Here is a 60,948-nt window from a genome sequence, read left to right on the forward strand (position 1 = left end):
ACCAATAACGGTATTTACACGTGTGTTGTGTTTGTTTACATTTTTATCGACGTGTGTCGAGGACATTTCCTTTAGTTTACATTGACGAATGTCATTCGTCATCGAGCTGTGTATTTCCTATTTGGATCCTAACAGTCTTTATGCAACCACAATGTGTTTTCTTTGCTATCGGGATCTAACTTTGTGTGTGACTTATTCGTGCTAGTGGAAATCGAAAGACATCAGTTTGTAAACCGTCTCGGGTCATCTAACATGGCGGCCAAGCAGGTCAGGAACGCGTCACTACCAGCAGCTTGGTGCGCGATCCCAGGATTCCGTGCGGGATTCAAGATGGCAGCGCCCATGTCTTGTCGAACACTGTAGGGCATTGCATCGTCTTCTTTGGCGTTTACGGTTAATTTTGTAGGGGTAATTATCTGATTTAAGGAAAAATAATTAAGGAACTACACGTACAACATTATTAGTCTAGATTTCCATCTCGCGATATTACGACATGCAGTGTACTCGGAACTAACCGAACAACTTAACTAGTCGGAATTTCAATCTCCCGACGATTACGACATGCAGACTCCTCGGATAATCAACGAACAACTTTGATAACTACATACAGACGACTCGGAAACTCACCGAACTACATTATGCGTTTCCATCTCCCGATGATAGCGACATGCAGATAAAGTGGAAATCGTAGCATCAGCTTACTATGCTTCCAACTCAGTTGTCTTGGACTTTTCAGCGGTGAGATTACTCATCAATCTGTCTATTTTGACTTGTTGTACCTGACCAGACTTTGGTTACAGCGTGGATATCAGAGGAGCATTCTCGATACTTGTTACTCTAGTAAACATTTATATCTTCGCGTTCACACCTTCTATCTGTATCTAGCGTTACTGTTTTCTATGTACTTGTCACAGATATTTCTAAATAATTGGTTTACGGCATAGCTGTCACACCTTTTATCTGTATCTAGCATTATTGTTTTCCTTGTACTTGTCACAGATTCTTGTTTATACTTGTGCGGAATATATTATGCAACTGTTAAGGAGAGCTTTGTCATAGATATATATAGAGATGATGTTTCTTCCTCACTTTATTTAGTCTGTTACTAGATTGTTATTATCATGTACTAGGTTTAATTAGTTATCAGTCAGATCAAGCCTCTTCTATTACGAGTCAAGTCACTCATCTCATGAGTAATCACAACTTAAAGTCTAGGATCTTCTCAGCAGCCATAAGAAGTGAAGTTTTTCCTTACAATAGCCACCAACCTATGCCATGTTTTATTTGTTTATTTTGTGGGTAATCAGGTCATGTCTTCAACCACAATCAAGTCACTCTTCTCTTGAGTTGTCATAACTCGAAGTCAAGGGTCTTCTCAGCTGTGTCTGCGAGTCAAGTTTCTTCTCACGAGTCACTGAGACTCAGAGCCAAGGGTCTTCTCAGTAGCACTTAGGAGTCAAGTTTGTCATGCCACCAGCTACTACTTCGCTGTGTTTTGATTCGTTAGTTTATGCAGTCATGTCATCGCTTCTCCAATCATGAGTCAAAACTCTTCTCATGAGTAATCACAACTCAAGAGTCAAGGGTTTTCTCAGCTGTGTCTGCGAGTCAAGTCTCTTCTCATGAGTCACTGCGACTCAAAGTATGTAGTCTTCTCAGTAGCACTTAGTCAAGAGTGTCCCGCACTAGCTACCTACTACTTCGCTGTGTTTTGATTCGTTAGCTTACGTAGTCAGGTCTTGCTTCTCCAATCATGAGTCAAAACTCTTCTCATGAGTAATCACACTCAGAGTCAAAACTCTTCTCAGCTGTGTCTGCGAGTCAAGTCTCTTCTCACGAGTCACTGAGACTCAGAGCCAAGGGTCTTCTCAGTAGCACTTAGGAGTCAAGTTTGTCATGCCACCAGCTACTACTTCGCTGTGTTTTGATTCGTTAGTTTATGCAGTCATGTCATCGCTTCTCCAATCATGAGTCAAAACTCTTCTCATGAGTAATCACAACTCAAGAGTCAAGGGTTTTCTCAGCTGTGTCTGCGAGTCAAGTCTCTTCTCATGAGTCACTGCGACTCAAAGTATGTAGTCTTCTCAGTAGCACTTAGTCAAGAGTGTCCCGCACTAGCTACCTACTACTTCGCTGTGTTTTGATTCGTTAGCTTACGTAGTCAGGTCTTTGTTTCTCCAATCATGAGTCAAAACTCTTCTCATGAGTAATCACACTCAGAGTCAAAACTCTTCTCAGCTGTGTCTGCGAGTCAAGTCTCTTCTCACGAGTCACTGAGACTCAGAGCCAAGGGTCTTCTCAGTAGCACTTAGGAGTCAAGTTTGTCATGCCACCAGCTACTACTTCGCTGTGTTTTGATTCGTTAGTTTATGCAGTCATGTCATCGCTTCTCCAATCATGAGTCAAAACTCTTCTCATGAGTAATCACAACTCAAGAGTCAAGGGTCTTCTCAGCTGTGTCTGCGAGTCAAGTCTCTTCTCATGAGTCACTGCGACTCTGAGCCAAGGGTATTCTCAGTAGCACATAGGAGTCAAGTTTGTCACTACAGGGGTACTAGAGTCAAGTCGCTTCTCTATGGCTCAGTAGGGTCAAGCTTCTTCTCTAGTAGGACCTTTCAGTATGAATGATTTAGAGTCAAGTTGCTTCTCTGCTGTCAAGTAGAGTCAAGCTTCTTCTCTAAGTCAAGCATTTTAGAGTCAAGTTGCTTCTCTGCTGTCAAGTAGAGTCAAGCTTCTTCTCTAAGTCAGGCATTTTAGAGTCAAGTTGCTTCTCTGCGGTTCAGTAGAGTCAAGCTCCTTCTATAAGTTTCGAGTACTCCATTTTCTTTCTTCACCGTGAAATACCTGGAGTCAAGTTGCTTCTCTGGAGTTCATCGATATCAGAGCCAAGTTTCTTCTCTGGGTGTTTCTCCAAATACTCAAGTCTTGTTAATTTAAGTTAGCTGTTTAAGCATTCAGTATCCTTATTGTATTTCTGCTGTTCAGTAGAGTCAAGCCCCTTCTTTAGTTTTGAGTACTCAATTTCTTTCTTCACTGTGAAATACCTGGAGTCAAGCTGCTTCTCTGGAGTCCGACAGAGTCAAGTCTCTTCTCTGGGTGTTTCTCGGAATACTCACATCTTGTTTATTTAAGTTAGCTGTATAAGCCCTGTACTACATTCAGTATCCTTATTGCATTAAGTACTTATAACTTTAATCGTATCTCCTTTTATGCATCGTAATCAGTTTGAGTGTTGGCAGGTTCATTATAACTACCTGTTCTGTGTATGTAAGTTCCTTAGTCTTGGCAACCAGTTTGTTGACTTTCTTAGGACATCTGCAACCCTTTCTTTGTCTATTATTAGTAGATATAGTTGACATACGGAGCTTGTTATCCTCTTACATCTTCAGGGTGCGTTCCCAGTACCTAATTATCATCCTTAACACTTTATCATTGGCACTGTTTCCTTAATTAGACCTCCATCAGAAGGATGTAGTTCTTGCATCTGTCTCATTCACAGACGCAGAATCTAGTGCTCCTTTAAATACTATCTCACTTTATAGTATTAGGTATGTTTTTCCTCTCTTTTTCAGCTTTATTCCATACGTGATATAACCTTTCAATCATTTGAACTCTTGTCATTACTTGGTTTATCTTTGGGGGCTCTCATTCGGTTACTTTATTGTAACCTCTTCGATTTGGCCTTTTAAATTCGGGGAATTTCTTGCCCCCAATTCATTATATCATATTTTGTGTATTTATTTCTTATGTAGATGATATGCTTGGGATCGCCCAAGCTCGGGGGTCGCCCCATCTGAAACAGTCTTAGCAGAACTGCCTGCTTTTTAGCTACCAACTGCTTACTCTGTGGCTTGAGGTCGCTCAAGCTAGGTTTCTCTCCTCTCTATTAGTCATAGCTAGCTAAGCTATGATCGCTCTAGCTTGGGGGTTGCATGCCCCTATAGTATAATTAGTATCTTAATTGTTTAGGTGTATCTTTTGAGTAGCGAGTAAAAATTTATTATGTAATATTGTTAGTTGATGTTATTTAGTTGTAAGAATGAGCAGCCCCTAAGAATGCCAAAACCTTTAGATAATATTTAATATGAGCCTGAACAAGTTATTGGTTCCATTCAATAAATTTTTGACTTTCATACTGTTTTGGTGTGTTGTGTATAAAATGATATTTTGTTTACTAAATAGTTGTTTGTACACAACATTTAGAAACCCCGTCACAGTCTTCATGTTAGTAAATATCTATATCTAACCTCGCGCCTTTGATCACGTGATGTTCTTGACCGATGGAAATACGTCAGGGGATAGCGCCACCTGCATTCATTTTCAAGCAGCGTGATTATTTGTAGCAGCAGTGTTTTATTCATCATCCACCATCCGCCCCACCTCCACCTTTGATAATTTGCAGTTTTCTTTACTGTGGTTTGTGTATAATTGTTTATATTATATTATAATTACCTTTTAATATTTATATACTGTTGTTTTGTTTTGATTGCCTGTACTTTTCATGTGTATATGTTGTTTTTATTATATGTGTTTACTTATAATATTTATATTTATTACATGTCTTTTTACTTGTTTCGGGCTCATTTGTTTAGGGGTAAGTAAGGCCTCATGGTGAGACAACACCTGGCAAGCTGGTCTGAGCATTGGATAAACCTACCTCCCTGATTCAGGTTGGGGCAGCCGGCTCGCAGCACCTTTTTGTACATCTGTGTTGGTTAATTATAAGCTTTATTTTGTTACAATGCAAGCTGTCACATTTTTATTTTTATTTTGGGCTGCTCTTCTTAGTAAGGAATAGTTAGAGGATATCACTCACAGTAATGAATTTATCACGCCGTGATATTAGCACTTTTAAATTCGGGGAATTTCTTGCCCCCAATTCATTATATCATATTTTGTGTATTTATTTCTTATGTAGATGATATGCTTGGGATCGCCCAAGCTCGGGGGTCGCCCCATCTGAAACAGTCTTAGCAGAACTGCCTGCTTTTTAGCTACCAACTGCTTACTCTGTGGCTTGAGGTCGCTCAAGCTAGGTTTCTCTCCTCTCTATTAGTCATAGCTAGCTAAGCTATGATCGCTCTAGCTTGGGGGTTGCATGCCCCTATAGTATAATTAGTATCTTAATTGTTTAGGTGTATCTTTTGAGTAGCGAGTAAAAATTTATTATGTAATATTGTTAGTTGATGTTATTTAGTTGTAAGAATGAGCAGCCCCTAAGAATGCGGTTTGTTTAAGTTTACAAACATCTTTCAAATTAACAAATTACATGTTAACAGCAAGTCTTATGGTTTGCCATGATAGATAATAAAATTATATGTTAAATTGCACCATAGTAAGAACTTATAGACTTGTAAAATATCACTGTGTTTACTGGATTTGCTGTTTAGATACTACTTAAATAGAAAAAAAAAACAAAAACAAAAAAAGAAAAAAAAATCCTATCCTAGTACCGCAACCATAAAGTTGGAAAAGTACGGAAAACTATCTTGTGCATTCACAGGTTATTTCGCCGAAAGTCTTCTATCCAATATGAGAATCCATTATATAATACAGCGATATGGCGGAGTTAAAGGAAGTACTGCCATTTGGTCATATTTTCAAAGTAGATATTAGCTATTTTAACAGTGAATATTAACATTTTGCCATTTTCATTGACTTATTTATAATTCTCTGGTAACGCAATACATGGTCATGTTCTATCGCCTCCATTTGATAGCATCACACTTTGTTCGCCACATTATTAGTTTGTTAGTGATCATGATGCTCTTTTTTTCACCACCACGCAGACTCGTGTTTTACACATTCAGCCTATCCGTAGTTATTTTATATGGGTCCATTGTGTCAGATTACGTCTAATTTGAGTATTTTTTGACAATACGCTTTGATCAAAGCATTTCAAATATCCTATTATATATATGTATCAACATACAAATCTATTAAAAACTTATTTTACATTTTTCTAAAAATATAGGTAATATGGTGGCATTCTAGGTGTGGAGTTTGACGTAAATGTGAAACGAAGCTACATTTACGTACTAGAAGATACAATTTGATTGTGACGTCATCATGGGTTGTTCTGGAAGTCGAGATATCCTATTGCAAGTTCAACAGCAACACTCTAAACAAATAGACAAAGAAATTGCAAGTGAAAAGAAAGTTCAGAAGTTAAAATTTCTGTTGTTGGGTAGGTAGATGTATGAATTGTATATATGAATGAAAACATAAGTAGATGCATATCGTCTCTGAAAAAACATAGTACAATAATATATATTTCTATTCTTGTGAATATGATATAGTATATACATATGGTATACACATATGAAGTATATCTTTCTGAGAAATATTATATAGTATTACCTTATATACATAATATATATTTCTAGGGAATTTCATATAGAATTACGTATGCATACATGTATATTTTTATGAACAGGAAGTCAAAGCTAATTGTTTATGAAAAAATGTCACCACATCGTGTTTTCATACTCGTTAAGGTTACAATTGTACCATATCAGGTAATATTAAGTGCTACTTATTTCATTGGAAATTTCATATATATTATTCAAATATTTTTAAGTAAAGTTCAACAAATTGTAGATGATTTTTTTTGCCCAGATCATACATTTAGAATCCTCTCTATGATAATGTTTCTGTTTGAATCCTTAAAATACTAGTCACCTTTTATTTATACATCTAACCAAAATCGTTGTTTGAATGTTGACAGGTGTTTCAGAATCTGGAAAAACAACTCTTTTTAGACAAATGAGGTAAGTAGAACTTTTCTGTTTTCTAACGTCAGCTGCTTTTAGTGTGTAATTTTGCCACTAAATTGTCAAAATTGCTACACCAGGGCCAAGTCTACTTAAATTCTTAATTATATAAAACAGAAGCGTTAGATCGACTTGGCCATTGCATTCTTTTTCAATGTATTAAAATTGCTGTCTGTACAATTATAAACATAGATATAACCTGTGTATTAAAGATGTTAAATCATTGACCCCGACTTAAGTTCTTAAAGGAATATTTAAGACACTGAATATCGAATTTAATCACTACCTGATTTCTCAACTTCTACATCGTATTTATTGTGCTAACTATAAATTTGCTCAATGGTTACTGGAAATGATTGCATGCCAAGACGCCAGGTCGACTTTGCCATTTAATCCCTTTTTCAATGAGTTAAGCTATTGTTTGTGCAATTAATTATATATCAATAGAACAATAAATATTATCTTATTAATATATAAAATAGTTCAGATATAATATAAATTGGAATCCAAACTTGCTTATCAAAATGCAAAACAACCCAACAATACCACCCATTCAATCAGTTTAGACGAATAAGTCACAAGTAGGGTTATTTCTGATTTGTCATTACAGAATTTTGCACTCGAACGGCTTTAGTGTGTCGGAGAGAACGTACTACAAGAATGTTATCATAGATAATCTCATGCAATACACCGAAGTCGTTCTTAGGAACATGCCTCTCCTCAACATCCCGTTTGACGACGAGACTTCTGAGGTAATGTCAGAGCATTGCGATAATCATAGCATGATCCAAATCCAAGACAATAGTACTGTAAACGCACTAATTTTGGCGCACTTAAATTTTAGCGGAAAACCATATGTAAACGAATTAGAGAAATAAAGCGTTGGCTCACCCATATTTATACTAAACAGCTAGGACATTATTAGCGGAATGCCTCCATCACAAAATCACTAAGATGATATTATTATTGCTAAAATTGGTACGTTGAACGTCTATAACGCATTCATTAAGTACAATGATGTTCGTTTCTGGTCATGTTTTGTTTACCTATTCTCTCATTTTGAGAATGTGATTTGCCTCAGGTTTAACAAAAATTCGTATGACGGGTGTTATTTTTGAAACAGAAGAATTTTTTTCCTCTTCAACACATAGTCTTATTTTCTATGAAGTTTCTACGCAAATCTTGTCTTCATGTTTTGATATCGTTTTGTCAATTTTCATCTTTTGCGTATATTTCAAATGACACGCGTCAGTAAACAACAAAAAGGAAAATTATTTCTTATTTACATTTTCACAATGTTTTGATTCACGCTACTTGAAATAAATCAGTAATTATCATTTATTCGAAGTTACATTATGTAATGGAACAATCAGACAGGTGATGGACTAGCATAACAGCTGATTCTAATTGGTTGGGAAAGGTTTTCAACTTCTTGAAGTAAACAATAGATTTCCAAAATATCATCATGTATTTATTTAATTTCTTTGCGATATCACATTTTCAATTCACATCTTGTTTTAATCTGCATAATTTAGAAAAAAATATAAACCATTTATTTACAAAATATAAAATATAGAATAGAACGAGTGTGTGCCAAATAGGAGCTTCGACCTCACTGTCATTAATGTATTCCTACGCGCCAGACCAAAGTGTGATCGTCAATTTCGTCAGTAAGGCCAAATAATGTATTCAGAATATCATAATTTGAGAAGAACGCTAATCACCAGATAGACCGTGACGATAAGAGCGTCATAACTGCATCCTAAAAAACAGTGTGGGAGTTTATAGCTATATGAGCATAACAACTACAGAACTTGTAACGTGAACATGCAATATAAAACTAATTATAGAGCTGCGAATATAAAACGTTCGACCAAACCAAATCTAAGCATGATTAAATACACTACATGCTGAATTGTCTTCATTCTATTACAGACATATGCAAATGTATTTTTGACGAAGGCTAGAGAATGTCAAAAGTTACTGGATTTCGAAGCAGAACTTAAGCATCTGTATTGCACTAGAGGATTCCAGGCTTGTGTGATGAAAGGCCAGGATTATAGTCTAGGTGACGGCGCGCAACAGTGAGTTTGAACTTCATTATTATAAACGCCCGATCGATCAGCGACAAAATAACATTCATTACTAAGTATATCATGTATAATTGATATAGATTTAGGAACATAATATCACCTTACATTCTTATTATCGATATAATAACGATGGTGTGCATACTTTCTGTTTGTGATAGGAAGTAAGTCAGGATCGATGTTCCAGGTTCTTCTCATGCAAACGCTGGATAATGCCTATATTTACAATGGGGTTGATGTCGATGACCCATAAAACGTTTACCCTTCCTAAACATCTGGCTACTTTTCTTTTGCTCAGTTTTAACAGTTTCTATGTTAATAGAGATATTCTGTATAGTTTCTCCCTATCGTATCGATTTTAAGTTTAAATGACAAAGGCGTTTCTATGCCTCTAGTCTCTTTTTATTTTTGCTTATTTTTGTTTATTGTTTTAGCCTTTTCAAGTCATTTGACAGAATAGCCTCCCCTGATTACATCCCATCGGACCAGGATATCCTCTACTCGAGGGTAATCACAACAGGTGTTACAGAACTCAGCTTTAAATTTAGAGCCAGCAATTTGTGGTATGTACTGAGAAACCAATAGAATTAAAAATGTAAGTACTGAATCAATGATAACTAAATACGTTGATATCGTTGTAAGGCCATCATCTAAATAGATAATCAAAAGGAAACTTTATTTCCCTTGTAGTTTTTACAATGAGAAAAGGGAGTCTAAATTAAAAAAAAAAAAAGAAGAATACTACTATGAATACAATGTATACAGGATTATGTTTTCTTGATATATGTATATTTTACACATTGAAATGAAAATCATTACAGATTATTTGAACCGCAATCCAGAGAAAGTTTGTGATTAGAAGTATAATTTGCCGCAATTTGTACCAAAAATAATTATTTTTTTCTCATTCTTGAGAAAAGCAATACAAACCATTCTGCCCAGATGTGTACAATTAATTTCAAGCATTTGCACAAAAAACCCCAAAGCAAACGTTTTCAACATGAAGAGAAGAGTAGAATTATAAGCAGTGTATATAATCCTACAGTCCATTTAACAATAGCATAGCATTAAAACTCAAAAATAAGCCAATCTGAACAATAAGCCTATGCTTAAAACACGTTTGTAGATTCTTGCAAGCAAAACTAACTTGGAAATACGCCTTGTTTGAAAATAAGCTTTTCTTGAAAAAAAGATGATATACTTTTCAACTTAGTCCGATAATATCCTGAAGATCTTCTTTGAGAAGATGATATGTGTGCATTTTCTTATGTTTGGTTTATACTCTATTTGTAACGAAATGGGAGCCTGACGTTGTTCCGAGTTCCGAGTTCCGTTTAACCAGTTTCGAGTTTAGTTAAAGGTAAATGGAACTCGGAACTCGGAGCTAACGTCAGGCTCCCCAACTAAATTAGGTGGATCGGTCTGCAAATAGGTAATTACTACTTTGTCGGGCGAGGAAGCACTGGATTTATCATCAAATGTCCCCAAATCAGCTTATTGAATCATTTATCCGAAAAACTGCATCAGAAGTTGGCTTCATTAAGAAAAATTATAATAAAAAAAATTAGCCCGTGCTTGCCTACAATTAGCCTCGTCCTATTTTCAAGTCATTAGAGTATCATACTGTTGCATAACTAGTGTTTTTGTGCTTGATTTTGACTACTTTACCCGGCTATGAAGATTTCCTCCAGTTTTCTTGTTTTTAAACATTCATTCGCCTCAAAGTAAATTCCCTCATGATTTTAACCTCTAATACTCTTATAAAAGAATGAGTTGATTTTATAGTAATCCACCTGTTAGTTTGGCGTATTATCGCAAATTGGCTATTAAATTTTGATATTTGTTATTTCTGTGTTATTATATTGATAATTCGCCAGTCAAAGTCTGATTTAATAAGGCAGTATATTTCCAGTATGGTAGATGTTGGTGGTCAAAGATCTGAGAGGATGAAATGGATCCACTGCTTCGATAATGTCACAGCTATTATCTTCGTAACAGCCATGACTTTCTACCACCAAATGAATGATTCGTCAGATATGGTAACTTATACGAGATATTTGTTTAAAATAAGGAAGTATATGCAAATAAATGCAAACAATAGCAATATATATTTTTCGTATGCAATATATATTTTGCATCTATTAGAAACTCGTAATGATAAAAGTAAGTTGCCTCCGTCTGTGAATGGGACCCGCTGAAAAACAACATATATGTATGAAAAAAAAAACGATTTTCAAAAACAAAAAATGAAAATAAAACAAAACAGGAAAAACTGGAAGTAAAACGAAATAAAGAATTATTGAAAAAAATATTTCTCAAGAAAATATCACTGATGAACAAAAAGATTCATTTTATTGAAACTTTTATTTCAGTATTGAATGGGAAAAAAAATCAACTGAGGATGCTTCATTACAATAACAAGTGCTATATTGCTTCAATTCATATAAATTATATCTTTTGGAAAGAAAGTTACTATCACATGCAATCACAAAGAGAAATTTACATGTTAAAAGTACTGTTATGTAGATACCAATCAGGTAATGGTTTTGGTTACGCGACATAGTCTGTACATCTCTCGTGTTGTCGATTTATTTTTTGTTGTTGTTTAAGATTTTTCTTTTTAATTTCAGAACAAACTTCGCGAGTCATTGTTGATTTTTAAGTCTTTATGTGCAAACCAGTATCTTTCCAAGTCGGCCTTTCTGGTTTTTCTAAATAAAATGGATATTTTCAAAGTCATGATACAGAGGAAATCACTTAAGTGCTGTTTTCCCCGCTATAAAGGTAAACAACTACCCATCCACGCACCTACCTATCTACACACATACCTACCTATCCACCCACACCCTCCTACTCACGTAACCACGTACCTACCAACCCACCTACCCTCCCACCAAACCATCGACCCAGCCACCCCCTCCTACCCACCCACCCAGTTAACCATCCCCCTTACCTACCTACCTACCTACCTACCTACCAACCCATCCACCCACTTACCCAACCACCCTCCCAGCAACACCCGTCTACCACTGTAACGTGCACCTGGTCCGTCCCAAGTGTCTTCTGGGATACGCTGTGCCTTAAGCGCACTTGACTAGTCCAATCTCAATCGGTATGGAATCAGTAATATTTACAAATGATTAATCTATATATGACATAAAAGAACAAATGAAACGGTCGTGCTGCTTGCCACGGACCTCTAAAACTACCATACAAATATAACTATAGCAGGCAATGACGCTCGCAAACGCATAATGTATGTGCTCTCGCCGTGCACTAGTACGAGCCGTTGCTGTCGTGCGCGCCGGCAATGACCAATCAAGCACACCTATTACAAGTGCTCCCGGCACTGTAACCTTGTGCACCGGCTACCTCGCGCACTGGCAATGCCAGATCAAGCACGCCTATTACAAGTGCTCCCGGCACTTGCACAGCGCACAGGCTACCCCGCGCACGAACACTGCCAGGTCAAGCACGTGCTCCCGGCACTGGTACGTCGCAATGGCTATCAAGCGCACCAGCTTATACAGCGCAGCAGCCACACTGACCTCCCTGCTGCCTAACGCCCACTGGTCACTTACTCAGCGACCACTACCTGTACAGTCTTTCCCCAGAGACTTATTCAGTCTGTGCAGTATTACCTGTAGTCTGTAGTCTTTTCAGTCGTAAACACAATGCCAGCTTCTGTCAGAGTTTCTACTGCAGAATGAAACAAACCCGCTTTTATATACAGCCGGCCTGGGTAAATCAGGTTATCCCATTCCTCGTGACGTCACCTGTATTCTGGTCTTACGAGCGCTTTCATCCTATACCTACTAGCATGCACAAACAATCGAACGCCACATGACAATGATTACACGTGGTTTATTTATAGATCATACATAACATACACATATAAACACGAACATGGTTAACTCTACTATACGTGTTCATTACACCACCTTACCACCTACCTACCACTCTCTTACCCACCTATCCACCTACATTACTACCTACTTAATAGCCCACCAACCACACCCGCCCCGCCCGCCCAGTAGCAGGAGTTGTAGCAGCAGCAGTGCTATTAGCAGTAGCGAGGAGTGTAAGTGTGGTAGGAAACCAGAGCACCGACGTTGTGGGTGAGAAAAGCCATAACTTCATACATCCGATCGTAAAATGTATACCCGGTCGCCTAGGTAAAAAACAAGAGTGTTACCACTGTTCATTTCGAGTACCCTTTTGACATCATATAGTTACAATACTCATCCAACCTCCACATAAATGTATCAGTACTGTAGTAATGCTTATCTTGGTAAGTACAGTGGGATCTTGCGTTAAGGAAACTTTTAATGGTAGCTTCATAAACATCGTATTACTAGGATTCAAAACACATCATTTGCAAATGCGTAGTTTTTTATAGTGAGTTTGAAACGTGTTTTACATTTTTGCAGGTGGAAAATCTTTCATTGAATCAGCCGAATACATCGCCTGTCAGTTTGAAGACGCAAGTCGCCGAAATAGGGGAGTCTACTGCCACTACACCACTGTCACAGACACCGAGAACTTTGATCGAGTTTTCGACACATCTATGGCTATCCTTCTCGAAAAGAACCTTGCGGTGACAGGACTGCTTTAGGTATATTTACCAAAGACTTCCGAGGAGTGAAACAGAACACATGCATCATGATAGCTATATTGGTGATAAAAATCAGCTCTAGGGCTGTGTGGTGTACGTTAAATAGTTTTGAAACTCAAATGTTGCGTAGCGTTCGAGGGACACAATTTGAGTTTAGATACTGTTAACGGACAACAACAAGGATGTTATACACAGTGTTCGTGTAACACAACAACGAATTTGTAAATAGTGTCCACGAAACACAAAAGTATATTGAACATAGTGTTAGTGAACCATAAGGATTTTGTTTCATATTGTTTATGTACCAACAAGGAGTTTGTAAATATTACCCACGGAACACAACAAGGATTTCGTAGAGAGTGTTCGCGAAATACACAAGCATTTTGTACATACGGTTAGCGAAACAAAGAGTTTCTAGATGGCATTCACGGAACGCTCAGTGATTTTTTAGTGTTTTCCAAGCACAAGGAGTTTGTAGACAATCTTACCTAAGCACACATAGACTTGAATAGTGTTTATACGGAACACAAATATAATGTGTTGGAGACTGAATATGTTTAGTCATTCACTACTGCCCAGATCTAGTTTTGAAGAAGCAAAACAGTTGATTTTATTAGATATATTTTTTATTAATCAAAGCAAAGACGATTTAATTATTAAGTAAAATGTACATAACAATCTCTTTGTAGTCCTTTACGTTGTAGATACCTAATTTTCATTTAAGTTTAGCTACACTATCTATTCATTGTTATCCGTCTTTTCTTCATGATTTTCGTAGTAAATATTTTGCTATTTATTTATTAATTTATTGTTTTACACCACGAGATTCCATCCCATGTACGGTATGAAAAAAACGCTGTTTTACTCGTCCGGGGCCCGGTAATGTGACGTCATTAGATGATTGATGACGTCAATAACAATTGCAGCTTGGGTCGAAGTTCACCGTGTTAGCCAATCAAAATACGTACAGAGTTTATACCACGTGTGATATAAACAGATTGTTAATCAACAGCTGTAATGATTACCTGATGGTCTGAGAGTTGAATAACACAGGGTATTGTGGTAGAAATATATATAAATGAGAATAGCAGAAAAATATGACAGGCTTATCTTTGCTCATGCTTGACATTCAAAAATGCATATAGATTTGACATTATTGCAAATTTTCACTTCATGACTTGCTTTTCGCGGATATATAGTGCCATCGCATACTTATATATATATATATATGAAGCATTACTTTGTTATGTGCATAGGATGAAAATTCTGCTTGACCGAAGATAGATAATTTACAATTTTGATTCCAAATCAACAATGGATTTTAAAGAATATATTTAAACATTATCATTTTGCTGATGACGAAGTCATACTATTTTATCCCCATTAAGTTGTTTATTGCATATATATCTTTTGTTTGAGTACCCACGCTGTTTTCTTAGTTTGCTTTATGAAATAAACTGTTTTACAAATGATATGTTTTGTATATATACATGTGAGATAATGCATATTCTGCGTACGTTTTATTGCATAAACGCCTTTGCTGTTCATAAAATTATAATCTCCCGACAAATAATTGTATGCAATACAATTAAACAAATTAAAATCAATCAGTTAGAGCTATATAATGAAGATAATATTCAAATATATTTAAAATACATCGCATATCATTTAATAGTTATCTATACAATGCTACATCGCATCTTTCAAACACTTAATTATAAATACTTATCCATTCATAGAAAAGTAGGGAGATAAATTTAATTCTGTATTATCAAATTCCAATTATGTTTTACAATAATGTTTGGTTTTTTGGTTACCTTGTACCTTTGTCACGATACAGGAGGAGAATATTTCCTAAATTTTGACAATCTTTTAATATTCACCTAGTAGAAATGATTGCAAATATACTAACTTGGGCGAACTTAAATTTTAACGTAATGTCATTTAAATAGATTACTACATTGATGAAATGGTCCCTCACCAAGTAAACCATATAGCTAGCAACAAGAAATAATTTTAGCGCAATCAGAATGTATCAATGAGAAAATGTTATTAGCGCTATTTATCTAATTCACCGAAATGCTTCTACTATGAAAAACGCAAAAATAAGACTACCGCTAAAATGTGTACGTTTGTCTTTGTGTCAAATGTATATCGAAAAGGTAAAGAAAGCATGAAATCAAAACAAAACGTTCTCTACCGGCAAAGAAAGGATTTTTTTTTATTTTTTTTTCTCGAAAAACACAACCACAGCTCCCTTTAAATTTATTTGTCATACTTCCTTATAAATCCATATATAAGGAATTCTAAAATCACTATCAAAGCATCAGATTGTAAAACGGACACTTCGAAGGGTTCCATGTAAGTATTATCATTCAGCCATCAGAAAATATTGATGTCAATATTTTAATACAGTTGATGTATAGAAGATATTGAATGGTTTCCCAAGAATGACATGATATCGATATCGATGTTATATGTCAGGATCGTATATCATCACTAGTGTTGACATAAGCAATGAGGATATGCATTTTTATAAGGTTGATAATTTCTTATTTATACTTATATATGGTAAACTGCAAAAAATTTGCGCGCTGTGTGTTTTCAAATTTTTTGCGCATTACTTAATTGGTACTCCAAAATTATTGTCTTTATAAAGGGTATACAAAATTTCACTGGTAAATATATAGTAGATTTATATATTCGATAGCAAGAACTATTTTGATAAAAAATATAATGAACATGTATAATAGTTTGACATTAATTCTATAGCAATGAATCCTGATTAAATACTATCAGTATAAAGGAGTTATCATGAATTTGAATTGTTTTCTTTTTTTCAGTCGAGAGTTGCCGAGATCATACTGCCATGGAATGTCCGATTGGTCAGCTGTTTTCTGTGTGTAGGTTGTTTATCAGCTGTGTTCACGTCAGGACAATTGTCCAATCAGCAAAGTCCTTACTACAATAACAATTTAAATAATAAGCAAAATATCAAGAACAATTATGACAACAATCCAAATTCATTAACTTCTCCAAATTCATATCAAAGCTCAAATTCATACAACAATCCAAATTCAAATAATAATCCAAACTCTTATAATAATCCAAATATATACATTAATAAGAATTCATACAATGATCCAAAGACATATAGCAACCCAAATTCATACAATAATCCAAATGCATACTACAATCCAAATTCACCAAGGATATGCTTACTCGGGTCTCCCTAGGAAGGTAATCCATTCCATGGCTGTCGTACCAAACATGTACAGTTTCCCAGTGTACGGATATAGTTACCATGGTGTGCCATACGGAGGGCCTAGTTACCAACGTTATTGGCGTACCCATCCAATCCACACACAATACGGATACAAAATATGTACAACAATCCACACAGTCCATTTTACTACGGCCAACAACAAGGAGGCCTGATGGGCAACTGGTGTAAGTATCGCGCTTACTTTTATTGCAGATAATATATTGATCCTATGCCATGCCAAGTCATAATGTCATCGTTACGTAACGTTAAAGCCACAAAACTGTGGTATATGTGTCTATTATACAATGAAACTTCTATCAAAACAAGTTCACAATTATCCGTTATCGTGTTTCTCTCAGCAGTAGGGTATCGTTATGTTAAGTTAAAGCCACACAATACTTGTCCATTATACAATAACAACCAGAGGGAGGAATATCGACTGTGGTATACTACATGACCTACATGGAATAACATCAAATATAACAAATTAATAGGAACTGGGATAATTTAACAGTGAGGGCAATCAGATAATAGACAAATGTCTGACGAACTATCATCTGAAAATCTGCCAGACAAGCTTCCCGAGCTCTGCACGAATACAGGAACCGTAGAAATTGTTACATCCTATATTAATTTTGACGCATGTGCAGAAGCGATTATTAAGCGCTAATGCGGATTAACGCAACTTTTCGATAAACATACACCCCATTGAGATCTGTAAATATCTATCAACGTTATTTACACGTTAGGATAAATAGGTACGATTATGTAAAAACGGTAACAAATTCCTTGTCCACGTGGGCGCTATACCTGCCTCGTATACAGTGTAGTATTGTTTTAATTTTGGAATGCGAGTAAAACAATAAAGTGACTTCTACACCCAAAATTTAATTGACATCTCAGCTTCATTTTTCGTAATGACTAGATTAGATCACATATGCGTTTGATATAACAGCAGGGAAAATTACACTTGACTTAATATCAATTTCATATCTTAAATGTTCCAGTGTTCTTTAATAACAATGCACTAGTCATGGTAAAACATGTTTATATAGTTAAGTATTGACATTATCGTCATCTTCATTTCCATGTTACAGCATATAACACTGACATTTCTATATGGTTTGTTCTTTTATTCATTTCCAGGGCCACTACTTCTCCTCATACCGTTCCTATTTCTGAACTGAGTGACAACAAATTCATCAAACCGGATATGACGAAGATAAATTCGTCCTATATGGCGGGATTTTCGACTGTCTTAAACTGGATCCGACAATGAGGACTAGATTTGATGACATTGATCAAATTCAATTGTCACTGTTAAAACCAAGGTTACGCAATATTTTATCTATATGTGAATGTTACATGCATGTTGAAATTTTATATTTTGTTATTAGAGGGAAAATAAAACAGAGAAAACAAACTTTGTCTGTAGTAAACTGTGTTGTGTTGTTTAGAAAAAAAGTTTTGTGCAATATAAGTCACACTGATATTGTTGCCGTGATTCTAGATTTAAGTCTGTTCACTTATGGACATATGGATGGTGCAGTTTATTGACGGTATTACTAAGAGCAATTTTAAGCGTTTTCTTAATTCAACAAGCTTATACTCATTGAAATCAAATTGTTGACCTCCGAATTACACTTTCATTCATATCTTTTTACGTACACCCACCAATATTGTATATCAACTTCAAATATAAACTCTGTTAAGCAGATTTAACGTTTTTAAAAGGGATATCACAGAGGTAAAATAAAAGTTATTCGATGGTGGGTGCTAAGATCTCTCTGGAATCTCTTGTTTGGTTGCTGCACCATATTTCGAGTTTTCTTAGACTGGTTGCACTCAGACTTCATCCTGTGCTTTCTCAAGAAAGTTCTTGCATGGGGTGGCTTTGAAGGCCCACTAGTCAAAGGTCAATATCACTGTTTTCATAAAATTAGTTCATGCACATTGTTTTGAGTTCTTTAGGGTCAATTGCATTCAAGACTTTATCCCTTTCGAAAGTTCAAGGTCAAGGTCACTGGAATAGAACCAGGACCAAACATGTACTGTTAAAACACTTAATAGCATATCTCACGAACTCCTCAACCAATTTACTTCACCATAATTTGATGTAAAAAATATACTATCATGGTAACATGTTATTACGAGAGATGATTGATATGCTGTGAGCCTCGTATTGAAGGAGGTACTCAAGGATGTTCATTTTAGGTCCTACTTTTCTCTGACTATATAGGGTCATGTACCCAAGGACTAGTCTTATTTGGTTAGTTTATATCGACAAGGTAGCACTCTTAACTAAACAAGACAAGCGGCTTTGACAAAATAGACAAAATCGGTGAAAGAGCAGTGATCCAATAAATGCATCAACAAGATTTAACACATAAGGATATCCATAATGATATGGTAGCAACACTAGGGAAAGAAGCCCCTTCATATGCTACAGTAAATATGTGGGTGGCGGAATTAAAGCGCGGCCGGCAGAGCCTTGAGGATGACCCCCGTCCTGGAAGGCCTGTCAATGTTGCAACCCCAGAAATGGTCAATAAATTTCATGATATTGTATGACTGACACACGAGTCACAGAAAGATACTTAGCCAGCAGAGTTTGCATTTCACAGGAAAGTGCACATTCCATTCTGACAGAGGATCTTGCTATTAGAAAGCTTTCGGCCCGATGGGTACCAAGACTTCTGACACTTGACCAGAAGCACATCAGGCGCACATTATCGCGCGCTCATCTTTGATGGTTTGTCACTATGGATGAAACATGGGTCCGTCATTTGATTCCAGAGGCCAAACAACAGTCGAAACAATTGAAACACCCTGGCTCTCCCCCGCCAAAGAAGGCAAAGACTGTTCCATCAGCTGGGAAGGTTATGGCCTCGGTTTCTGGGATGCAGATGGTATTCTGCTGATATATTATCTCCAAAAGGGACAAACAATCGATGGCACATACTATGCTTCACTTTTGAGGCAGTTACGGGAAAATATTAAACTTAAGTGTCGCGGAAAGCTCACTGAAGGTGTGTTAATTAATAAGGACAATGCTCCCGTTCACAAGTCTGTCATTACCATGGCTGTCATTCATGATTGTGGCTTTATATTGATTGAGCATCCGCCTTTTTAGCCTGATCTCGCTCCATAAGAATTTCATCTATTTCCAAAACTTAAAGCAGCTATTTCAGGCACCCACTTTCAGTCCGATGATGACTTCATACATGCAGTGGAGGACTTTCTGAACAGCCAAGAAAAGGAGTTATATAAAAGTGTCATTGAGGCCCTAAACACGCTGGCAAAAGTGTATAGATAACGAAGTGGATTGTGTTGAAAAATAATACATTATGTCCGACAAAATTCAAATCCTTCAATATGAGACTCACAATATATCAATCAGCCTTAGTACATTGTATTTTGAGCGGAAAAGAAGCTTAAGTTTAATGATAAGTACATTATCTTTCTGATATGGCAGTACTCTAGTAAACAGAAACATATATAGGTGGGGTTATTCTATGTAATACAATGACAGTGCTCATACGGTAAATCTGTGATGGAGCGGGGCCACAACTTCCCATTGAAGCCCTAATTGGTGTTTAACATCAACGAAGGTCAAGAACAGAACTCACAGACAGGGTAAGAAAAAGTCGAAATGGAAATGTAAAAATTGAGGTGGAACCTCTTGTAAATAATATTTTAATGAATTGTCAAAACTGAGGTGGTACCGCTTGTAAATAAGATTTTACTGAAATGTCAAAACTGAAGTAAAACCTCTAGTTCGTGTTGACTTAACTATAGCACAGAGGATATTTTATTGTATGGTTGTCATGCCAAATATAGTTACCATTGTGTTCCATAAGGTGGACCTAGTTACCAACGTTACTGGCTTACCCAGCCAATCCACACACGATACGGATACATAAACCCAAAAGTCCATTTTACTACGGCTTCCAACAAGGAGACTTGCTGGGCAATCGGTGTAAGTATCATGCATAACTTTAATTCTGATAATACATGGTAATCCAATGTCATGCAAGGTCCGTGATTTATCGTTACATTAAGTTAAACCCACAATATACGTGAGAAAACCCACACAATTCTTAAATTTTACAAAATCAACCAAAAGCAGGAATATTGACTGTGGCATACTACATGAGTTTTCATGGAATATATGGAATATAATGGGGACCGCGTTGACCGAGTGGTTAAAGTGTCCCGACCCTAGCCCTCCACCTTTCGGTTGCGAGTTCGAAACTCACGCGAGGACAGTTGTCATGTACTTTTTAAAGACAAATATTGCAGCGATGAGCAGTAAAAATATAAGATTATGCAATGAAAAGTTTTTTCTTTTTGTTGACCAAACAGAGCGAACCTTTGTATTCACCTCATTGAAACTGGCTGTTTTTTTCTAACTAAAGCGAGGATAGACAAATGGGTAATTTTGCTGCAAATTTTTTCTGAAATATTCAGACTAGCTTTTGACAAAATATTCACTTGACGTTAGCTTTTCATGCACAGATTCTCCTATAACAACAGGAAACGCTGAAATTGCGGTGATCATTTCTTTCAAAATGGCGCTTTCAAGTTGACGACGAGTAACGTCACAAAGATATGACGTCATGAATTATGTTACTTTTGCTACTACTCTTACTATAATAATTCCCTGCACGTTTTGACAATATTAATTTGTCGATGTTATTGATTTAATTTTTTAGCATTAAAATGCAATAAAAAGAAAATTTGATGTTTTTTGTAAAACATTTCATTACTCTCATCGAAACCTGAATGAATTATGAAGGATTTGTCAAAGGGTGATATCAAACATTTAACCTCATTTAAGACCATGTACCTTTCTGCGGAAAATGCATCTAAACATAATTACCATCACTGTCGCTGTCGAAGGTGCTTAATTAAATGAATTGGACTTGGTGTTTGTGGTTAACCATTTACAGTTATTAATGAAATCTATGGTTTGGATTAATGATTGACGTATCCAACCGATATTTGATAGGTGTGATAACATTCATAAACTGGGGTATAGTATTACCGTGTATGACACAGGGATGATATATTGCTACCTTTGCATGTTGAATGTTTTATTGAAGCAGGTTTTTGAAGCCGACGATCGGTAACTTTAGTGGTTCATGTTTGAAAATATAGTTTGAAGAAGATAACTGTTGTTGTAGCCTGCCGAGGGATCATTCACATCCAATATACATTGATGGAAACCTTCAGATATCTGAGGTAAATATTTATCATTGTCTCCGTCACATGATCGTATGCTTAATTCACGTCCAATGCATGTTAAATGTACTGTATTTGACCATTGTCTAAACTCAGAGACGTACCGTTCAGCAATATTGAATCACCATTTGATAAAAAAAGCAGTTAGGTTGTCAAGTACTAGAAAATTATGTAAAAAAACAAAATATTAAAGTAAGTTAATAAAGAAACCGGTATAATGATAATGTTTTTTCTTTATCAAAACAGTGTATACAAAAAAAAAACAAACAAACAAACAAAAAAAAAAAAAAAAAAAAAAATGAAAACCAACAATTGATGATGCATATATCGTCAAATAACTAATTACATTATGAAGTAAATGGATATATAGATACAAGTCAATCAAAAGTTTTCAATATAATATCATAATATTTGATAAGGATTTAACTTTTCATAAAGTTCCAATGGTACATAGACTAACAACAGCATCCATAATTAACTATCATCATGTTGCTTTTGTTAACATCTATCCCATTCCTAACAACGTAAACATAGAAATCCCTATTGGTTTGTAAAAAAAAATGCACACAACTAATTGAAATCCCGTTCTTACTATGGGCGAAAACCGGAGTACCCCGGGGGAAACCCACATGGTCATACAGGTAACCAAATGCAAAAATAAAACAAAACAAAGCACAATGATGTCAGTCATTTACACACATTATATGACATATAAATGTCTATTTTCCATTTATAAATAAATTCTTTATTTGACTGCATCGTATATAATTTCCGTTAAAATAAACACATTTTTTGATAGGCTTTACAGTATCAAACCACTAATTCTTTTTTTTTTAAATTTGTGTAGATTGTAATAACTCATTTTACCATTTTGCAGTACATATTAAATGTAATCGGATCATAGCTCTTTCCGAGTCACGTGATGTTGGTGTCGTATCGAATGCTGAAAAGATGTTTGTACTTGTCCAGAAATATTTCCCCTTTCATAACTACCACAATATACCTCACCAGATATATGTACATCTTTATGAGGTTCAGATTATCGTTGGTTTGGGTGTCATTCCTTCCCTATGTATAAGCATATCACACTTGCTAACTCGACAGGTTCAATATTACTCAGTTCGGTAACTGCACTTTGTACCTTCCACAGCACACGTATATGTCTTCCAGATCTAAATCTTTTTGTGTAGGTCTATAAGAAGTATTTATATGTGTAGTTTGGTGCGTGTGTTTGTCTTTAAAGAGAAATTCGTTGAATTCGTCGTACAGGTAGTCAGTGAGAAATAATTGCATACCTGTATCTACGCCAACCAACCGACATGACAATAGGAATTCATCAATTAGCCAACATCTAGTCTGTGCGACCTTTGTTAGTTGGCTGGCATGTGTATTGTGGTATAGGCGACTTTGGGAAAAAAGTAAGTATGTGATTATGGTTAATACAGTATATAATCTGACATAATAATTTAAATATCGAATAATGCTTTGGTCGATTTCACTTGGCAATGAATCAGGTTGCTCTTGAATTTGTCTCAAGAGTAACTCAATTCATCAAACCATGAAATCCGGCCAAAATAATGTTGAATCCTTATATATTAAGCAACACGTATCATTCCTACTAATAAATTGAAGAAGAACAAGGCTAAACTTAATAGAACTTGAGTAAGTCTAATGGTTTTGTTTGAAAAATAGTCCGTCTTTAAGGGTGATTAAACTACGGAAGCGTATTAGGGCCACTATAAAAAAAATTAAATCGTACGTACGGATTACTAATTCGTACGTGCGATTTACTAATTCGTACGTACGGATTACTAATTCGTACGTACGATTTACTCATTCGTACGTACGGATTACTAATTCGTACATGTACGTACGATTTACTAATTCGTACGTACGGATTAGTAAATCGTACGTACGAATTAGTAAATCGTACGTACGATTTAATTTTTTTTAAAGTGGCCCTAATACGCTTCCGTATTAAACAGTACTATTAAGACAAAAATACGATTATGAAATACTTAAGCACTTTATCACAATTTGAAAAAAAATGAATCAATCAAAATATAATTTTTGATGTTGAATTTAATTATAATTATGGAACAGCTGTGTGGAAGAATAATTACTAGGCAGTGTTCTCCGGTTGTCACCTGCATCGAATCGAACTGGACAGTCATCTTTACGAAATATGTTACGGAGTTATCTGTAACCTTGATACGAGCTCAACAGCTGATTAAAGGTGAAGCTTCATTTATTGATTGTGTACGTATAACCCCTTTTCATCGGTTGAACTGTTCCTTGTGTAAATGGCTTCTTATGGAGGCGTAATTTCGACCTCTTTACACGAGTACACTGTCCTCTCGAACGATTTACATAATCGGGGTAAAATCGAACTGTTTAAATGATATCGTATTTAGTTTGATTGAAAAATGGGCATAATCAAACCATTACAATCTTGATTTTGAATATACATGTATACAAAATCAGGGATAACACTTGGGTGGAAAAGTTTAGATTTTCACCCTTGGTTTTGCTGAAAATCTCATTGAAAGGCCTTTTTTGTAGATTTATAGCCTCATTCACTTCCTCAAAAGCCCTGATAATCTCAGATTTATGCTATTTATGACCCAGCATAAGTATTTTGTCACATACAAATGTACATGTGCAGTATATAAAAGCGTAAGATGCAATGTATGCAGAGGTGACAGTATGGCAGAAGTGGGCGGTTCGTGGAATTACCTCAGTGACTAATACCCTTACAAACGGTATTCAATTTAAAGCATATTCGAATTTAACACTTGCATTTGAAAAAACAAATCAAATCAAAAAAGCTCGTTGGTGACGTCAGATCGATTAAAACGAAATGACAAAAGACTGACGAGTGCGTCGGTATTGAGTTTGGATTTTAAAACATCTTCCAACTATTCTATTTTGATGTGTCCTTCAGGGTCATCTATATAACAAAATAATGCTGAAATTCCAACACAAATAAATATCTAAAATTTGCACAAAATTTGTCATGTAATATACCAAAATGATTGTTTGGACATATAGTTTCTTACAGTCACCATTAATATGCTGTAGATGCTACAAGTTTTTTCTATAGAGTAAGTTTGTGGTAAGATATAACATGGAATAAATTAAGTCACACGCGGCTGCGAATAACATTACACAAACATAGCATAAAGGGAGACATTTCAATAATGACCATAGTAAGACGGACCTTGTTGTTAATCTGTGGATTTTGTGACATTTATCAGAAAAGCATATTTTACCCCAAACCCAACGGTTGAACATTTTTTGCTAAAGCAGCCTTCTTTTTCTTTTTCTAAAATGATTTATTGACTCAATTACAGCATTTTTGATGTTTGAAATACCTCCTTATATACCATATTTGTGTAATATTATTCACATTCGTCATATGCATTTCAATAATGTTAAGACGTATTATATAGTCAATTTTGGTAAAAATCAACCAATACTCCTATTTCGGGTTTAAGACATTGTGATCAAAACGACATGGTTATTTTGTGGAATATATGCGATACAAATGAGCTTATAATCCCCCCCCCCCCCCCCCCCCCCCCCCCCGTCATGCATTTTTGGTATGTTTTGTTAAAAGGGCCTGTTTCCAGTAATGTTAATTCTCCATAGGAGCCTGCCCCCGTATAATTTCTTATCTAGCTCAACTACAGTTTTTTTCTTTTCCGAAGAATAATTTTACACCTTTCCGACATCCAGATTTCATAATGTCAGTGAAAATTTATTTTTATAAAGTTGTCATTTTGAGCATCAAAGACATAAGGTCGTAAATAAAAGAAGGTTCTCTCGAAATTGTAATTCGCAACATAGTATAAATTTCTTTTGATAAATATTTCCAAAACATCGTGTTTATTCATAAAACATAAAACAAAAATTTTCTCGGATGAAAATGCACTTGCAGAGACACAATTATGAAGAAAAATGCCATAAAATTGCAATTTTCTCCCGTTATATAGTTTTGGATGCAAATTTCCATCACAAAATCGGATAGAGCTTTACTTGTTTCATATTTGTACCAAAAATCAGCTAATTCCATGTGGTGAAACGTTCTCATATCGTCGCCTGAATGTGGTTGTAAATTGAAAGAAAAGGGGAAATGAGTAACAACCTTGTCTGAAACCCTATTATATAGCTTATTATATACAAAATTTTATATTGAATATCAGAGCGGATATTTTCATGACAGTTTTATGATATCTAACGACTAAATAAACAGTATCGATATAAAGATTTACACTGAGGACACCCTGATACATGAATACTATTCTATCTCAAGTTGTCCTCTTTTGAATTTTCTGATCGTGTGGCCTTGTACATTTATCCGTATCTTCTTGTCTTTGTCTATACGTTTACGGAATCATTGACTCGACGCTAGCTATTCTTGTCTCACTTTCCTTGTTTTATTGTCCCATCTCCAAAGCGTTGTGGCTCTGTCAGGGTTGGGACCCTGACTTGTCTCACTTTCTTTGTGCTTGCCGACCACGCCACATCGAATAGATAGATTATCCATATGAAATACTTTATTTTGTTCTAAGTAATCAATCAATTCTGCGCTTCCTGGAGGTATTGAATGTGATTTATTATATTATCTTGTTATTTTGTGTAATTAGTTGTTCGTTATTTATCACACATTTTCGCATAATTGTACCAAACTACTAAGTATTAGCTGTTTACAGCAATAATCGGTGGCTTGCTAATTTGTTACTTTATCGACGCTTCATAAACCAATCGTTATTGTTTCAAGATGGAGGGTAAATGTGTTGGAGAAGGCTGTCAACTATACTTCAAGAAACGTAGTGGCAATACGAACAGAAGTGCGCGCAATGTAAATAGTCCACAATATAAATGGCTCCTAGATACGCTGGTGCAACAAGGATTGATGTCAGCAAAGGAACAAGCACTTATTTGCCAGAAGTGCTACATGAAGTATCTTCGGAACAAAAATCAGCCTGAACCTGAACCCGAGCAGAACCAGGAAATAGAGGAAGAAGACGACTCCCCGTCCCATATCCTGCCGTTGCTGACCCTTCATGATCTTTTGAATGGATCATCTTCACACAAAAAATGTTGTCTCTGTCTTGTTACCTTTGCAATAAATGGAACAAAATCATCAGTCTTACCAAAACGTGCAAGACATCACCTGATCTATTCACACAAACTGTGGTGTCCCACCTCATCCCGCGTCTGCTCCATTCACCTTATTGGTAACGACTTAGATCCGTCTACAGAGGTTGTCCTTGATGGTAGAGGTTCCTTGGAATCTCAGTTACCATCAAAATCGTCCGAAATCATTAATGACCTCCTAGAGGTGTCGCACGTCCTTTCACAGATCCAGTCTGCGTTTGCAATAAGCTTTTCTTCTCTTGATGACTCGGCATGCATGGCCTGGACAGGTTGGTCCAAAGATCAGTTCCTCGAAATCCACTCGCACTGTTCCCCATATCTTTCATCTGGTATATATACCAAGACTACACACGATGCTCTATTACTGTTCTTGGTAAAACTGAAAACCGACATTTCCTGGAGTCAGTGTTCTTCTCTTTTTGGAATTTCCAAGTCAAGTGTGTCCAAAACTTTCCACTCCATAGTACAGGCATTAGACACATCGATAGTCCCACAATTTCTAGGTCCGGATCACTTGACAAGAGAACAGGCACAATACTGTCTTTTCAGAAGCATTTTTTGGAGATAAAGCCACTGCCATATTAGATGACACCTATATTTATATCCAGAAAAGCTCCTACCACAAGCTCCAGATAATGTCCTACTGTGGCCAGAAGAAGAGAAACTATCTCAAATTCATGAGCATCGCCTTACCAGATGGCTACATTCTGGACACAGTAGGACCATTCACTGGCAGCGAAAATGATGCTACAATTACAAAAAAAAATCATGGACAAGCTAGTTACTTGGCTACAACCAGATGACAATGTTGTCGTTGACCGAGGTTTTAGAGATGCCCTACCAGTTCACGAAGCCTCTGGCCTCAATGCTAGCATGCCGTCATACCTGAAACCCGGTCAAAGTCAACATTCTGAAGTCCAAGTAAATCTTGACAGAACTATCACCAAATCGAGGTGGATTGTGGAATCCTATCATGGTCGTCTGAAACACTGGACGTTCTTCCGAACGCAATTGGTGTCTAACAGCTTTATCAATGTCATCGAGGCTTTGCTTCGAACCGTCACAGCCTGTCTGAATGGTATTAGAGGACCGATCTACCAGAGATCTCCAGAGAGAGATGCCAAAGATAGGCTAATGGCTGAACGTATGAAGGACATTTAAGTGATGACGGAGACTATGAGGTGTGGCTTTACCAGCACTCCCCAGACCTTCTCCGATGTCAAATACATTCTCGACACAAAAGCCAAACGCAATATAACGTTTGGATACGGTTCACCGTTTCACCCGATGATGAGGCCCCAATAAAGGACTACTACTGCCAGTGCCCAGTTGGAGAGAGAACGATGGGAATGTGTGCGCACATCTCCAGTATCTTGTACTACCTTGGGTATTACAGGGCGCTGGGAAACCCTCGACCATTACAACCACAGGTGAAGAAATTCCGACAAAACTTGAAATAGTTTTCCATGCGGCAATTCAACCATAGGCTAATTCAACCAAAGATTTGAAAATGTTCCACCACTTACATGTTGATGATTTTTCCTCTCATCAATAGCATATTACGTACTGTTTAATAGGCTAAAATTGGTTTGCATCCAACGCCCATAAAAGGGTGTATTCTCTAAAAAACACAGTTTTTGTGTCTAAAATGTTATCATCGAAAATGGCATTTTTGAGATTGTTTCTTCCATAAAACAGCCAAATGGCGCGATGGAAACATGATTTTTTGTCACAATCATGCCATGAATCGATTCTTTACGGTGACCATCATTTGATTAGATTTTCATTAATATTTTACATAACATGCACATTTTATCAACACTTAGACAGCTTCTGAAAGGTGCAACTTTGAGGAGCCATAAAAAACAAACCAAGTGACCTAAATCTTTATACTTTATAGATCTGTGACCACAACGTCATGGGCAATGCACCACCAACAGGGAATTTGAATAAGAGAAGGGGCCATTTTGGAAACAGGCCCTTTACAAACAGTTTAACAAATTACATGTCAACAGCAAGTCCAACGGTCTACAATGATACATACTAAGAATTATTTCTGTTAAATTGCACCATAGTAGGAATATATATGCTTGTAAAACATTACTCACTGGTTTGATTGGATTAGCTGTTTCAATGCCCCTGTCGTGATAACTCAAAAGTTACTTGGCCAAAAGTCTTATATCGATTATATGAAATACAATCAACTTATAATACAGAGATATAGTGGAGACACAGAAAGTACAAGTAATGCCATTTGGTCATATTTTCAAAGTAGATATTAGCTATTTTAACAGTGAATATTAACATTTTGCTATTTTCTTTGAATAATTTATAATTCTATGGTAACGCAATACCTTGTCATGTTCTGTCGCCTCAATTTGATAGCATCACACTTTGTTCGACACATTGGCATTTTGTTAGTGATCATGATGCATATTTTCACCACCACGCAGACTCGTGTTTACACATTCAGCCTATCCCTAGTTATTTCATATACGTCAACCTTTATCAGATTACGACTAATTTGAGTATATTTTTGACAACACGCTTTGATCATAGCATTTAAAATATTTTATAAACATACAAATCTGTTACGAGAGAGTAATTACCAATTACGATAAACATTTATTTTACATTTTTCTAAAAATGTAGGTAATGTGATGGCACTCTGGATGTGAAGTTTGACGTAAATGTGACACCAAGCTACATTTTCGTGCCAAAAGATACAATTTTATTGTGACGTCATCATGGGCTGTTCTGGAAGTCGAGACATCCTATTGCAAGTTCAAAAGCAACACTCCAAACAAATAGACAAAGAAATTGCAGTGGAAAAGAAAATTAAGAAGTTAAAATTTCTATTGTTGGGTAGGTAGATGTATGAATTTTATATATGAATAAAAACAAGTACATGTATATCGGCTCTGACAAAACATAGTACAATAATATATATTTCTATTCTTATGAATATGATAGAGTATATAAAGTTCAACAAATTGTATATGATTTTTGCCACAGATTATAGATTTAGAATCCTCTCTATAATGATGTTTCTGTATGTATCCTTAAAATACTAGTCACCTTTTATTTATACGTCTAATCAAAATCGTTGTTTGAATGTTGGCAGGTGTTTCAAAATCTGGAAAAACAACTCTTTTTAGACAAATGAGGTAAGTAGAAACTTTCTGTTTTCTAACGACAGCTACTTTTAGTGTGTAGTTTTGCAATAATATTAACAAAACTGCTACACCATGGTCAAGTCTTCCTACATTCTTTATTATATAGAACAGAAGCGTTCTAACAAATATGAAATAAGTAATATCAACTTAATTCCCTATTCTGTATACGGACCTTTTTTGAGGTGCCCAAATTTTGGCTATTTCCAAATTTCAGCGAATTACGTAATGATGAATTTGTGCACCCAAATAAATATCTATATAAATCTAACATAGACACTGCAATTAGCTCAGTCATAATTAAGCACAATATCTCCAATCCGAAAAGAGTGCAAATAAGAAAAATATCTATATTAACAGTACATGTACATTATGTATGTTGTTTGTGTAATTAGTAAGACATAAAGGGTAAATCAAAGTACCCAGAGAAGTCACCTAGTGGGGAAGGTTGCATTCTATTATTTCTTATCCAGAAGGAAGTAGAATTCAAACCTTAGCCATCATATCTAGGAGCCAATAGACCTCCGACCGGCAGATCGACTTGGCCATTGAATTCTTTTTCAATGTATTACAATTGCTGTCTGTACAATTATTAAAATATTTATACAGTAATGTATAAAGATTCAATATTACATGTGTATTAAAGATATTAAATCATTGCCCCCGTCTTAAGTTCTTTAAGGAATATTTAAGACACTGAATATCGAATTTAATCACCTCACTGATGTCCCAACTTCCACATCGTATTTATTGTGCTAACTATAAATTTGCTCAATGATAACTGGAGATGATTAAATGCCAAGACGCCAGGTCGACTTGGCCATTTAATCCCCTTTTCAACGAGTTAAGCTATTGTTTGTGTAATTAATGATATATCAATAAATATTATCTTAGCAATATATATAATCTATGTAATATTGAAAACAGTTCGGATATAATATAAATTGGAATCGAAACTCGCTTACCAAAATGCAAAGCAACCTAACAATACGACCCATTGCAATCAGTTTAGACGAATACGTCACAAGTAGGGTTATTTCTGATTTGTCATTGCAGAATTTTGCACTCGAACGGCTTTAGTGTGTCGGAGAGAACGTACTACAAGAATGTTATCATAGACAATCTCATGCAATACACTGAAGTCGTTCTTAGGAACATGCCTCTCCTCAACATCCCGTTTGACGACGAGACTTCTGAGGTAATGTCAGAGCATTGCGGTAATCATAGCATGATCCAAATCCAAGACAATAGTTCTGTAAACGCACTAATTTTGGCGCACTTAAATTTTAGCGGAAAACCATATGTAAACAGATTAGAGAAATAAAGCGTTGGCTCACCCATATTTATACTAAACAGCTAGCGCATTATTAGCGGAATGCATCCATCACAAAATCGCTAAAATAATATTATTATTGCTAAAATTGGTACGTTGAACGTCTTTGTATAACGCATTCATTAAATGCAATGATGTTCGTTTCTGGTTATGTTTTTGTTTACCTATTCTCTCATTTTGAGAATGTGATTTGCTCCAGGTTTAGCAAAAGTTCGTATGACGGGTGTTTTTGATGAAACAAGACATTTTCTCCTCTTAAACACCTAGTCTTATTTTCTATGTAGTTTCTACGCAAATCTTGTGTTCATGTTTTGATCTCGTTTTGTCAATTTTCATCTTTTGCGTATATTTTAAATGGCACGCGTCAGTAAACAACAAAAAGGAAAATTATTTCTTATTTACATTTTGACAATTTTTGATTCACGCTACTTGAAATAAATCAGTAATTATCATTTATTCGAAGTTACATTATGTAATGGAACAATCAGACAGGTGATGGACTAGCATAACAGCTGCTTCTAATTGGTTGGGAAAGGTTTTCAACTTCTTGAAGTAAACAGATCTCCAATATATTTATAATAGATTTCCAAAATAACATCATGTATTTATTTAATTTCTTTGCGAAATCACATTTTCAATTCACATCTTGTTTTAATCTGCATAATTTAGAAAAAATTATAAAACATTTATTTACAAAATATAATATAGGAGCTTCGACCTCACTGTCATTAATGTATTCCTACGCGCCAGACCAAAGTGTGAACGTCAATTTCGTCAGTAAGGCCAAATAAAGTATTCAGAATATCATAATTTGAGAAGAACGCTAATCACCAGATAGACCGTGACGATAAGAACGTCATAACGGCATCCTAAAAAACAGTGTGGGAGTTTATAGCTATATGAGCATAACAACTACAGAACTTGTAACGTGAAAATGCAATATAAAACTTATTATAGAGCTGCGAATATAAAACGTTCGACCAAACCAAATCTAAGCATGATTAAATACACGATATGCTGAATTGTCTTCATTCTATTACAGACATATGCAAATATATTTTTGACGAAGGCCAGAGATTGGCATAATTTACTGGATTTCGAAGCAGAACTTAAGCATCTGTATTGCACACGAGGATTCCAGGCTTGTGTGATAAAAGGCCAGGATTATAGTCTAGGTGACGGAGCGCAACAGTGAGTTTGAACTTCATTATTATAAACACCCGATCGATCAGTGACAGAATAGCATTCATCACTAAGTATATTATGTATAAGTGATATAGATTTCGGAAAATAATACCACCTTACATTCTTATTATCGATATCATAACTGTGGGGTATATTGTTTCTGTTGGTAATAGGAGATAAGTCAGGTTTGATGTTCCTCGACACCACCCTGGTCCTTCTCATGCTAAGGTGATGACATGGGCTGGATAATGCCCAGATTTACAATGCGGGTGTTGTCGATGACCTATAAAACTCTTCCGAAACATCTGGTTACTTTTCATTTGCTCAGTTTTAACAGTTTCTATGTAATTAAGGATATTCTGTACATTTTCTCCTTATCGTATCGATTTTAAGTTTAAATGACCAAGGCGTTTATATGCCTCTAGTCTCTTTCTATTTTTGCTTATTTTTGTTTATTGTTTTAGCCTTTTCAAGTCATTTGACAGAATAGCCTCCCATGATTACATCCCAACGGACCAAGATATCCTCTACTCGAGGGTAATCACAACAGGTGTTACGGAACTCAGCTTTAAATTTAAAGGCAGCAATTTGTGGTATGTACTGAGAAACCAATAAAATTAAAAATATAAACACTGAAACAATGATACCTTAAATACGTTGATATCTTTGTAAGGCCATCATTTAAAAAAAAACAAAAAAAAAACAACAAGAAAAATCATTTCCCTATTTTTTTTACAATGGGATAAGGAGTCTAAATTTTTAAAAGTTTTCTAGATATATGTATATTTTACACATTTAAATGAAAACCATTACAAATTATTAAACCAACAATCCAGAGAAAGCTTGAGATTTGAAGTATAATTTGCCGCAATTTGTACCCAAATTATTTTTTTTTCTCGTGCCTGAGAATAGAAAAACAAACTATTCTGTCTAGATGTGTGCAAATAATTTTAAGCCTTGCTAAATAAAAAATCGGTCACTTGCCTAAAACTCAAAGCAAATGTATTCACCATGAACAGAAGAGTAGAATCATAATCAGTGTAGATTAGTGGACATTTTACAGTCTATTTAACAATAGCATAGTCTTAAAACTCAAAACCTGAACGATAAGCCTATCCTAAAAATACTTGTTTGAAAATAAGCATTTCTTGAAAAAAACGATAATAAAATTTTCAACTTAGTCCGATAATATCCTGAAGGTCTAATTTGAGAAGATAATGTGTGTGCATTGTTTCCTTATGCATTGGTTTATACTCTATTTGCAACGAAATTAGGTTGATCGGTCTGCATATAGATAATTGTTACTTTATCGACCGAAGTAGCTCTGGATTTGTCATTAATCCAAAAACTGCATCAGATGTAAGCTTCATTAAATACAACATTCGCATCAATTTATATTCCTTCATGCTTTTAACCTTTATTATTTTTATAAAACCAAAATTAGTTGATTTTATAGTAATCCACATGTTATTTTGGCGTATCATCGCAAATTGGCTATAACATTTAGATATGAGTTACTACTGTGTCATTATATTGATAATTCACCAGTCATAGTCTGATTTAATAAGTCAGTATTTTTCCAGTATGGTAGATGTTGGTGGCCAAAGATCTGAGAGGAGGAAATGGATCCACTGCTTCGATAATGTCACAGCTATTATCTTCGTTACAGCGATGACTTTTTACCACCAGATGAATGATTCGTCAGATATGGTAACTAATACGATATTGTTTTACAAATAAGGTAGATGTAAACAATAGTAATATAGTTTTTCGTATGCAATAGATATTTTGCATCTATTAGAAACTCATAATGATAAAAGTAGGTTGCCTCCGTCTGTGAATGGGACCCGCGGAAAACAAAATATGGAAATAAAATGATTTTCTTTATTTAAAAACAAAACAAAACAGAGAAAACATGGAGGTTTAACGATTTTCCTTATTTAAATAATTATTTAAAACTCTATTTCTCCTGTAAATATCACTGATAAATAAAACGATTCTTTTTATCAAAATTTTCATTTCAGTATCGAATGTAACAGTCTTGTTTTTTCGATGATAGTCCCTAATATGTTAAACTTTGTCTAAAATATCAACTTGGGATGCTTCATAACAATAACAAGTGTTATATTGCTACAATACATTGTACATACAAATTATCTTTTTGAAAGTTAGTTATTATTACACAAAGAGAAATTACATGTTAAAAGTACTGTAATGTAGATACCAATCAGGTAATCTTTTTGATTACGCGACATAATGTATACATCTCTCGTGTTGTCGATTTTCTATTTACAATTACAGTATGGTAATTATTTGTTGTTGTTATCTGAGACTTTTTCTTTTTAATTTCAGAATAAACTTCATGAGTCATTGTTGATTTTTAAGTCTTTATGTGCAAACCAGTATCTTCACAAGTCGGCCTTTCTGGTTTTTCTAAATAAAATGGATATTTTCAAAGTCATGATACAGAGGAAATCACTAAAGTGCTGTTTTCCACGCTATAAAGGTAAACTACTACCTATCCATTTACCTACCTAACTACCTACATATCTACCCAACCAGCCACCTACCCACCAACCCATCAAGCCACACCCTCCTACCCACCAACCACGTACCTACCAACCCACCTACCCACCTACCCAACCACTGACCCAGCAACACCCTCCTACCACCTACCCACCTACCTAACCCAGCCACACCCTCATACCTACCTAACCACCTACCTTCCTACCCACCCACCCACCCTCCTACCTACCCACCCACCCACCCAGTCACCCCCTCCTACCAACCTAACTACCTACTTACCACCCCCTCCTACCCACCTACCCACCTACCCTCCTACCTACCTAGCAATCCACCCCCTCCGCTCGCCCCACCCGCTCAGTAGTAGGAGTTGTAGCAGTAGCAGCATTAGTAGCGTGGGATCTAAGTGTGGTAGGAAACTGGAGTACCCGGCGTTGTGGTCGAGAAAAGCCATAACTTCATACATCCGATCGTAAAATTTATACTCGATCGCTTAGGTGAAAAATAAGAGTGATACCACTGTTCCTTCCGACTACCCTTTTGATTTCATATAGTAACAATATTTATACCATCTCTACAGAAATGTACATTTGTATCAGTACTGTAGTAATGCGTATCTTGGTGAGTACAGTGGGATCTTATGTAAAGGAAACTTTTAATGGTAGTTTCATATACACTGTATTACTAAGATTCAATACATTAAATCATTTGCAAATGCGTTATTCTTTTTATAGTGAGTTTGAAACATATTTTTGCAGGTGGAAAATCTTTTATTGAATCAGCCCAATACATCTCCTGTCTGTTTGAAAACGCAAGTCGCCGAAATAGTGGAGTCTACTGTCACTACACCACTGCCACAGACACAGAGAACTTTGATCGAGTTTTCGACACATCCATGGCTATCCTTCTCGAAAAGAACCTTGCGGTGACCGGACTGCTTTAGGTATATTTACAAAAGAGTTCCGAGGAGTGAAACAGAAGAGCAAACACTAAATGCGACGTTACGTACAAATACATACTTCATGATAGCTATATTAGTGATAATAATCAGCTCTAGGGCCGTGTAGGGTACGTTAAATAGTTTTTGAAACTCAAATGTTGTATAGCGTACCACAACAAGGATGTTGTACACAGTGTTCGTGTAACATAACAAGGACTTTGTAAAAAGTGTTCGCGAAACACACAAGGATTTTGCACATAGTGTTCTTGTAACGCAACAAGACGTTTGTAATTAGTTTTCGCGAAACACACCAGAATTTTGTAAATTGTGTCATTAAAACACAACAAGGGGGTAGGTAGTATTCACGGATCACAGATAGTAGATAGTGTTCGACAAACAAACATGGAATTTGTACATACATTGTAGTGTTGGCAAAATATAAGGATTTTGTACATATCGTTTGTGTACCAACAAGGAGTTTGTAAATACTATTCACATAACACTACAAGGATTTTGTAGATAATGTTAGCGAGACAAGAAGATTCTAAATGGTATTCACGAAACACGCAATGATTTTTTTAGTGTTGTCGAAGCACAAGGAGTTTGTAGACTTTGGTTTGGTTTGGTTTATTTTGTTTAACGTCCTATTTACAGCCAGTGTCATTTTAGGACGTGCCTGGTTTTGGAGGTAGAGGAAAGCCGGAGTACCCGGAGAAAAACCACCGAGCTACGGGTCATTAACCGGCAACTACCCAACGTGGGTTTCGAACCCGTACTCAAAGGTGGATGGATAGTGATAAAGTGTCGAGACAACTTAACCATTCGGCCACCGCGGCCCCATGTTTGTAGACAATCTTGCCTGAACATACATGTACTTGAATAGTGTTTATACGGAATAACAATATAATGTGTTGGGGACTTAACAGGTTAGTGTTTCACCACTGCCCTGTTCTAGTTTTGAAGATGCAAAACAGTTGTAGAAGTTTTGATTAAATCAAAACAAAGACGATTTAAATATCAAGTAAAATGCAAACAATTTCTCTTTGTAGTCCTGTACGATGTAGATACCTGTTTTTCATCGAAGTTTAGCTACAATATTTATTCATTGATATCCGTCTTTTCTTCATAATTTTTCTTTTTTTTTCTTTATTAATTAATTGTTTTACGCCACAAGATTCCATTTCATGTACATGTACGATATGAAAATAAAAAACAGCAAAAGAACACGGCTTTACTATTAATAAAGAAAACAAGGGTTAGCAAGATATAAAGAAAGAAATCTCAGTATAATAAAAATATATTACTTTGTTAATGAGAATAGCAGAAACATATCACAGACCAGTCTCTGCCCATAATTGACGTTCAAAAATGGAAATATATTTGTAATTATTGCAAATCTTCACTTCATGACTTGTCTTACACGGATATATAGTGCCATCTCATACTTATATAGATATATGAAGCATTACTCTGTTATGTGCCTAGGATGAAAATTCTGCTTGACTGAAGATAATTTACTATTTTGATTCCAAATCAACAATGGATTTTAAATCATAGATATCAACATTATCATTTCCCTGATGTCGAAGTCATATTGTTATATCCGTATTAATTTGTTTGTTGCATATATATCTTTTGTTTGAAATAAACTGTTTTACAAATGATATGTTTTGTCAACCTTTCATGATACATGTATATGTGTTTCATAAAAAACAATTTATACATTATATATGTGTGAGATAATGTGTATTCTGTGTACTTTTGTAGACTCGAGATAGATGATTTCTCTCGGATTCACCTGAATCAAGTGATGTTTTATAAATGAGTGTTGTTCCTATTGACAGATCGAAATACTTGCATAGTTGTATGCAATACATCTATACAGATGAAAATCCATCAGCTAGAGTTATATAATAAAGATAATATTCCTATAACTAACTGTTCAAATATATTTGAAATATATCGCATATCATTTAATCGTTATCTATACAATGTTACATCGCATCTTTCAAACACTTAGTTATGATTACTTATCCATAAATAGTAAAAGAGGGAGAAAACATAATTCTATATTATCAAATTTCCATTTTGTTTTACTATGATAATGTTTGGTTTTGGGTTACCTTGTACATATATCACGATAAAGGAGGGGGTTATTTCCTCAATTTTGACAATCTTATATTATTCACCTAGTAGAAATGACTGCAAATGTACTAATTTGGGCGTCCTCAAATTTTAGCGTAATGCCATTTAATAGATTAGCGCTTTGATGAAATGGTCACCAAGTATAGCACGATACTAGCAGCAAGAAATAATTTTCGCGAAATCAGAATTCATAAATCAGAAAATGTTATAAGTACTATTTTAATTCAGCGAAATGCTTCTACCACGAAAAGATAACCGCTAAAATATGTACGTTTATCTTTGTGTCAAATGTATATCGAAAAGATGCAGAAAGTAAAGAGAAAACAGTCTATACCGGCAAAGCCTTGATTTTATTTTGTGCGAAAAACACAACCACTCCTCCCTCATCTGGTTTTAGTATAAACATGCGCGACGTCTTTTCAAGTTGACTTAATTTGAGGGATCGCTCGTGACTTTTTCACCCAAACCCACGCATATTTACGAAGAGTGTCAAATATACTGTTTCAAAACAACGTTATACATCATCCATAAAAACTATGTAGTGACCAAATGCGCCTCTACATACAACAGCACTAATATAATGCGTAGCCGCTGCGGGAATCTTCCTCGTTTTCCTTGTGATGTTAAACACTCCCAATAGCAAACTGCATCACAAGGAAAGTAATAACGCCCAAATTCTGCTCAAAGCCATCCTCAATGAGCGGTTATTATTAGTCATAAGTAGAGTGTAAACAAACGGCTTGACAATGTGAGTGATAGCTGACCGCACTGTGGTCCCTCACTCGCCATACATAAGGCACCTAGAATTTGTTTAGGGGACATTTTAGGACATCAGTTCTACCGTGTTAACATTTTTTTGCGATGGCGTCCTTTCAAGGAGTTTTAATCCTCCTCTCAGCAGTTCTAGTAGCAGCAGAAGCATCATGTTGGTTTAGTCCCATCAAGAACGAAACAACCTGTGAGTATGACTATGGGTATCGGGAGATCCCTTCGTGTTATTGTTATTTTCTTGTGACGATCACTCAGATAAATACACGGACGTAATTATTATGTCAAAAAATGAAATACCAACCGATCTACAATATGAAGTTTATTAAACACTTCAGTAGTTTTATTGGGTCCTAGCATTGTCTCGGATTTAACAATATACCGCAATTTTGTAAGCACGATTGTGTAGTTTTGTTTTTCGGAAACTGTCCTTCAAATCAATTTAAGATTGCAAGCTACCAATGTTACATTAAAAAGTACATTTTAGTAGTTGGTTTGGCAATTATGCGATGCAGCTGTAATAATGCTATGTACATCTCTGAATCAGAGATATGTCGAACGACTCCAAACGTTGAATTAATAATTATCAGAATGACATGGAAACTAAATTTGTAATTTGACATCGTATTTCCTATATTAAAACGATGTTTCGATTTTACAAAGATTGTTTGAGATAATTTTGATAGGTCAATTAATCTTATCTATATATGTTTATATAATTAAAAGTAAATAATGTCCGTGTGATGGATAAACATAGTAATAATAATGAAAAACCCAAACCAGAAAATCACAAGCGCTTGCACATGCTTTGAGAGCAAGCTCTTCAGGTGTAATGAAATTGCTTGCGATTTTCTGGTATGTGTTTTTTTTTATTATTATTACTATGTTTATATATATATATATATCTAACCGAGGTGTTGTATTTCGTTCACTATACATTAATATGCTAATTAAAAAAAAATTAACGGAACTTTGCTCAATAGTTATTTAGTATATCATAAATGTTTTACTTTTTCATTATTTTTATTGGACGAAACAAATATTCAAGTTTCACATATTTTGTATATTACATGTGGTATATATTTATTTCATATCATTAAATTAAACTGAAGATACTACATTGCTGACAACATTTAAAATAATATGGTCCTAATGATGATTGTTAATAAGACCGATAGCTACACACATACTTTACGAGCGAAGCACGATATCATTTTTTTCGGGATGGAATTAAATAATTAACCAAACTCTTTGATAGATAAAACTAGTTGCTTAAACATTTCGAAGTTCTTGTTTTAAATCGATCATAATTGCTTTACTTATAAACATTATAAAGACATTATCGCTGTTCTTTCTAATATATTAATCTAATATTACAAAGCTGTGACCGCTGCAGGCAAAACCGACAATTTGTCAAACCAACTTCCTGTCAAAATGCCTTACCAAAAACGAAGATAGAATATTGAAAAGGGAAAAGATAACTCGAAATTTGCTTTATATATTTAGTCATTTAAACATTGCAGAATATATACTAGCATAGAAAGTAGGGATGTGTTTCAGCATAGATTTCAAGAAATAAGAAACTGATTTATGTCTCTGTTCCTAGTAATTGTAAAACAAGAGATTCTTTCGCACCATCTTTGTTTTTGTTTACGTCTCATCTATTTGGTAAATTGTTACAATCTGATTTAAGATTTTTTTTACTGCTGTTCTTTAATATATTATTTGTAGAAGTAAAAGCCCATTTACTAGTTACTTAGTAGATGACGCAGCATTAAGTGAGGAAATAACATTTATGGAGGCAAACATACACTATGGTTCGAAGTCGTAAGATCCAATGCAAACAGATAAAAGCATGCATTTGTTATGAGATCTAAAATAGAATAATATCTACCACATCATTTTTACGCTGTGTAGAATTCAGAACTAAAATAGTAATAAAAAAATAATACAATAATAATCAAGCTACGAGGACAACAAGAAACAACAAGAACACCATTTAAAGTGTTATTTCTGTCCATGAAAGAAATTTCAATGCCGCGCGAATTTATCAAATGCTAAATGTATTCATATTATTTCAGTTTTCGGTTCCAAGAGGCATTACTGTGAGTACACCAGCCATGCAGATTCAGCAGATGGCCACGCCTCCATGAACAATGAAACGCGAGTACGAATGAACGTGACGGTTGGGTCCACTTTTGACACGCTGGACTGTGAACACTGTCAATGTCGACAGGACGGACTCCATTGCTGTGGGTAAGTACGATTTAATATGTATATATTGTATAATCAATCGAAATCGATAAGGTATATTCAGCCTTCCGACAGATAGTTCTTTATCATGAAAACAAATATTCAAAGACAATATCAACAGTAGACTTGTTGAATTGTTTTAATAGCCTAAACATATATACTTTGAAAGTTTAGTCTAGGCGGCATACTGTTAGTATGTCTGACCCTGAATAAAATACGAACTTAATTGGCAGTTAGGAGAATTTTATGTCATCGGCTGATTTTATATTTTTATTGAAAATTTTTATTTATAATATTTCTTACTTTCAAGAATACGGATAAAATACTTAACCTTTTAAATCCATCAGACATTTCATTTTCCGGTGAATAAAAATATGTTTCGGATTGCAGCAAGCTACATTATGTGCTTTCTCTAATTTGAAGTATTCATTTTTTTAATTATTGAATATTGCGATGGCAAAGACATAAAGTAATGAAGAGATACCATGTTAATGTTTGTTTGCCTATTTTCTTATTGGAATATTGATATGGGATTTCTTGAATGTTTTAATTCCTCAAAATCAACAAATAAATTGGTACAAAAACTGTTCTAAAAGTATATTGTCAGAAGCCATCACAAAATAATCAGCAATATTCGTTCTCCCCGGTAATACGGTTTTCATAGTCTCATTTCAATAATTTATCTATTTACAGAACAGGATTTTACGCGGGAACATTCCAGGTGCCAAAGAAATGCGACGTCATACCAGATGGATGTGAGCCCATCATTGTTCTCGCGGAGGATCACAAATTGAATTGTTTCACCAAAAAGCCTATAAGACCAAACCAGTATGGAATGGTACACGTACGCAACATGGGGACCCCAAGGAATGGATCAGATCGTGCAACGTGTGTTCCATTCATCTAACAGTGATTCCGAAAAACCAAAGATCATAACACAACCCATGATGGTGGCGAGCAGACGTAATAGTCATTGGCCGGAAAATGCTATTGAAAATATGGCAACCTTGCTCCCCACTGCTTGGCCTGCGCAGAACGCACAGAGGCCGGCCGTCAGGCTCAAGAACATTCCATATGTCATCAAAATCCGACAATGTTCCTCTAGGACAATCGTCCAGGTCGGTTCGGGTGTCGTCCTCTGGATCCCCAATGGTTTGGCCAATTTCACAGGATCCTCAAAAAACCTTTTCTAGGTCAATTACAATGAGGAGAACCAACGAACCATTCCCAGCCCCTAAAGAGGAAACTGTTTCAAAAACAAATTCCGAAACACCATCGACAGACATGGAACTCAATCGTCTACTGGCGATGAAACTTCTTGGACTAGCTTAATGGAACGCCTGAACAATATGTAATAAGTCTGTCAACAATGAGTATGATGTACGCCTCGTTAGGAATCATCACTCACTTTTGTATACAGTGGACTTTGTTTAAACGGACTCCATTCGGAGTATATAATTTGACCGGTTCGTAAGGAGTTTCAGATCGTAGATCTATCAATGTTAAGTATAGAACAAGTTTGAGTGAAATTTGCTGATGCAACATGTCTGTGATAAAATGTATATCTGATGTAGACGGATTCCGACACCAGTACTTGGTATTATAAACTATAAATATACCTAATAAATTAATACAATGTATGACCTTTACATATTTATGTATGTACATTTTGTATATAATAAAAATATCTTCCTTGTGCTATCTCACTGGTCACTGAATGTTGTGAATCGCCGTTACCTTCAACCGTATCATTGGCAAAGACTGTACTACGTGTTTGGAAAGCTTTCTATTGTTGTCATTTTCTATTGATAATGGAAGATTGTAAGTACTGGCTTCCATTTTCACTTTCTGCAATGTGAAACTTTAAAACACCAAGCATTAGCCAGATGAATAATAAAAAATCATTCTTTCAAATTTTGTCAATTTTATCATACACTTTATTTTACCAACAGCGATTGGGTAGCATATAGTGCGTTTAGGATGCTCTCACAACAAGTCGCGAACGATCTCATGTTTCATAGATAATAAATGTTTACATCAAGATTAACCAAGTAGTATATTATTTGAAGCGTAGATAGATCATGATGAGTATTATTTATGAGCAATTGGTTATTGACAGTCCCTAATGTAACACATACTTCACTAAACAAAGAGAATATTTTAGAACACGGATGTACAATAACATCAAATGATACTACTTAACGTGTAAAACAATTTAACAATAGTGTGACGTCCAATTATCTTATGATAATGATCTAACTTAGCACCAACTGCATACCGGTCTATAAATGACATGGTTTGCTCAAATGAGATTTATGGGAAATGTCCAATTCTTATAAAAATTGATAACCAATATGAAAATGAGTAAGTTGCTTAACATTTTATTCTACTGGGTTAGTAAGCATAAGCTATTGATATAGTCGGGTATCTGCAAAGCACTTTCCCTAACACGTTAAAATGGATATGTTCTGTCTTTAAAAAATAAATTGAATCGTGTATTAAAAAAGTGCCAAACAGATTATCTACTGTGGAGTTTGTGTTGGATAGGCAGCAGGGTCGACCATACATTTGGTTTTAACTAATTCGACTTAACTACATGTATTAGTAAACATGAAATGTCCTAAATAATAGTATACATTTATGGTACTTAGTCATAACTGTTTTATTACAATTCGGTATCAAAGCCAGAGCACGGAATGTTGTATGTTCAGTGCAATTCGATGTTGAATGGAATAAAACGTGACCGGGTGTAGACAAATCAGCGTCTGATACAGAATTGAAAATGTGTTATCATGACTTTTAATCTCAGAAATATGTCACCTTCACCGATATAGTAACGCTGGGATAGAAAAATACTTTCTATAATAGTTTTCAGCGATAATTAAATTCACAGTATTGTATCTCGGCCATCATCGCAAAAATGATGATTAATATATATATATAGGTTCTAAATTATTGATTCTTTCTACGTAAGAGCCTTATTCTATATATTTACATTCTGTGTGACAATCTCACATTACTCATGTGTTAAACCAGATGGTATTAATCACCGTATAAATACAGCCCAGATCACATACATGTAACGTCACTTCCGTCAGCGTCAGAAAAATGTTTGGCAATGCGTTGCGGGTGAATCAAACCTAGCAAGGATTTCGCGTAAATATGACCTCATTGGTGCTTTGTTGATCATAGTCACGCCGATGCTTGTATTTGAATGCAAACCAAGCACCACAATGAAATCGATTTCAGATGTGCCGTTCTTTCAATGGAACAAACAGGGGAATAGCTGAACTTAAACCCCAGATTTAGCCAAGAGAAAGTGAAGTTTAACGTATCTTAATGTGAATATAACAATTCAATTAAACGCTTGTTAGATTGTATTTATTTTCAATATCAATGCAATCTGGTCGTCATTCTATTTATCTGCCACCCAGATTGTATTGATCATACCAATAAGTACAATCTACCAAGCGTTTTATTGTTAAATACATGTATATGTAGTATTCTAGCACTTAAAAAGTAGCAACAAATGTTTCATTTATGGTTGTTAAATATGAAAAGAAATAATGCAAAATATAAATATGTTTTAGATGTTTAATTAAGTTTTAATTAGAAAACAGAATGTGTGGTTTGATTACACAATACACGAAAGGCATATATATACGTATAGTAAGTGTTCATAGGTGTTAATTGATACAGATAGCTTCGCTAGAAAAGATGATCCGTACAATGGGATCACAACCCTTCAGCTAGACGTCCCAACAGAAATAAGTTACTTAAAGAATTGTCTTGCTGTGGTTGGTTTCTTGGGAAGAATGTCGGAGGGAAAAGGAATGGAAACGGATAATTTGAGCCGGGAAATTGTGGGTTGTTTCCAGGGTTACCATTCGGAGGTCGACTGTCCTTGATAGGAAACCCGGTGTAGCAGCCTAATGTCTGGTTACTCTTCAGAACCAACAGTGGTTCACAACCGTCCGATATCACTGTACAGGAGGGCGGGGCGTACGTGGTCTCGTTCTGAACGCCGAAACTTTAATGAAATGCATGTTTAATTAATACAGCAGTACTGTTACTATACAAAAGTAATGTTTACATATCAACGAATTTAAAATGTAATGTAATTTCTGGGCTTTAAAGGGAATCTGCACGTAAATGGAGATCGTTTGCGGTACAGTTATACTATATTTATAAATTTTACATAGCTTCACTTATATCTGTGTTTAATATTACATTACGCATTTCATTAATTGTGTTATGAACACCTGACAAGACATTGGTTGTAGTTGCCCCATTATTTTCTGACGTCACATAGCTTCATGAAAGCACTTACTTCCAAATGCATTACGACATCATCAAAGAAAAATTACTTCGAGTGAAAACATCGCTATTTCAGATTACGTATCAGCGTGCGAAAATTTACTTTTAAACAAAATTGACAGCAAAAGCTTGGTTTATGGTGACAATAATTATACATTCTTTTTCTTTTCGTATGAAACCCACTACCTGCCTGATGTTCGCTATATATAAACCTTTATATTTCGTTTTATAAATATCGTTCAAATTAGGATGTCGTGTGTAATCTCTCGTTATAAACAATATGTTTATAATTAATTACCAAGAACAACATAATAAAAAATGGCGTACTATAAAGTAAATGCTTGCAATACTAAACGAGCATCTATTACATAACGAATATCAGTTAGATATAGATATCACATAAAATGATTAAAGATTCAGTTTCGCTATGTATTAAATTTCTTTTGTGTATAAAAAAACGTAAGATACATACCCACAGCACTGTATGAGGCCATTTGTACACTTGCAGTCCATACAAGCTGCTGTCCTGAACGACGACCCGTCAAGGATGTCCAATCCATTATACTCACAAACAGGGATCTGTCGGCCGGACACTGACAGATACAAACATGTAAAACATTACCTTATAGTAATACAACATCCTAAGTCTAGATACCACAAATCTTCCTGCAGATATACACGTTCAGAATTACACTAGCAGCACTTGTCTGTTAATTTATAAGTATCAAAAGTTAATGAGATATTTTAAGGATTCGTTTCATGATCGGTTTGCTTGTCCTGAGGGTCTAAAATAACAGTTGAGTTGAAGCAGGAATAGATGGTAATCGTCAGTTTATAGATATATTATCATATTGCCAAAACATTTCTCAATTTTTCAGTTTTTGCCTTCTTAGACATCACCAGTCAGAATTGCAACAGCCGTCATATCAATCCTGAATCACATAGTCAAATGAAATGGGGTCACGGAGATCAATATGACTCTACTCGTTAGAGGATAGGGATTTATATATGTATTACTATATGTTGTAAATGTCATATATTAATGACTTAACATTTCAACCTTGAATATCAATAACATTACAATGTTAATGGTATACTCCAAAACTATAATAATGGAGAAATCATCATTTGTAATCTACTAGCAAAGAATTGGGGTGAACAAAATGGGCATACAGTTCTAGAATGAATGGACAATTTATAAGTACACTTAACCATCTATTATGTCATTAGTTGTCATAACAAACATATAAGCAAAGTATAAACGAACAGTAAGTAAGTACAGTACAATAATTGTGATATTGCATCTGTTAATCAAGATTTTTAAAGCAGTATAGGATATACAGTAATTGCTAACTTAACATTCATTGCAATAAAAGGTACGGCGAGATTAAAAGGAGTGGGAAATCGGAAAATTTTAGTAAATCTTTCCACAAACGTTCATGGTAATGACGCCACTGAGGACAAGGAATCATCATATTTACAATAAGTAACGAATAAGGGAATAACAATTAACAGTTTGACATACATATTATTATTGTATATTTAGTGCTTTTACAAATTAATCTGATTCCTGAACTATAACCTGACATGAAATATTTGTTCAAAAATGTCTTGAATATCTTGATAATATTGATGTTTTTTTTAACGAGCAGTTTTCTAGTGAATCTGTACAATATGTGTTTTTTTATCAACATACAAGGAATTTGAAATCGTCATCTTAAAATTTTACTTCAGACTCATATCATTATTAGCGATTAGCGTGGGGTATCTGATAGGAGAAAGCATAACGTCATGTTTATGTGGTTCATAGAACAATGTTGTTTTTGTTTTGTTTTGTGACTGATCAGTTCCTATTTTATCTATTTTTAATCAGTCCCTATTTTGTTCATTTTTAATCAGTCCCTATTTTGTCCATTTTTAATCAGTCCCTATTTTATCCATTTCTGACCAGTCCCTATTTTGTCCAATTTTAATCAATCCCTATTTCGTCCATTTTTAATCCGTCCCTATTTTGTCAATTTTTAATCCGTCACTATTTTGTCCATTTTTAATCGATCCCTATTTTGTCCATTTCTAATCAGTCCCTTTTTGTTCATTTTTAATCAGTCCCTATTTTGTCCATTTTTAAGCAGTCACTGTTTTGTACCATTTTAATCAGTCCCTATTTTGTCCATTTTTAATCAGTCCCTATTTTGTCCTTTTTTAATCAATCCCTACATTGATGTATTTTGTCCCTTTTTAATCAGTCCATATTTTGTCCCTTTTTAATCAATTCCAAATTTTGACCCTTTTTAATAGATCCCTATTTTGTCCATTTTTAATCAGTCCCTATTTTTGTCCATTTTTAATCGATCCCTATTTTGTCCATTTTTATTCAGTCCCTATTTTGTCCATTTTTGACCAGTCCCTATTTTGTCTATTTTTCATCAGTTCCTATTTTGTCAATTTTTAATCATTCCCTATTTTGTCCATTTTTGACCAATCCCTATTTTGTCCATTTTTATTCAGTCCATATTTTGTCAATTTTTGAACATTCCCTATTTTGTCCATTTTTGACCAGTCCCTATTTTGTCCATTTTTGATCAGTCCCTATTTTGTAACTTTTGATCGACTATGGGTTACATTTATTTAATTTTCAGCACATTATTCATCCATAAAATAAACACAAATCATTGACTACTTAAACAATATTTGAATCGCTATCCACTAATTCCAAGATTTCTTTCCGTTTTTAAATAACATTCAAGTTATCGATACGGAATTTCAGTCAGTTTAATTAAAGAAAAAACAATATTTTAAAAATAAAACATAACCTAAGCAGAAAAAAAGACAATGAGATTTAGCAGGTGTCAAAATAGCCCAACACAATAACGACTACATTTATGATATTTTTAAAAGTATTCCCAGAAATCTAATGTCTTACCTTTATTGTGTTAATTTATGTTTTCAGTATCTTTCATTTTAATGTAATCTAAAATGACACAATCTATCCGTCACTCTCTCAATGAGCTTGTTGTTTCCACTCGAATGACTGTGACAGACAGTTACTAGGACAGTGTGTAGCGTGGACATGTATGCGTGTAAACATTAGTTAGAAGTATGAGGGCTGAGTCAACAGGTCCTGGGGAAATATAGAGAAAGTAAAGTATATCGTGATTTGACGAGGTACAATGTAGATATTCCTAACATGGTAGATGCCCTGTTTTGTACTCTCCCGGAACACCTGGGTTTATTCTCGTTGTACATTTTCAATGGTTACCATCTTGATCTATTTCTTTTTAAATTTTTGTTCAAACTTCCCTCTGGTTTGGTCGACGCTTTTCTAAGACCTTATATTGCTGTCGTACTCACAAAAGATTTGGTCTACACACTGTACACCGACAATAACAATCCAAAAAGTGACTCCTATATCTATCGTGATCTCTCGTGCTATTATCATACTCAAGGCAAACTCGCAGAGGTGGGACTCTGGCAAAGAGAGCAGTTATGATAGTCAGATAAAGCTATGAAGGATGTATATGTTGTTAGCTTTGCTCGAAAGTCATATTATCTAATGCGTATGTTCTACTGGATTTCTAGTTTTGCATATTGAATTATGAGACTCATTAGAAAACAAAATCGCTACTCGGCGGCCATTTTGAATTTTTGCCGTGGAAGGTTGTTTTCAAAAAGTTCTTCTGTGATCTTTCTCAAATTTTGCATATCGGTTTCCCTTGGTATCTAGTAATAATCAAAGTTATCATTGCAATAACTTAAACTCCCCTAATTGCTCAATTTAAAGACATGACAGAAAAAACAACAGCAAACAAACAAACAAACATAGCCAATATGGAACCATCTATGATTTTATAGTTGAGAGTTGTTAATGCTGTTTCTGAGAAAGTTCGTTTTCGATCTTTCTTCGATTTCATTCATATATTCCACTTGTTGTTGAATAATAAAAAGGAACAAGGGAAAGAATGGAAAGTAGACAAGTTCAGTCACAGAACCAAAAAGATAATTCAATTGCGGGTTCGAAGTTACCTGTGGAATCTCTTGTCAAATTTTCTTTTTTTTAAACTAATTTTGACAAGAGTGACATATATATGCTGAAATGTTTCCTTCAAATAAAGCAAAACTATGGGATATACCTAATACGATATACTAGAAAGTTCTGAATGCTTCTTTTTTTAATAGATCCTCGTTTAGAATTAAGATGCGTCTGTAAAAATAAACGATAAATTGAAATGTCTAATTACATTATACATTACGGACTTAAACATGATCTACGGAATTAAAATGACATTTGAATTATATTTCATAAATTAATCCAATTAATTTCAGTGATAACTATAAATAAACATAGCTATGAAACATGTATGTTAAATGTCTTTTAAGTCATATTTCATCACTTTATATCCGTAAAGTTTGAGAGGGACAATTGTTTAGTTTGGTATCGTTTAGCTTCATATCAACTGTCGAGATAATTAAAGGACAGCTTCCCCTTCAATGTACGATATACGTGTGTGTTCTGTATGTTTGAAAGCTTTGGGGGCAGTGGTATGTCTGTATATGTCTCCTTGTGATAGTGCGGAACTGATACTGACTTTATATAGTGCTACCTCACTGAAGTATATCGCCGAAGACACCCAGCAGGACACCCCACCGGTCACACTTTCTGACAACGGGCGAACCAGTCGTCTCATTCCCCCAAAACCCTGAGCGCTAAGCAAGAGTAGCATCCACCATTTTGATAGACTCTGAAATGTCTCGGCCATGGAACAGAATCCAAAGCCTTTCTCACAGGGACGAACGCCCAACTAAAGTAAATATCCGACCACGCGGGAAAATGATTTGTAAACCTACTACACACAGCACATCCACTGAAAGAAACATTTTAACGATTACATATATTCATGTTTACAGCAAAATAAATCACGTAATCAAATTCCTAACCTGTCCAGCTTGGTGATTTCCCGTTTTTGAGTTTAACTCTGTTGTTTGAAACATCATATTCAATTCTAACCAAACTTGTTAGTTGTATCACATTATGAACAGTTAAGCATACCACAGATGTATAATATCATTCAGACTAATGCGCTTTATTTTCCTTATATTTGTTCTCTCAGGATTTGAGTTCTCTCAAGATGCAAGTTTTCTCAAGATGCGAGTTTTCTCAAGATTTGAGTTCTCTCAGGATTTGAGTTTCCTCAAGATGCAAGTTTTCTCAAATGTGGGTTTTCTCAAGATGTGAGTTCTCTCAGGATTTGAGTTCTCTCAAGATGCAAGTTTTTTTCAAGATGTGAGTTTTATCAAGATGTGAGTTCTCTCAGGATTTGAGTTCTCTCAAGATGCAAGTTTTCTCAAGGTGTGAGTTTTCTCAAGATGTGAGTTCTCTCAGGATTTGAATTCTTTCAAGATGCAAGTTTTCTCAAGATGTGAGTTTTCTCAAGATGTGAGTTCTCTCAGGATTTTAGTTCTCTCAAGATGTGAGTTCTCTCAGGATTTGAGTTTTCTCAAGATGCAAGTTTTCTCAAATGTGGGTTTTCTCAAGATTTGAGTTCTCTCAGGATTTGAGTTTCCTCAAGATGCAAGTTTTCTCAAATGTGGGTTTTCTCAAGATGTGAGTTCTCTCAGGATTTGAGTTCTCTCAAGATGCAAGTTTTTTCAAGATGTGAGTTTTCTCAAGACGTGAGTTCTCTCAGGATTTGAGTTCTCTCAAGATGTGAGTTCTCTCGGGATTTGAGTTTTCTCAAGATGCAAGTTTTCTCAAGGTGTGAGTTTTCTCAAGATGTGAGTTCTCTCAGGATTTGAATTCTTTCAAGATGCAAGTTTTCTCAAGATGTGAGTTTTCTCAAGATGTGAGTTCTCTCAGGATTTTAGTTCTCTCAAGATGTGAGTTCTCTCAGGATTTGAGTTTTCTCAAGATGCAAGTTTTCGCAAGATGTGAGTTCTCTCAGGATGTGAGTTCTCTCAGGATTTGAATTCTTTCAAGATGCAAGTTTTCTCAAGATGCAAGTTTTCGCAAGATGTGAGTTCTCTCAGGATTTGAGTTTTCTCAAGATGTGAGTTCTCTCAAGATGTGAAATATTTCAAGATGTGATTTATCTCAGAGTGTGAGCTCTCTCAAGATGTGAATTCTCCTACGATGTGATTTCTTTCAAGATGTTAGTTCCATCAGAGTGTTAGCTCTCTCAAGATGTGAGAGGAAAATATGTCTTAAATGTTTCAGTACTCGTTGAGTGAAATAAGGAGGCAGGTAGATTTGTCAGAAATATCTGAAAACTACCCAAACAGTTTTTAGCATCAGGAAAAGAGAAGAATGCCAGTCAGATGTATTAAAATAAGTTCAAAAGAACTTGAGAATCATATAGCTATTTCTCAAACATAAGGGATCAAACAAAATAGAAATCACGTTATGTATTTGGTTGGTTGACATATCTATCTTATTACCATATTACAACATTCCAGATTTTGATGGAATAAAACTTGTTCTTATTATTATATTTCTTTATTTCCTCAAAATTGACAAGTTACAATGCATTTGCAAATCACTGAAGTCAGGTTGCGAAGAATCTCTCAATCTTTTTAATTGTTTAGAACTTTTGGTAGTAAAATTTGGATGCTATTCTGAAAATGGTATGAACTTAGCTTATGTTTTGTTAAGATACGACGTCTGAACAAAAACTCTCAAAGCAAAACTTTAAAGGGATTGACGACGCCATCACCGTCACCGACGTCGTTGCCGCCGGAAAAGTAACACTATACTAGCGCCTTCTCGGTTTTTGTCGTCGCAGGCGAGACAATAACAAATTATTACTATTATACTTGTTATATCATACCTGTTTCGTCGATTCGCCCGTAGCGGGTGAAGCAGAATGCCTTGATAAGAGGAAGGAGTCCAAGAAGGAAAAACACCCACGATACCGCCATGCTTTACCGAAGCCTCAGTCTGTGTAATAAAAAACGAAAAAAGAATATGTTCCCAGCTACTCTGACTTATATAGATATGTTTAAAATGATATATTCGTTAGTTATGGAGACCTTTGTAGCCTGGGCGTGGATGAAAACGTTATATAAGGACGTCTGTTTATTAATGTTAGCCCGCGTAAACAGAGTATTCCTTCGTGTGAGGCTCAATTGAAACTCTCATTTGTCCGGCCAAGCTCCTCGCGGGGACAAGGCTAGCGCACCTTGATGAGTATACCGTACAAGACCAGGGGTCAGTGTCATCGGTCATAACTATTTTGTGAGATAAAACACTAACATTATTGTATACACACGAATGTTTAACTTTAGTGTATTTTTTCCGAATGGCCGATTTCATCAGTAACACAATATCTCTTTCTTTGTTTTTCTTAATACTTCGTGTTAAACGTCATTCCACACTTCTAATTATACATTATCAGGAAACAAACACCTGTGTAAAAATCTCAGGTGAGACACAACAACAGTGTCACGTTTTTAAGATGCTATATCGCTGACCGACAATACACTGTTTGTCACAAAACATATAGCAATCGGTATTACAAGTTTAGAAATACAACCGTATATCTAATTCACACAAATAAACGAAAATAACAAAATAACATAAAAAGAGAACTCTAAATCAAAACTAGGTACGTGGTAATTATGTATCAATGTATAGTATTCAAACAACTCGCAAATAATTTTTGTTATATACATGTTCCATCAATGTTCTTTAACTGGCATTTCATACCTTAAATGTAGATTTTAAGTTTTAATACATTTACATTTCTATTGCTACCTATATACATGTACATTGTAAAATGATTAAGTAGTGTTATGACTTGACCACTCGGCTAGACAAAATTGTGTTAAACTTCTGAGGGAGATGGATTGATATAAGCTTTAAGCTTGTTTCCAGATCCTTTTACAAATTATGAAATGATATTTTTGTATTTTTACACGCAATCTCTATTAATTCAATATAATACTGTTTAAACTAAACTAAAAGTGAAATCGCAGTGGACCGAGAGTTACATATTAAACATAGAGTAAATGTCATAATCTTTACATTAATACAGCAGATTCTCTCGCAAGGTAAACCGAAGTTCTCCAAGTGTTAAGTTGTAAAAACTCTTAATTCGCCCCGAAGTATCACTAATTACCGCAAAGACAGCCGGTTTCTGTGTATGATTCGTCATTTTCCCGTACATATCGGCGTTAATGTCATTAGTAGGTACAAACGCTCACATACTCCTTGTTCGTTTATAGATTCCACCAATAAAAATTTTGCACGTTTCTGCTGTCCTAACGAAGGAATGTCCCTTTAAAATGAAATAAGTCATTCACAGAATACATATTGATATAAGTTTGGTGAAAATAATTTCAGTTTACATTTTTGGCATCTCGATTACGTGTTAAAGTTCTAATTAATGTGTATATTATGTATGTAGGTTTATGCTAAGCCGCGTTGTTATACACGGTATAACTAACCAAGTTATATATAACAAGTAAGTTTATCTAACGTGATTTTTAAGCAGTGGATCGGCATTGTTCAAGGAATAACTGACAACTTGCTTGGCTTGCCATGAATTTTAGAAATACCATTAGATAATCGTTCAAAGCGATCAATTTTAAAGATATATTCCAAAGGTTTTTATTGGACTACGTGCTGTTATTTATATTGATCTTGAGTTTGACGACGAGATGAACCTTTAAAAGCAACGCTTTCTAAAAAAAAAATGCACACTGCATGCATATCTCGTAAACATATCTTACTTCCCTTCGTTTTCAGGATACTGGTGACACAGCTAAGTAAATATTATGATCACGAGTAACCGTCTTATAAAAGTACGGGGTAATATTTGTATTCTAAAACAAAATTATAACCGGTATCAAATAGACGATCCTACGGGGAAAACATCTTAACCTCTTGCAGTGGACGTTCATATTCTCTATAAAAAAAACCCAAAAAAACAAAACAAAAAACCATAGGAACTACATGTGTAAATTCTAAACGACCAGTTGAGTGTACATAATCTCAATATAAATCGCATTTTGACCAAAACATTTTATGGAATTATACTTATCAGTAATAATCATTACTTCTTGTGGTATATTTCCCAGGTATTTAGCTATCTATCTAGCTCATGAGTTATCGCCCCTAAGTCGTAATCACAGACCATTGATATGGCGCAGAATAATTACGATGACGTCACAATGACGATGACGCTATAAGGTAGCATCTGGTTACCGTCACGTGATCAAAGGAAACCTTCTTTGACAACGCCAGACTTAGTTTTCGTCTGTAGTATTATTTTCTAAACTCTCAACAACTCCTCTCAGAATCATGTATAGACTATACATTCCTCAGGCCAAGCCGCTGGAGACCGCACTACAAAGGTAGGTATTAGTATACTTATGTATATTTTCTTTAATAAGATTTTTGTAACGGACATATACTGTCAGCTGTAATTTACTCAAGACTAATAGATACTATAGTGATAGTCATGCATGTTATTGATTATCTTGTAACAGACCGTTAATTAACCATGCTATCTGTTACAAGACAATCAAATTTATCACGGCGGTATTTATCAGTCTTAATCAATTTTAATTCACTGCCTCCACTAGGGATCAAACCCGGGACCCCTAACTAGTCTTACCCTCTCCCGATCGAGCTAAAGAGAAGATCTCTCTAGCCGAGCAGTATATCGCCGCTAGTATTTACCAGGGTTACAGACTTCCCCTCCAGGAAAGACCCTGTCTTCGAGATTTGTTCCTGTTTATTTTTAGGGGTTACAGCGATGTTTGAAATCGCAAGTAATGTTAAGTATAATTCCCTGAGTTCTACACGGACCCTAATGTTACAGAGCGCATTATTACTTAAATCTTAATTACCAGCCTCTGCTATGGATCGAACCCGGGCCCTCCAGTTGACGAGTCTTACGCTCATCCGATCGAGCTAAAGAGAAGTACCGCTCTAGTCGAGCGGAATAATGCGGCTATTATTTACAAGGAATACATTCTAAAATTAATAATTATAAGTTATCTGTGTCCCGAAGTAGAATTGCATTAAGAATTGTGAAGTCCTGAAAGACAGTTTAGTTTCTTATCAAACTATACAGATATTTGTAGTATAACTGATAATTGAAATTTGAGATATATCCACGTATTGGCTGTATCGATAAAGGCTATTATGGATGACACTTTATTGGATTAATTATGAAATCATTTCACCTCTGTTATACTGGTAAATGTACGTTAAAATAAATATCCACCAGTAGAGTGAGTGAAAAAAAGTTCAGTCATTTTAGTGAACAATCTAATACTTTTAAACTCTAGAAAGGGGTTGGTGAAAAAACTTAATCAATAAGTGTATTGATAGATAGAGCTCCAATGAGAATTTAATGAAAAGTTCAAGTCGACGAATGGAAGAACCCCCCCCCCCCCCCCCCCCCCCCCCAACCCCCACCCCCCTGGAATTAAAGTTTACATATTATTGTGTGTGTTTTTACAGACATATTTTCTTTGCTCACATAGCATCTATGCTTTACGGAACATTGCGAATGCTGAGAAGACCACTTTTGACGGTAAATATGCACTGCATACTTTATATATAATTTCTATGGTGGCATATTTCTGCCATTGTGTTATTTAGGTTGCGTTACGGTAACACGACTTAAAATGTACTTTTTACTTTTGCCCAGATATGTCATCTACTTAGCGTTGTCGAGATAAGTTGTAAAAAGAAAATTTCTGCTTAAAAATGACGATTTTTATTTATGCACCGACTGTGTATCGAACTCACGATCTACATGTATGCGACTGGAAACTGGAGTACCAGGGGATGAAAGGCAATTGTATTACCACTGTGCCACCTGACCACCTTGTTTATGTTGACGTTGCTTGTCCCTGTATAATGAAACAATTCACAATTTGTCCCTGCATGATGATGCTTTGATATAATACAGCGTGCCATATTGTGTATGTCTTGTGCGTTGACGCCGAATCTGAGACTGTGACTTGCATGGTTTAAATTAGCCACGCCCGTATGTTGACGCTCAGTACTGTTGACACTGTGCCATTTCTCCCCATTTATTTCCCTCACATCCATTCCTTCAGGTCTCCAAGACATTGTTGCGCTACTGAAGGACGTCGCTTACGTAGCCTGCACCGCCATGACGTCATCAGGGAGAAATGGCACCGTGAACAAAACTTCTGGATGCACGTAAGTATGAAACATCCATATATGATATCATATCATACACGGATTGAATATGTATGTTGATTTATAGACGTATATGTATAAAAACCGGGATAAGATATTTATTACGTCATTTAATATATTGTACATTAATGTGGCAGGTTTACATCATCCGAAACGAAAGATATACACTTAATGATGTTGGAACTTCACAGACGTGCTTCCTCACACAAAGCTATTCTACCACAACTCCAGGATCTCCAACAGGTAGGTTTTTCATTAGTAATACCTCGGGTGTTTTCGGAAGACGAGACGATGTTTTGCGAGCTTGCCCGATGTTTAATTCATTTTTCATTAATGTCGATCGTGAGGCACTTCTTGTCAATCTAAAACTTTCAATGTGATACAGATTTGATTATGGTTGTTTCTGTTATCAGAAATGCTGGGATAGTCACAATCACCTGACAAAACGACAGATCTTAGTAAAATCACAAGAAAAGAAATTAGCACTCCTGGAAAAAGACCACGTTTCTTACGATGACGCCATGAGGAAATGGATGAATTACAAAATAAAAGAAGAAAGCTCCACTTCAGTTCACAACACCATGACGAACTACTTTCGGGACATGTTGTATAAAGAAAGACGTTTACGTCTAGATATGGAAGAGGTTTGTCATATTTTTTTTTTGACAAAGAAAATTCTACTTATCAACGCTATTGTAGAGATATTTTTTAAACGATGTAGAAGTAAATCTATTGCCCAGATATATTCCTGGAAACCTTTGTATTTTCGCTAATTGTTTATTGTCGACTGAAGATCACACTGTGAAATCATTCGAACTTTCTTTTTCCTGTTATATAACACCAGCTTTCTTAGATTTAAATATTATGGAGAAGTGATACATAGCTAAACCTTAGATGACTAAGTATTAAACATCATTTGTTACAGCTTGAACAAGAACTTCGTCAATTTCTGTGCCTGAACATTGAAATCAGACTCCGTAAAACTCTTGAAAACATGGCGACGACTATTGACCATGTTGACTTAGACTGCAGTAACACAAGGTGAGTTATATCAATTTATATATATATATCTATATTCCAAGACACGAAATTTACACTAAATTGTTATTTTCTATTTCAAAATCGATAAAAGAGGACAGAAGTTTGAACGAAATGTAGATGTACGTGGAATGGATCAAGGCAAGAAAAATCTGGAAGGCTTAGCGTTTCAAAATACTGAATCATGCATTTTATGAACACAAACATGGTGGCTCTGTTATGATATCAATGGTGGTTTCTTATGTTTCAGATACCAGATTTTGAAATCTCGTATAAAGACCATTAAGGTTCGAAATATCGTCCAGAGTTTGCTTCCGAAGTGCAGCATGGAATATGAATACCCAAATGTTCAAGTGAGTAGATCTTGATAATTCTCTAGTAACACATTGTCTACGGACATACAAATACAGCAACTTCTCTACAAACACATTGTGTACGGACACACAAATACAGCAACTTCTCTACAAACACATTGTGTATGGACATACAAATACAGCAAATTCCCGCACATATCAAAAGAAGTCAACAAAGCCAAAAGACGACTAAGCTGAATGGTGAAAATCAGGAAAGGCGTCTCTTCGATTTTTGCGTTGATGGGTTTTCTTTTCCGTTATTTCCCTTCTTAACTTGACATTAGCAATGACATATATTAGCCAGCACATCAATAATTATCTCCAGTGTAAACCTATTTCTATATCGGGAAACAGTAGCTAGATGTACATTAGATTATAACTCCCCGTCCCTGTATAGCATTAATTAGAATTATAATTCGCTGTCCGTTTGATTATAGGAGGTCATCACGGCCACCGGGTTCTCGGAGCTGTTACCGAGAGGTCACATGGTTTGTCTTCCTCGACACAGAAAAGTACAAATGGACGACAATGAACTCATGACGTCATCCCCGGGAAGTATTGGCGAAGGTGTGTGTAATTTATACTTACGTAATGTGAGATATTTAAATACAAAATAGATTTTAGTGATATTCCACACAAATTGCTTAATTTCTGTCTGTTTTCTATCTTCTAAAAACTAAATCGAGGCATATTATTGTTGCAAGAACGTGTGATATGTCCCCTATCTTGGAACACCCGGATGACAAATTTGGTAACGAATATGATCCTTCTAAATAGTGATATAAATTTGCCCATTAATCCGTAATTTGGCACGCCCCCCTAACTGAAAATCCTTTATCAGACCTTGGTTTAGCCTCTAAGCATCATTTTAAGTAGAACATTATAGTATTGTAATCAAACCACTTCCATCTTTCTTTTAAATTAATTGTGCTTTTAATACAGAAATGAATGATGCTATGGACAGAAACTCGAACAGCGGCTGTTACTTCAAGGCAATAGGGTCTAAAGCATCGACTGGTCCCGAGTTTTTGAAGCTAAAGCGAGGTAAGTCATGGTTACTTCTAGACCTACAGGAAAGTCGAGAATTCAGTATCCTAAGTGTGTTGAAGTGATTAGTATAGTAAAAGAAGTATATCATGGGTGTCAGTGCAATAGTCCACACTTCTTGACCCTCGGTACTGGTAGTACTACGTGTCAAATATTCTGGACTTTTGTTCTAATACCTATGTTATATTTGTATAATTATGAAATGTATCCAGGTTCTGGAAAATTGTTTACAAACTTCTCTTTGACAAAAATAAATCAAATTTGATACAACATTTACTAAAATATCTACGTCATTTTTCAGATCACACATTTAAACAGAAGTTAACAGTAATGAATGGTGACGTAGCGTTTGGCTGGTCAAGGAAAGGACGACTTGGTCAGAAGAGATGGGGCTTTTACGACTCCCGACTGATCACCAGAGTGGTGTGAATCTGGACAAGCAAATTTAACATGCAAAAAAAATAAGATGAAATCTGTAAAAACAAAGATATATATTATATGACAAATAATCACGGAGGATAATACTCCACTGGCATCACTCTGAAAACGTTACATTTGTAATTATTAATTTGCCAAATTGTATACATGTATATATTGAATGTACTTTCAACTCGCCCTAATTTACTTATTGAAAGGACTGTTACTTATATTCCATTGGATTAAATTATTGAATGTGATTTTAGTGATTAGATGTTTTTATTGAGTAGAAAACAAGGAGATCAACGATACGGAAATGTAACATAAAGCATTGGGAAACATCAAAACGAGAATTAAAATGAACGGAAACTCTCCGGCAAAATACAAAATAGCAATCTTTTATTAAACCAACGAGGTACTGTGTCCAAGATTTTTTCAACATAAGTAACAAGAAATCCCTCGTGTACAAAGGTATTAATACACACAGCACGTGCAGTAATTTACTCTTGGATACAGTTTTTCGAACGTTCCTCAAAATTCGGGGGAACGTATCATCAGTATATAAAAAAAAAACTTTATAAAAGAAACTCCCTGGAATTTTGTAATTATCTATCATATATTCTAAAGAAGAATTCCCCCATCGAACAGCTTCAATCGTTAAACCACTCAGACCATTCCGTGATATTTACGAAGACCCAAATACCAAAGTACTTTTATCCTTGCCTCAATCCAATACCTTCAGCAGAGGTATCAAAATCAAAATTGCTAAATAGACTCATTGGATACTGTGCGCCTTCCCTGACAAAGAAGATCAATGGTTGCTGTTGCCTTTAGTAAAGAGATTGTAAAGAGGAATAAAATTCAATATGACATTATGATCATTTACTTAAATCAAGGACATATATTAGATTATATTTTATATACAAGTAGGATACTAACTGTGCCTTTTACATACAACGGTATTTCAAAACTGAAGTTAAACCCCTGAACAATACGAATAATGTCGCATACGTATTATTTGTCTTTTTATTGTTCGTTTCTTGTGTGTTTTGTCTTGCGCTTTATTTTTTTACGGTAAAACTAGATGTCGTGCCAACAGTGGCACTGATACCAGATTTATATTTGTGGCC

At 35.2% G+C, this 60,948-nt stretch overlaps 5 protein-coding genes across 6 annotated transcripts in view; 4 read left to right on the plus strand and 1 right to left on the minus strand.

The window, feature by feature from the left end:
• Positions 1-14,458, plus strand: part of LOC117321959 (guanine nucleotide-binding protein G(o) subunit alpha-like) — an 18,403-nt gene extending 3,945 nt beyond the window's left edge. For both annotated transcript variants that reach the window (XM_033876597.1, XM_033876594.1), the window contains exons 2-9: positions 5,975-6,187; positions 6,728-6,770; positions 7,384-7,525; positions 8,709-8,857; positions 9,298-9,426; positions 10,776-10,902; positions 11,494-11,647; positions 13,294-14,458. In XM_033876597.1, coding sequence (XP_033732488.1) covers positions 6,070-6,187; positions 6,728-6,770; positions 7,384-7,525; positions 8,709-8,857; positions 9,298-9,426; positions 10,776-10,902; positions 11,494-11,647; positions 13,294-13,478 — 1,047 coding nt within the window. In that variant the 5' untranslated portion in view covers positions 5,975-6,069 and the 3' untranslated portion in view covers positions 13,479-14,458. The remainder of the gene's footprint in view (positions 1-5,974; positions 6,188-6,727; positions 6,771-7,383; positions 7,526-8,708; positions 8,858-9,297; positions 9,427-10,775; positions 10,903-11,493; positions 11,648-13,293) is intronic.
• Positions 14,459-32,733: 18,275 nt separating this feature from the next.
• On the plus strand, positions 32,734-37,920 carry LOC117321960 (guanine nucleotide-binding protein G(i) subunit alpha-like). Its single transcript, XM_033876598.1, has 5 exons — positions 32,734-32,847; positions 33,306-33,434; positions 34,425-34,551; positions 35,194-35,347; positions 36,123-37,920. Exons 3-5 carry the CDS (start codon positions 34,426-34,428, stop codon positions 36,305-36,307), a joined length of 465 nt encoding a protein of 154 aa, XP_033732489.1. The 5' UTR covers positions 32,734-32,847; positions 33,306-33,434; position 34,425; the 3' UTR covers positions 36,308-37,920.
• Positions 37,921-39,258: 1,338 nt separating this feature from the next.
• LOC117321962 lies at positions 39,259-43,387 on the plus strand. The gene is made up of 3 exons (XM_033876600.1): positions 39,259-39,407; positions 41,299-41,473; positions 42,164-43,387. The coding sequence occupies exons 1-3, from the start codon at positions 39,311-39,313 to the stop codon at positions 42,375-42,377; spliced, it is 486 nt and encodes a 161-aa protein (XP_033732491.1). The 5' UTR covers positions 39,259-39,310; the 3' UTR covers positions 42,378-43,387.
• A 1,663-nt stretch (positions 43,388-45,050) lies between these two features.
• LOC117321961 lies at positions 45,051-52,777 on the minus strand. The gene is made up of 3 exons (XM_033876599.1): positions 52,609-52,777; positions 46,260-46,380; positions 45,051-45,500 (listed from the first exon to the last, which is right to left on the minus strand). Exons 1-3 carry the CDS (start codon positions 52,697-52,699, stop codon positions 45,206-45,208), a joined length of 507 nt encoding a protein of 168 aa, XP_033732490.1. The 5' UTR covers positions 52,700-52,777; the 3' UTR covers positions 45,051-45,205.
• Positions 52,778-56,281: 3,504 nt separating this feature from the next.
• On the plus strand, positions 56,282-59,863 carry LOC117321963. The gene is made up of 9 exons (XM_033876601.1): positions 56,282-56,325; positions 56,858-56,963; positions 57,101-57,206; positions 57,377-57,607; positions 57,889-58,004; positions 58,252-58,354; positions 58,792-58,921; positions 59,297-59,398; positions 59,703-59,863. The coding sequence occupies exons 2-9, from the start codon at positions 56,914-56,916 to the stop codon at positions 59,828-59,830; spliced, it is 966 nt and encodes a 321-aa protein (XP_033732492.1). The 5' UTR covers positions 56,282-56,325; positions 56,858-56,913; the 3' UTR covers positions 59,831-59,863.
• The last annotated feature ends 1,085 nt before the right edge of the window (positions 59,864-60,948 follow it).

The sequence above is a fragment of the Pecten maximus genome, chromosome 2, assembly GCF_902652985.1.
Source record: "Pecten maximus chromosome 2, xPecMax1.1, whole genome shotgun sequence".
NCBI classification, from domain to species: Eukaryota; Metazoa; Mollusca; class Bivalvia; order Pectinida; family Pectinidae; genus Pecten; species Pecten maximus.

Bases quoted from the DNA above. Each gene is read 5' to 3' on its own strand.
- LOC117321960 (XM_033876598.1), top strand. From the start codon at position 34,426: ATGGTAGATGTTGGTGGCCAAAGATCTGAGAGGAGGAAATGGATCCAC. The intron at 34,552-35,193 runs GTAACTAATACG...TTTTAATTTCAG, and splicing joins TGAATGATTCGTCAGATATG to AATAAACTTCATGAGTCATT. The intron at 35,348-36,122 runs GTAAACTACTAC...ATATTTTTGCAG, and splicing joins CTGTTTTCCACGCTATAAAG to GTGGAAAATCTTTTATTGAA.
- LOC117321962 (XM_033876600.1), top strand. From the start codon at position 39,311: ATGGCGTCCTTTCAAGGAGTTTTAATCCTCCTCTCAGCAGTTCTAGTA. The intron at 39,408-41,298 runs GTGAGTATGACT...ATATTATTTCAG, and splicing joins CATCAAGAACGAAACAACCT to TTTTCGGTTCCAAGAGGCAT. The intron at 41,474-42,163 runs GTAAGTACGATT...ATCTATTTACAG, and splicing joins GACGGACTCCATTGCTGTGG to AACAGGATTTTACGCGGGAA.
- LOC117321961 (XM_033876599.1), bottom strand. From the start codon at position 52,699: ATGGCGGTATCGTGGGTGTTTTTCCTTCTTGGACTCCTTCCTCTTATC. The intron at 46,381-52,608 runs GTATGATATAAC...TGTATCTGTCAG, and splicing joins CGGGCGAATCGACGAAACAG to TGTCCGGCCGACAGATCCCT. The intron at 45,501-46,259 runs GTATGTATCTTA...ATTTCATTAAAG, and splicing joins GGCCTCATACAGTGCTGTGG to TTTCGGCGTTCAGAACGAGA.
- LOC117321963 (XM_033876601.1), top strand. From the start codon at position 56,914: ATGACGTCATCAGGGAGAAATGGCACCGTGAACAAAACTTCTGGATGC. The intron at 58,005-58,251 runs GTGAGTTATATC...CTTATGTTTCAG, and splicing joins TTAGACTGCAGTAACACAAG to ATACCAGATTTTGAAATCTC. The intron at 58,922-59,296 runs GTGTGTGTAATT...CTTTTAATACAG, and splicing joins CCCGGGAAGTATTGGCGAAG to AAATGAATGATGCTATGGAC.